Raw genomic sequence first — 72,089 nt, 5'->3', positions numbered from 1 at the left:
CTAACGTAGGGCATTTCGACCCTGTAGGTTATAATCGAGAACCTGAAAGTGGACGAGGGACTAGAGATGACCTAGTAGTCAGTCGACGAGCTCAGTAGAGTTTCAACAGAAAAACTTGAGTGTCGAAGTCGAATCTAATATGGACTAGTGATGGGACGATAAAGCCTGAGCGGCAGAGTCGGCTCAGAGTCGGTCAGTAATGGTTGTAAAACCCAGTGAGGCAAGTACTTTCGAACTTTTCTTCAAGATATATCGCAATTATTTTCGAACTGTTTCATAACATGTCGCTCTTATTCAAAATAACTCTTGTTTATATTGCAAGTGCTTTAAACTATTTACCCTTGGACCCTGATTTTTCTTGATCTTGAGCCGTAAGCCTTGTTCCTTGTAAACCATCCTTTGTTGATCCTCGGATACCAAATCACACCAATATGATACCATTTCCCCAAATGTATAACTACCAAACACCAAACACTGGAGCAAAAATTGTTTGAAAACACAGAAACTTTTATACTCAACCATACCTTGTGACATCAAAGTACTAAAACCTTGTAAAAACATTATTCATCTAATACCCGATTATCCTACAGGCTGGAGGCCACTTCTTTTATATACTCTGACATACCCTTTTGGTACCCATGAATTTTCACCATGCTTTTATACAAATGTTTTATTGTTATTGATTATGATCCGGTTTTATTGAATTATATTGTTTATCATATTGAACTGCTTTAGAATTGGATAGTTTTCTTTATGTGGACCAGATTCGTGGTCAGACCATATCAATGGTCAAGTTAGGCCAATGTGTGCCTTGGATCCAGTTGTTAGAGCAGTGATGTGTGCTTTGCTCGGGGTTAGTGCGTGACTGATCAGCAGCCTAACCTTGGTTTTAAAAACTTAAATGAATGTCCAATTCTAATGATTGTTTAGCAATAAACTTGATTCCTCTGAATCATCTCGTTTGATCATTGATTAATATCAATTATTGTCATTGTGACTTGCTGAGCTAGTTAGCTCACTCGTGCGAATTTTTTTATGTATTATACAGTTAAGAAGGATATGGTTGATAGCAAGGTTTCCCAGTTCAATGTACGAGCTAGGATTCCAGATTGAGGTGGATCGAGCTAGCAGGAGCTTATTGCGGTAGTGAGATAGTAATATTATAAGAATAATTTTATTATCAGTTGTAATTTAAATTAGTCGGGATTTGGTACGATATAATAAAAGTTAAGGTTGTGGCTTATTTTCATACTTTAACCTATTGCGATCCGTGGTTATGTAAAAAAGGGTCATTACAAATAATATCTTATATATAGGTTTATATGTTGTGTTTGTGTTGTGGACCCCAAACTTCTGACCCGGGTTTGGAGGGCGCCACATGAAGTTTAGCATGCAGTACTGATTTGGATATAGCATTTAAGACCATTCAAGCACACATAAGAAAGTAAACAAGTAATCACTTAAAAAGCAGAGAAGCTTAAAGATTTTTATTAAAAATGAAGAAACAAAGTACAAGATTTTTAGAATTTTAAGCATAAAATCCTTATACAATCTAACTACTCAGATTTTTTCTGCTTCTTCGCCACTCGCTCCGCCTTCATCGCTTTGCGATGATAAATCCTGCTCAATTTTCCTGCAAGAGAGATAATTTTCTCTTGCAACTCAAGAGCTGCTTGTTGAGCATGTTCTTCCATCTCAGCCCAAAGTTCTTCTTGAAGAAGAACCTCTCCAGTGAAGAAATGTAGTTCCACCTGATCATCCCAAGAGAGATGATCTTCGAATGAACTTGGAACTTCAGTTGGATGGTAGATTTCACCACGAATACGAACCTTATGTCCGTATGGGTCAAAGTATATCTTCTCATCACTAGGATTAAGGATCAGTAGATAACATCCACCGCTGCGTGTATAGAACTGAGGTTGAACCATTTTGATGAGTAAGATTGTGAATGGAGTGATGAGAATGTGATGAGTTGGGTATGAAGAACGTAGTGAGAAGATCTGAGAGTGGAGGGTTGTATTTTTAGAAAAGAAAGTGGAAACTGAAGAGACTCTTTGATTGACCAAGCAATAATTAGACATAATGAGTATACACGATTACGCGTATCTAGGCAACCAAAAATTAATCTCTCTCATAATATTCCTATTTCCAATGTAATACTCAGGTATTACAAGATACTTGCATTAGTAGCTAACCCATTTAAGCAATTAAAAGATATTCCACTCACTTACTGATTAATTAGAAATACTGTTAACAATTTATTTCGAATAAATTCAAAATAATCAATGAAGTATAACAGTCAATCATGGTTTGACCATTATCAAGATCTTAATTACTAGTATCAGGATTTATCAACTACTGACATAAACTATTAGTCAAAATAAGTTTAACTAATAACAGAGTTTATAAGCATAATCAGTAGTTCAAAATGCAATTTTCAAATAAGATCATTTAGCATAGTTTGCATGTTATCATGGCATCAAATATTTAGCACAAAATCAATATCTAGCAAGTACTGACACATAATAAAATACCATGCTTCAAAATATCAGCAGACTTAATTATCAGAGTTTGAGAATTGTCCTGATATCATTCTCAATTCATTCACCAATCTTGTGAATATGGCTTTACAGAGAGGCTTGGTGAATATATCTGCTACTTACTGATCTGTTGGAACAAAGACCAATTCCACTGTACCAGCTTCCATATGTTCCCTTATGAAATAGTATCTGATACTGATATGCTTAGTCATTGAATGCTACACTGGATTTCATGTCATTATAATTTGACTATCACAATATATAGGAATAGAAGAATAGTCTGTTAGATCACACACACACTGTAGAGGGGGTGAATACAGTGTATAGTACACTCAAATCGAACTTTAAGATCTTAAGTAAAAGAAAACAAACTTTATTGAAACAATAAACTCTGTTACAGTATGAAACTGTTACCTCTCAGTGATGAACAAATATCACGAGAGCTGCTAGGGTTATAAAGAATAATAACTTCGATAATGATAACACTTATAGTGTAAACCCTATGCCTGTGTTTATATACTACACAGTTACAAGATAATCGCTAATTGATATGGAATATAATTCTGCTTCCTAAAATATATCAATCAGATATCTTTTCTTCCAAGTATTCCATTCTTTACGGAATTCCTTCTTCATGCATATCTCTTCTTATGTTTATCTCGATCTTCTTTCCTTTAATCAGCTACTGTCCTTATCTGATTGTCCTTCAGTACTTAAGTTCTGATATCTATCTTCTGATGATTATCTCCTGATAATATAAGTACTGATATCCTTAAGTCCTGACTTCCAGTATAAGTACTGATCAACAGGTAAGTACTGATTTATCCTGTTCACGTAAGATCTGAAAGCTAAACATAAAACATATTAGCCATGACATTATTAAATATATCTAACAATCTCCCCCAACTTGTAAATTAACAAAATATACAAGTTTAACAGATATTTGATGATGTCAAAAATATTAAGTACAAATGCATGAGAAATAGACTAGATAACTACAACTTACAGTCCTTAAAGTTTTTACCAATTTCAACTTCTGATAACAACTTCAATCTGTATAAATATCATAATTTAAGCAGTTGTAGATCTTCGACTTGGCTTCTTCATTTTCTGATCTATCTGATGTCAGGAGTTGTTCTGAGATAGTTCTTCAACAAACATTTCTCAGCATATCTTAGTTCATCAATCATTCTCTTTTTAACACCTTTAAGCTCTGCAGTATCTTCACCAGTTTGAAAGATTGCAGCTCTGAGATCATTAATCTTTGCTTTTCTTAACTCCTGATCTAGTCTTATGACATAAGCTTTGTCAGATTCAAGATTGAATTCAAGTCCCTTAATACCAAGATACGTTCTGATCTGTGCAGTATTAGGCTTCATATCAACAATATCACCATTGTGATCTATGTACTTTGGAACATATATGCTGTCAGACTTAACAGAATAAAGCCTTTTTTGTCTCTGAATCTGTTCTTTTAAGTAGTTTGCAGCAGTCTCTGTTATTCTGTCATCCACTTGAAGTAAGAAAAGTACATGCTCCAATTCTTCAAAATACTTCAAAGGAATGACATTTTGTCTTATATGATAAACCCTACCATCTGTCATGAAATACAACATGATGTATTCTTTCAAGTAGGTATGGTAAACCATCTGTACAGATTCCAGTTGATTCAATCTCTCAGGAGTTGCTCCAATACCTGGTTCACTCAAGGAAGTTGGATCATTGGTAGTGTTGTGTACTCTTCTTTCATCAACACTTCCCAATCCAGTTTTATCTCTAGCTTCCTTTCCAGTAACTACTCTTGCTTCAAAACCACTTGCAGTAGTCTTCAAAGATTGAGTCTGTTTTGCTTTAGTGAATCCTGGTAGGAGTGTTTTAGATCTATTTTCTGATATCAAGTTAACTTGAGCACTGTCAGAGGTTACTTGCTTCTTCTGAATATCAGAACTTACAATTTCTTGACTCTGAACAACTTGAGCCATGTCAGAGGTGGTTTTAAGAACTTTTCTTGTAGTCAGAGCAAGATCATCTTTTCCATCAGTAATTTCTTCTTCCTTAGGAGGTACATAAGGCTTGATAGGTTCACCAACCTTTTCTTTACCCTTGGATCTTGGATCTATCTGTGGTTGTGATCTAGCCAAAGTTGCTTCAGTATGTATCCTTTCTTTGATCACAATGCCTTTAGGTTTTGGAAGTAACTTTTTACCAGAAGCTTCAGATTTAGATGTGACTTTCTCTGATTTAAGTCTGGCTTCTTCTTCCTTTAAACTTTCCAAGTCCATCCCTGAATTTTCTTGAAAAAATAACTGTCTTGACATTTCCTCATCAAGATCTAGAAGTTCATCAGAACTTATCCTTTTACCAGCAGCAGAACTTATTCTTTTCCCAGTATCAGAACTTGTTCTGTGACTAGCTTGTCTTGATGTAAACCTTCTACCTTGACTATGACCACTACCCATTCCAGAGGTTCCTTGGTCATCTTTTCCATCATCCTTTCCTTGCAGTGTCTTGTTGGTTTTGCATTTGGACTTAATTACCTTCTCCCCCTTTTTGGCATCAGCAGGTAATAAAAGAGAGATAAGTAGTTCCACTAAGGTCTGGATTTCAGTAAGTTGCGATTGCTGAGAAGCTTGATTTATCAGAATTTGATCAATCTGAGCTTGTTGTTTCTCTTGAGTTTTCTCAATATAAGCAACCCTGTCAATGGTAGGTTGGAAGAACTTTTTCTTATCAATTTTCCAAACTTGTTCCTGTTTGATAAAGTTCTCCTGAATCTTGTGTAGCTCTGCATGAGTATTGGAATGAAGACCTTGTAGATGTTTAGTACTCAATGCAGTGACTCTAAGCTGGGTTTTAAAATCATCAGAATTTAACATTTCATCGGCTTTAATCAAGTGCTCAGCAAGATGTAAGGCATTTGGAACACATGAAACTGAGTTCCATTCCTTAGTCCACTCCTGACCTGCAGGAGTTTCACTCCAAGGTACTGGTGCATCCCTAATAACAAACTCCTTTACCAGTTCAGACTTAGGAAGAGTCGGTAGAGGAGTATGTCCTGAAGGACCTGCTTCATCAGCATCTACAGTTGTAGCAGCTTCACTAGTATCTCCAACATTTGCAGCATCAGAACTTAAAGAATCAGTATCTTCTGATAAGACAACAGTGTGAGTAGCAATGGAGGCTTCAGCATCCTCTAATTGCTGATCTGATACTAAGTTCTGATCAACAGCCATATCCTGATGCTCACCTAAAATCTGATCATCAGCATCTTGATGTAGAGAAGGTGTTGTTGAGAACTCTGGAGTTTGAACAGCATCAATAACAGGTGTTGTGGAAGTATTATTTGCTGTTGGAGCTTCTAAGAAAAGTATTGCAGGCACAACCAAGTTCTGAATATCAATTTCAGCACTTGTGCCTGGATCAACAAGAGACACAGATGGTGAGTTAGCCTTGTCAGATACAGCTTCCTGAGATGGAGTTGATGGAGAAGAAGTGACTGGAGCAAATTTCTTGTCTTGTGAGAACAGAGATTCCTGATCCCCTTCCTTAGCTGCTTCCTCCTCATCATCTGAAACTGGCCTTTCTGCACTCTGTTTCTTGTACTTCCTTATTGATTTGGATTCCTTGGGAGTTTCAGGAACTATCATGTGTCTAAGCCTCTTGAGAAGCCTAGAACCCCCAATTACAGAATCCTTCTGAGAAGTTGCGTTCTCAGCTTCAATTACCACAGGTTCTGAAGAAGGAATCTGTTCCTCAGAATCTGATTCATCTCTCAAAGTAATTATCCTCCTCTTTTGAGGTGTTTGAGGAACAGTCTTTGTTCTCTTTGGCTTAGAGGATGTAGGCTTCACAGTAGGTGCTGAAGAAGAAGGTTGAGCAGTCTGTGAAGTAGAGAGATAGGATTTGAGATAAGTTCTGAGGGTAGGTTGAGTAGAATGAGTGGTAGGTGCTGACGAAGATGGTTTTTGGGTGTTTGTGGTTGGTTGGAAATCAAAGTAAACAGATCTATAAGTATCAGGATCAGCATTTACTAGGATCTCTTTTACAGACTGAGGAATCTGTAATGGTCTAACCACTTTTTTCTTTGTATCAGCATTTACCAGATCATTAAAGTATCGTTTTGCAACTCTAAAAGGTGGGGTTGAGGAACTGACTAATTGAGGTTCATCAGTACAAAAAGTATATAGAAGTTGACAGAATCTAGCGAAATAGACAATATTTCTATTCTCTGTCATCCTATCCCCAATAAAACCAATTATTCCAGTTGCAAAATCAAAATGAGTTTGATGGATAATAGCATACCCTATGTGCTGACTCAGAATTGGGATAGCATCAAAATTTGAACATTTGTTCCCAAAAGCTTTGGTTATGCAATCAAAGAAGAAACTCCATTCTCTTCTAATATTAGCCCGTTTCAACTGTCCAAGTTTCATCAGACTCTTTTCATATCCCAAATCAGCCATTAACTCCTGAAGTGCTGATTCCTCTGGAGTTAAAAAAGTACAATTTTCTGGGAGATGTAGAGCTTTGCGTATTGTACCAGGAGTGACTACATAAGATGAATCACCCACTTCAAAAACAATACTGGGAGTGCCATGTTTACCACCATCATCAAAGTGCCCAGTCCGCCAAAACGTCAGAACTTGTTGACTCGAAAAGACTTCAGGCTGTGTTAATGCGTACCCAATCTCACTGTGTGCAAGAAGATCTTGCACAAAATGTGAGAATTCGATCCCTCGAATTTTTATTCACGATTTATATGCTTTTATTTGGATTTTATGTGTGTAAAAGTGTTTTTCCACGCCCCGCTGCGTTTAAAAAATCCAACAATGGTATCAGAGCATAGGTTGTATGCATATAGATCTGTGGTAAAAATTTCAGAATTTTATGTGCTTGTATGAATTAATTATGATTTTTACAAGTTATATTATGGATTAATTTTGTCTGATGAGAAATCGTTTCTCAGAATAATTTTGAATGTTGATCTGGGTTCTACAAGTGTTGTAGATCGTCTGGGTATTTTTTTCATAATTTTAGGATGTATAGATTTTTTATTATGAATTTTTGAAGTTCTTACAATTAAATTCGTAATTAAATAATTATATATATATAATTGTATGTATGTATATATCTGTATATTCTTGTACTGTTTGTATTGTCTGTGTTGTGTTAAAAGTTGCACGGAAAATTAAATAAGACAAGCAGACAAGCACAGAAAAGAAGGTACAGGGAACAATCAGAGTACAGTACGGCAACGGCGGCTGCTGTCGGGCGCGTGTGGCGCACGCGCGAGCCTGTTGCGCATTCGTGGACTTCGTGACACCCTTTAATGGCTGAAAAGGCGTGTAACGCATCACTGGAATGCGTTACAGGGCTTGTAACGCGTTCCTGTAATGCGTTACAGCCCTCTGTTGATATTAAAATTGATTTTCTGGGAGTTTCGTAACTCCGTTTTGGGCGTGCAATATACCGTTGGATTCGTTTTTCCGAGACGGATCTAATGGAGTGATCAATTTTAGTTTATATAAAAGTTTTGAACTGTTTATATTTCCATAAAGTGTTTTAAAGCTGTTTTTGACTGTTTTAAATTGCTTTTAAATGCTTCATGTGATACATAGAGATGTATATTGCTTAGATTAATGTGCTAGATGATATAACATGCCTACCTTGATGTTTATTCATGTTGATATATGTGATATATGCTTAGTTTATCATGCGATGATAGATTTAGGTGAACTTAAATGAACATAAGGCGTTTGTTAGATAACCTAGTATAGTGAAATTGTTTCATAACCTTAAGAATAATATTATGAATACAATCATGAGATTCTTGTGTTTGTGAAACACGTAATTGAATATGAATTTTCGATATGAGAGAAAGGATGATTCTGTCAACAACAGATTTCTATCTGTAAGAAAGGGTTATTAAGTGACGCCTCTTGACAATGCTCCACCCGATCTGGGAATCGTCTGATTATTGATTATTGATTTGAAATATTTAATTTAAAAGGAAGAATCTCTTTATAATATGATTATGATTGTAACGTAATATAATCCCTCTAAAATTAAATAATATCAAGTAGTAATTGGCCAATGACACAACGGGCTTGTGTCGGTCATAGCCTTCCAACATGATAGAAAAGTAGTTCTTATTTTTGAATCATTGTCGGTTCGTGCTACAGCCGAGGGCTTTGATTTCGAAATAAGAAATACTTGTCTATTACATAGAGATGTGTACATTGAGTAAGAATCTAAAGGTCGGTACGTGCTACAGCCGTGGGCCTTTGGGGACTGGTTCAACTGTACGGAATGTTGGGTTTGACTTGACTTAGAATATTGAGTTTGTCGTGCTACAGCCGAGACTCAATTATTCAAGAGGCTAAAGTTTGATTAGGGAATAACATGAGATGTAATTGACAAGAGTTGTCTGCCTATTGAACATTGCATGGCGGTTCGTGCTACAGCCGGGGTTGTGTAATGGAATGTAGGATCCCTATTCCCACTAGCATTATGAATGCTTAATTTTTCACGTAGGGGGTTGAATAAATTAGGAAAACTAGTGGGAGCCACTTATGAATAAAGACCCGATTCATATAGTGTTTTTAAATGAAATCGAATATTTGCTAAGTGTTGTTATGTGTTTATCATTTACAGATTTACTTTGTACGTTATGTCTTCTGCACTATCACTCAGGAGCATACTGGATGCTCACAAATTGACTGGTCCTAATTATGTTGATTGGCTTCGAAACTTGAGAATTGTTCTCAGGATTGAGAAGCTGGAATACGTGATTGACTCACCTAAGCCTACTGAACCTGCTAGTGATACACATAATGATGAACACGTTGTGTATCGTAAGTGGATAGATGATGCGAATGTTGCTCAATGCATCATGCTAGCTTCCATGAACATTGAGCTACAGAAGCAACATGAGCATATGGATGCTCACACTATCCTCTTGCATCTACAAGAGTTGTATGATGTGGCGGGGAGGACAGCTCGATATGAGATATCGAAGGAGTTGTTCGGGTGTAGGATGTCTGAGGGATCATCTGTGAATGACCATGTACTTAAGATGATCAATTTGATTGAACGTCTTGGACAACTTGGTTTTGCCATGGATGGGGAGTTGAGCCAAGACTTGGTTTTGCAATCGCTTCCGAGTTCGTTCTCGCAGTTTGTTGTGAACTTTCACATGAATAAGTTGGATGTCAGCCTGCCTGAACTCCACAACATGTTGAAGACTGCGGAATCGAATTTCCCCCCTAAGAAGAGTTCTGTTCTTCTAATTGGTGAAGGTTCCAATCCTAAGAAAAGGAAGAGGAACTCTTCCAAGAAGAAGAAAGTAGGTGAGAAAACGCCGGTTCCACCAAAAGCTGAAGACCCCAAGAGCAAAGTTGTTTGCTTTCACTGTAACAAGGTGGGGCACTGGAAGAGGAACTGCAAGGTTTACCTTGCAGAATTGAAGAAGAAGGGTAGTGAGACTACCGCTTCTGATTCAGGTATGTTCATGATAAAAGTGAATATGTCACTTCTACTTGGGTATTCGATACCGCCTGTGGTTCTCATATCTGCAATTTGTTGCAGGGACCAAGGAGAAGTAGGACTCTTGAAGAAGAGGAGGTGATTCTACTGATGGAAATGGAGCAAGAGTTGCTGCTGAAGATGTAGAATCATTTCATTTACATAAGCCTACGGGCAAGACTATTGTTTGAAATAATTGTTATTTTGTTCCCTCGATTGTGAGGAATATTATTCCCATGTTAGACTTGGCTAGATTTTCATTTATTATTGAGAATAATGAATGTTCTATTCTTAGAGATAATATTCTTTATGGACGTGGTACTTTAAATAATGGTCTGAATATATGTGACATAATTTACTTCAGATTGAACAAACTAATAAAAGAAAAGGGATGATGAAAACCTCACTTTATAGTGGCACTGCAGTCTCCATTTAGTAGACATGGAGAGAGGGCTGCAAATTTGCTAGGAATGGTACACACAGATGTATGTGGACCAATGTCTACGCAAGCCATGGGTGGATTTTCATACTTCATTACTTTCATAGATGTTAGATCTGGATTCGGATATGTGTTTGATGAAACACAAGTCTGAGGCCTTTGAAAAGTTCAAAGAATATAAGTATGAAGTGGAGAAACAACCAAACATAGTATTATAACTCTTCGATTAGATCGAGATGGTGAATACTTGAACGGAGAGTTTCTAGATTATCTCAAAGTAAATGGTATAGTCTCCCAGTGGACTCCTCCAGATTGGTATCTGAAAGGAGAAATCGAACTTTGTTAGACATAGTTTGGTCCATGATGAGCTATGCAAATCTTCCAGTATTCCTATGGGGTTATGCATTGGAAACCTCAGCATATTTACTGAATAAGGTGCTTTCCAAATCTGTTCCTCAAACTTCGTATGAGATATGGAAAGAAAGGAAACCGAGTCTTAAACACGTTAAGATTTGGGGATGTCCAGCTTATGTCAAGTAAGTTGACCCAGATAAGCTGGAATATCGATCCGTAAAATATAGTTTTGTGGGATATCCTAAAGAGATTTTAGGGTATTACTTTTACACCGATCATCGGGTGATTATCTCCAGACATGCTACCTTCTTGGAAAAGGAGTTTATCCTTGAAGGAAACAGTGGGAGAAAAATTGAACTTGATGAAGTTCAAGAAGCACAAACTACTACGGATCAAGTGGAAACACCTGTTCTGACTGAACAACCTTTTGTGGAATAGCCCATTCATAGAACAGGGAGAGTGTCTCGCCAACCTGAGAGGTATTATGGCCTTGTCATTGAGAATGACAATGAGTTGTCAATCATTTGATGATGACGACCCTGTGACCTATAATGAGGCTATGAGTAGTGTTGACTCAGAGAAATGGCATAGTGCCATGAAATCCAGAATGGAATCTATGTATACGGTATACAAAAGATAGATTATAGCAGATGGCCAGGTGGAGACCTATAAGGCCAGGCTTGTGGTAAAAGGATTCAAACAAAGGCAATGGATTGACTTTGATGAAACCTTTTACCTGTAGCCCTGTTAAAATCAGTTCGGATTTTGCTTGTGATTAATATGGTTTAAAGCGAGCTTCTCGAAAGATGGAACATTCGTTTTGATGAGACAATCAAAGAGTTTGATTTTATCAAAAACGTAGATGAACCATGCGTCTACAAAAGGGTTAGTGGGAGCGCGATAACATTTCTTATATTGTATTGAATTAGAGTTGACACACATGACAACATAGCAGACCCACTCACAAAGCTACTTTTTGAAAGTCACTTTGATCGTCATAAAGATGAGATGGGTATAAGATACCAGAGTGATTGGCTTTAGTACAAGTGGGAGATTGAAAGGAATATGTCCTAAGTCCAATCAGGTATTAAGATTTAGGAATAACTTTTCAATAATCTGTTTTGATTTCATTGATATTAATAAAGACTTGTTTTGTTTTTATTACGGGCTTTATCTATTTAAGTGTTTAAATAAGATATACCATAGTTTAGAGTAAAGCTTTTTATGGATTATGATGAGATCATAATAGTGAGACCTAAAAAGATGATAACTCTAAACTTAAATAGTTCCTGGTCATAGGATTACTAACTGGTAATTATTAATCCGCAAAGATCGGTACATACTATGCTTGCTTCATTATGAAGGATGTCTGTTCTCATAGACATTTGTGTGGTGACACTATAGCTAGTATGTAGGTGCTTATTATGGAATAAGTTCACTGAACATGACTCGCCAAGCTGAACAACTGATGGAGTTCACTCACGTGTCAGCAGTTGTTCGCTTAGTGATAGTTGTACAAGTATCCTTAGACTTGAGGTCATCATAGTCATCTTGTGTACACTGAACTATGCTTTGGTTTAGTTCTTAGTCTCCAGGGACAATTATTAGGGCTCTTCTGGGTATAGGAATTTGTACACGAAGATAGTGTATGATCAATAAAGGATCTACCCCTTCCAGTGAAGGAAGTGAATGTTCAAGGCTGATCCACTTATGCTAGTTCAGGAATCTCTGGCCAGAGTGAATGAAATTAGAAAGGAGTTTCTAATTTGCATAGAACTACGCATAATAGATGGTAAGCAAGTGATTGAATTAGATAGGCTTGACACGAGATCCATGCCTTGTATTTAATCGGGACATTGTAGGGTAGAAGGAGTTTATTGTACGGTAACTATTCATTGACAGGTTCTTGGTATTCTAAGCAGTGAATTCATATTATCCGGATAGTCGCGATATGTTGAAAAGCATCACTCACGATGTAGAATAAATGTGATTATTTAATTAATCATATTTAATAAATTGGAGAATTTATATAAATAATGATAAAATAGTTTTATTATTATTTATTTCTACTACCGGCTTAATATTTGAACCTACAGGGTCACACCATAAAAAGAGAATGATTTTATGGTGGAGGAATTAATTAATAATGGCTAATAATTATTTATTTATGAAATAAATAATTAATTGGCAAATTTAATAATTGATTAAATGAGATTTAATTGATTATAAAATAATTAAGAAAAGTTCTTAATATTATTAATTAAAGGATTTAATTTTTGGAAATTAAATCAAGAGAGAGAATTATTTCTAAAGTGTTTAGAAAAAGGATTAATGATTAAAAGGTGTTTTAATTATTAATGAGAATAATAAATGGGATAATAATAATATTATTTATGGGAAAATTTCAGCTGAAAATTTTGCCTATAAATACACTATTATAGACCCTAATTTTAATTCTAACCTTGAAACTCAAGAAACCCAAAAGTTTCAGAAAACCAAATTCTCTCCACCTCCTCCTCCTCCTAAAAGTCGTTTTCTTGGTGGATACCGGTGGAGTGCTTCACACTTGAGGAGCAACTGCTAAGGATCTCTGATCGTTGTCTCCGAATTAATTTAAAAGGTTAGATTCGATCCCTCGAATTTTTATTCACGATTTATATGCTTTTATTTGGATTTTATGTGTGCAAAAGTGTTTTTCCACGCCCCGCTGCGTTTAAAAATCCAACAAAATGCAATTCAGATGGAGCTTCAACATGATCAAGAATTGCAGCATAGTTGTTTGGAACAAACTTTGCTCCATCAATGATTAAATCCTTTGGTGCCATGAAAAAATTGAGAATTAAGAATGCCTGATAGTTGTTTGATATAATGTCTGTAGGAAAACAACGGAAAAAGTAAAGTGAAGGAGAGTAAAAGTAAGAAGAGAGATAAAAGATGAAGAAATTAAAAAGATTACAGAAATCTTCTCTCTGTTGTACTTATACAAAAAAATATTACCGTTGGACACCTGTCAGACATGCAGTAATAACGGATAGTTACTGGGCTCGAGAAAACAGGAATGATTGCTTACCCAGTTGCCTTGTTTCAAGGAAAAACCGTTCCTTTAATGAAGAGAAACAATTTAATTCAAAATTTAAACCGTTAGCACTGATTGAATTATTTTTCACTGCAACATTAATATTCTGAAAATAAATCATGTTAAAAATGACCGAGATAATTTCGATGAATAAGTGCTGACAGAGAATCAGAACTTAAATAAAAGCACAATTTAAATGGTCATCAGAATATCAATCAGGATTTATCAACACAAGATAAAATAACTCAGAGACAAAATCTTGAAGTAAAAACAATTGTCATTAATATATCAAGTCAATACATTTATGAAATGGAAATGACATCAATACTTATATAAGATTTTCCCTAAGCTTCTAATCCTAACGTCAACAGCTTTAGTCCTAGCTAAGAAGCCTGACAAAGCTGATGATGAAGAAGAACAGGAAGAAGACAAGATTAAGTCATCTTCCTCTTCCTATCTTCGACGAACAAGATGGCGAGTCGTATGATTCGCTCTTGCTGACGGATAGCTTCCCGCCTTTCCTCCTCCAATCACTCCAGATGGCGATGGTAGTCCATATAGAAGAATAGGAGGTGAGTTAGCACCTCCTATGGGACAGAATCCCAGATCTCCTCAGGAATGGCTGTTACATGCCACTCCTGCTGCCAATCGGCACAACTTAGCTCCATTATGAAGGTTTGGTTGTTCAAAAACATGTTGTATCGAACCATTGTGTTTTTGATAGAAGAAGGAGGATAAGTGTGTGAGAAGAATGTGATGGAAAGACTGATGTGAATTGGTTGCTTATATAGGCAAGAGAATGCCAAGAGATGCAAATATATTTAATGCTGACAGGTAGAATTAATTCTACCTCGTCTCCCTAGACTTTGAAAAAAAATAACAGTCATTGGAAAGAGGAAGCATGGTCTAGACCGCACAAAACATAAGAAACAGTGGTATGTTCAAGTACAAATACCATTAATCCTAATCACAGTGACTATTAATCTTCCACTTCAACATATTCGAGTACAAACTGAGACTGTTATCAAATTTTATTCAAAGATAAGTCAAGTAAAGGATTAGACCGAGAAATCAGAACTTAGACCTATACCAGAACTTAACAGTCATCAGAACATAATTTCTTAACTCGAAAAAGGAATGCCTATCTTAGTAAATATTCATACAAGTTCTGAGTTTATGGACGTCAGTACTTAATCATCAGAATGTGTAACTTAGAACTTGTCCTCAGAATTTGTGCAATAATGACACATTGACTGTTTTATCTAAAATAACATAGACCACCACAGAAATTTTCATCATTCAGATGGAGTGATTAGTGTGTGCATTAAGCTAAAAACAGACAAAGAGTAAAGTCTGATTCACTGCAGTACATCTTAGAAATAAGGCATAACTAAAATTTTGCTAAAGATCTGTCATTGTCCTGAAACCGACTGAAGAATGAGTTTATGCTGGAGTCCACCTCAACTATTTTGTGCTAATTTTATGCATCTTTTGAAATTCTATTTTACAGTGGCTTCTCAGTGTAAGTGAGTCACGACTGTTTATCAGAATTTATGCTATTTTCAGAGTATTTCTCCAGTAATCATAGAGTGTAAAAAGTCACCAAGAAAATATTTTACTTTTCTGATGCATATTTACTTAATACCAGCAATGCACTTGGGTCGTCCCTTCCACATTTTTACTCTAGATCTCAAAGGAGTACCTGATTTTAATCTTTGATCTTTTTGCTTTTGCTTTTGATAAGAGAGGTCTATCAGCACTTAGTACATTCAGCAGTTTTACTAGTATCAGAACTTAACAGATGAGTAGCATTATTCTAATTTGTGACTTAGTAATAAGATATACAAAGTGAACTTAACTAAGCTCAGTTATCAGAATTTGCTAGTGTCATAAGTTTTCCACTGAAATAATTACTTCTTCCATGGAATCATTTGTTTATTGAAGACTACTAGGTCAGTATCTAGCACAGTTATCCTCATAGGATTGAATAGGTACTAGAACAGACATATCACTTATCAGAGTTTAGAAACATATATCAGACAACAGTCAGTACTTAAAGACATTTATCAATTAAGCACAGAATACACAATGAGATGAATTCTGTAAATACTGAGCATAAAGTCTGATAACACAGAACAAGTCTAAGCAGATTTAGAGAAGGAACCTGAAACCATTCCAAGTTCATTTACCAATCTTGTAAAAGTAGCTTCACATAATGGTTTTGTGAAGATATCTGCCAACTGTTGATCTGTGGGAACAAAATGCAATTCCACTGTACCTTCATCCATATGTTCCCTGATGAAGTGGTACCTGATGCTGATGTGCTTTGTCATTGAGTGTTGAACTGGATTACCTGTCATAGCAATAGCACTTTGATTATCACAGTAAATAGGGATTTTGAAATATGTTAACCCATAATCCAGTAACTGATTCTTCATCCAAAGAATCTGTGCACAACAGCTTCCTGCAGCAATATACTCTGCTTCTGCAGTTGATGTGGAAATTGACTTTTGTTTCTTGCTGTACCAAGAAACCAATCTGCCTCCAAGAAATTGGCAGCTTCCACTTATGCTTTTCCTGTCAATTTTGCAACCTGCAAAATCTGCATCTCTGTAGTCAGTAATATCTACTGATTTACCGGTATCCTTATCCAGTTTTGTTGCAGTGGCCATTGGAGTGGATGCACTTGAACAATCTTGCATTCCAAATTTCTTTAGCAAGTTTCTGGTGTACTTGGTTTGACAAATAAAAGTGCCTTCCTCATTCTGCTTGACTTGAAGGCCCAGAAAATAGCTAAGTTCCCCCATCATACTCATCTGATATCTTGACTGCATAAGTTTGGCAAACTTCTTGCAAAGTTTGTCATTTGTAGATCCAAAAATGATATCATCAACATAAATCTGGACCAGAAGTAAGTCCTTTCCATGGTTGAGGTAGAACAGTGTTTTGTCTATTGTCCCTCTGTTGAATCCACTTTCCAGAAGAAACTGAGCTAAAGTCTCATACCATGCTCTAGGAGCTTGCTTAAGTCCATAAAGTGCTTTGTCAAGTCTGTAGACATAATCTGGATGTTTGGTATCTACAAAACCTGGAGGTTCAACATATACCTCTTCCTCCAATTCTCCATTGAGAAAAGCACTTTTCACATCCATTTGAAAGACAGTAAACTTTTTGTGAGCAGCATAAGCCAAAAATATCCTTATGGCTTCTAACCTAGCAACTGGTGCAAATGTTTCATCATAATCAATTCCCTCCTGTTGAGAATATCCTTTTGCAACTAGCCTTGCCTTATTCCTTATAATTATGCCATCACTGTCAGTTTTGTTTCTGAATATCCACTTTGTACCAACAACAGATCTATTCTTTGGTCTTGGTACTAGGGTCCAGACTTTGTTTCTTTCAAATTCATTCAACTCTTCCTGCATTGCTTGCACCCAATCAGTATCTTGAAGAGCTTCTTCCACTTTCTTTGGCTCAGTCTGAGAGAGAAAAGAATTGTAAAGACACTCATTTGAAGTACCTGTTCTAGTTCTGACACCTGCATCAGGATTTCCAATTATCAAATCAGGTGTATGTGATTTTGTCCACTTCCTTGCAGATGGAAGGTTTTCTCTAGAACTGGATGCTCCCCCATGATCCATGCTATCTTCATTTTCATTTTCTGATGCTCCCCCTGAAACTATGCATTCTGAGTTGGATTCTTCAGTGTTTAGATTTTCAGTACTATCAGAACTTGGCTTATCAGAACTTGACGAATCAAAACTTGAAGAGCCAGATGCATGTTCGAATGTTTCTTGAGATGTGGTAGGATTTTGAGTATGCTCCCCCTGCATAGGGGCATCTTCATTTAACGTAGTCACCACAGTTTCAATAACATCAGAGTTTAATCCATCAGAGTTTGCAGTATCAGGACTTAGACTGTCAGGATTTTCAGTATCAGAATATGAGTCTTCATTTTCAAATCTCAGCTGATCATGGTCAACGAAATCTTTAAGACCAGTGATCTTCTTGTCATCAAAAGAGACATTGATAGATTCCATGACCACTTTTGTTCTCAAATTATAGACTCTGAAGGCTTTTGTGGAAAGTGGATATCCAACAAAGATTCCTTCATCAGCTTTTAGATCAAACTTTGATAGCTGTTCAGGATGAGTCTTGAGAACAAAACACTTGCATCCAAATACATGAAAATATTTCAGATTTGGCTTCTTTTTCTTCACCATCTCATATGGTGTTTTCCATGCTTGTTAATGAGTGTTGCATTTTGAGTAAAACAAGCAGTCTGCACAGCTTCAGCCCAGAAATAGGTTGGAAGCTTTGCTTCTTCAAGCATTGTACGTGCAGCTTCAACGAGAGTTCTATTCTTCCTTTCAACAACTCCATTTTGCTGTGGAGTTCCAGGAGCAGAAAATTCCTGCTTTATTCCATGGCTTTTGCAGAACTCTTCCATTATCAAATTCTTGAACTCAGTGCCATTATCACTCCTTAAAATTTTCACAGAATCTTTGACCATTTTATCCAGCTGTTTGACATGATCAATCAAGATAGATGCAGTTTCACTTTTTGTGTGCAAGAAATACACCCATGTGTATCTGGTGAACTCATCCACTATGACCAACGCATACTTCTTCTTTGCAATAGACATGACATTTACTGGACCAAATAGATCAACATGTATAAGATGATAAGGCTCAAGAATTGATGATTCAGTCTTGCTCTTGAATGAAGATTTTCTTTGTTTGGCTTTCTGACATGAATCACAAAGACCATCAGGAGCAAATATTGTGTTTGGCAATCCTCTCACAAGATCTTTCTTGACCAGTTCATTTATATTGTTGAAATTTAAATAAGAGAGTTTCTTATGCCAATTCCAGCTTTCTTCAATTGATGCTCTACTTAACAGACAGATTGCAGAGCCATCAGTACTTGTTGAAAGCTTAGCTTCATAAATGTTACCACGTCTGTATCCTTTCAGAACAACTTTGCCTTTAGATTTACTCACAACTTCACAGTGTTCTTCAAAGAAATCAACATGATAACCTCTGTCACAGATTTGACTTATACTCAGTAGGTTGTGTTTAAGTCCTGAGACCAGAGCTACTTCTTTAATGATGACATTCCCAAGATTGATATTGCCATATCCCAATGTTTTTCCAATGTTGCCATCTCCATAAGAAATACTTGGGCCAGCTTTCTCCACAAAGTCTGATAGCAGGGCCTTATTTCCAGTCATATGACCTGAACATCCACTGTCCAGAACTAGAATATTTTTCCTGTTGCCCTGCAATCACAAAGACCACTAATTATTAGTTTTAAGGACCCAGACTTGCTTGGATCCTTTGGCCTTATTAAGTTTGTTAACATTTGCAGCGGATTTAGCATCAGAGTTTATGTTAACATTTTTCTTATCAGAATTTACATTATCAGACTTTGAATCAGAATTTACACTAGAAGGAACAATGGAAACTTTCTTCAAAGAAGGTTTTATTTGATAATAATCATAGTACAAACTATGATATTCCTTACAAGTATAAATGGAATGCCATAAACTACCACAATGAAAACAAGGATTTTATGGTTTGTATCTAACTGACTGACTCTTAACTCCTGATTTTGAAGGTAAGGAGTTAATATTCTTATTTTTCCTGCAAAAAGAAGCCAGATGGTTAGAACTTCCACAGTTATGACATGTTTTCCTAGGAGCATCAGGAACAGGTTTATAATTATTGCTTTTATTCACACCTTCCTTTCCATTCCTATTTTTCCTAGGTGATTTTACCTTGTTTGCATTCTTGACATCTTTCAGCTTATGTTTAAGCTGCTTCTTTGTCATTAAGCCTATGTTTACTTCAGCTCTCTTTTCCTGTTTTAGTTTGTCAGAAGTTAATTCCTCTTTAACTTCTGATTTCTCATTATCAGACTTTACAGTTACAAACTTAACAGGTTTTAACTTTGGCTTTTGCTTAACAACAGGCTTAATTTCTTCAGTTCCTTTGTCATTCTTATTCTCTCCATAACCTAAGCCCTCTTTCCAATTTTCACTACTTAGCAAATTTTGAGTTGTTCTGCCAGAGTTAGTCCAAGTCCTGATTATCTCTCTTTCCTTTTCTAACTCAGTTTTTAGAGATTCATTCATTTTTAGCACTTCATCCCTAACATAAAAAGCATCATCTCTATCCTTCTGAGTTTGATGGAATATAACTAACTCTTTTTCTAAGAAATCATTTCTTTTCTTAAAAGCAAGATTTTCAGAAGTTAATCTTTCACATGTTAAAGTTTGATCTCTATAACTAACAAACATGGTTTTAAGATATCTTCTCAACTCATTAATATCATCAGTATGAAAAGCATAAGTAGTCTGAGGTACCTTTGTTTCAGCAGCTTCAGAACTGCTCTCAGCACTTTCTTTATCAGCATTTGCCATCAATGCATAGTTCTCCTCACTTTCAGAGTCTGAAGTGTCTGTCCAGCTTTTCTTCTTTGTGACAAGAGCCTTGCCTCTGTCACCCTTTACCTTCTTGCAGTCAGGAGATATGTGGCCTTTCTCACCACAGTTATAGCATTTAACATTGGTGTAATCTCCTCTGTCAGACTTTCCTCCTCTGCCTTCAGATCTTCTGAAATTCTTCTTATCAGAACTTATGCTTTTTCTGGAAAACTTCTTTCCCTTCCTGAACTTCCTGTATGCAATCTTGATGATTCCTTTCACCATAAGAGCACACAGCTTCATCATCTCCTCATCGGCATCGGTCTCAGGCAAGCTTTCAGAATCTGAGTCATCATCACTCTCAGAACTTGATGACTCAGTATCAGACTTTATGAAAAGAGCTTTACCCTTGTCTTTCTTTGAGGAAGCTGCCTTGGGGAATTCTTCTTCAGCCTTAAGAGCGACTGTCCTTGACTTTCCTCCTTTCCTCTTGCTTCTTTGTTCCATCTCCAGCTCATGAGTCTTGAGCATTCCATAGATTTTGTCAAGAGTTGTTTCATCAAGATTGTAGTTGTCTCTTATTGTCGTTGCCTTCAAATCCCAGCATTCAGGAAGAGCTAACAGGAACTTAAGGTTTGAATCTTCAAGATCATACTCTTTATCAACCAATGACAAATCATTCAAAAGTTTGACAAATCTATCATATAAATCATTCAATGACTCATTAGTCTTTGAGTCAAAGTGTTCATACTCTTGAGTGAGTATTGTCTTCCTGTTCTTCTTAATTGTGTCAGTTCCCTGACACCTTGTTTCCAGAGCATCCCATATCTCCTTAGCAGTCTTGCAGTTGATTACCCTGTTTGACATTACATTATCAATGGCACTATGCAGTAAGTGTCGTACCTTAGCATCCTTAGCAATTGATGCTATGTCTTCAGCAGTATAATCACTCTTCTCCTTTGGTACGGTCATTGCTGCTTCACCTGCAACTGCAACTGCGAGTCTGGTTGGTTTGTGAGGACCTTCCTTGATTCTATCCAGGTATTCTGGATCTGTTGCTTCCAGGAACATGGTCATCCTTACCTTCCATATGGGATATTCAGATGGTCTCAGTATGGGGACTCTGATGGTTCATACCGACTCTGAATTAGTGTCTTTGGTGGTTCCTCAGTTGTGGTAGGCTTAGTTGGAGTTTCTGTGTCCGACATGATTGTGTTTGGATCTTTAACTGTATGTAAGTTAACAGATAGGCTCTGATACCAATTGTTAGGTCACACACACACTGTAGAGGGGGTGAATACAGTGTATAGTACACTCAAATCGAACTTTAAGATCTTAAGTAACAGAAAACAAACTTTATTGAAATAATAAACTCTGTTACAGTATGAAACTGTTACCTCTCAGTGATGAACAAATATCACGAGAGCTGCTAGGGCTATAAAGAATAATAACTTCGATAATGATAACACTTATAGTATAAACCCTATGCCTGTGTTTATATACTACACAGTTACAAGATAATCGCTAATTGATATGGAATATAATTCTGCTTCCTAAAATATATCAATCAGATATCTTTTCTTCCAAGTATTCCATTCTTTACGGAATTCCTTCTTCATGCATATCTCTTCTTATGTTTATCTCGATCTTCTTTCCTTTAATCAGCTACTGTCCTTATCTGATTGTCCTTCAGCACTTAAGTTCTGATATCTATCTTCTGATGATTATCTCCTGATAATATAAGTACTGATATCCTTAAGTCCTGACTTCCAGTATAAGTACTGATCAACAGTTAAGTACTGATTTATCCTGTTCACGTAAGATCTGAAAGCTAAACATAAAACATATTAGCCATGACATTATCAAATATATCTAACATAGTCTAACCCATAATCCAACAGCTGATTCTTCATCCATAGAATCTGAGCACAACAGCTTTCTGCAGCAATGTATTCTGCTTATGCAGTTGATGTGGAAATTGACTTTTATTTCTTGCTGTACCAAGAAACCAATATGCCTCCAATAAATTGACAACTTCCAGAAGTGTTTTTCCTGTCTATTTTACATCCTGCAAAATCAGCATTTGAATATCCAATTAGCTTAAAGTCTGATTTTATAGGATACCATAATCCCAGATTCATGGTGCTTTGAGATACTTAAAAATTCTTTTCACAGCTAATAGATGAGGTTCTCTAGGTTCGGCTTGGAACCTTATACATAGATAGGTAGCATACATGATATCAGGTCTACTAGCAGTCAGATATAGGAGTGAGTCAATCATACCTCTATAGTTAGTTATATCTACTGAAGAACCAGTATTTAAATCTAACTTGGTTGCAGTGGCCATAGGAGCTGATGTAGTTGAGCAGTCTTGGATTCCAAATCTTTTGAGTAAATTCTTGGTGTATTTGGTTTAATTTATGAAGATTCTTTTATCAGTCTGTTTAACTTGTAACCCCAGAAAGTAACTCAATTCTCCCATCATACTCATTTGATATTTGGACTGCATTAGCTTTGCGAATCTCTCACAGAGTTTATCATTAGTAGATCCAAAAATGATATCATCAACATATATCTCTACTAATAACAAGTCCTTACCATGGTATTTATAAAAGAGAGTTTTATCAATTGTACCTCTTGTGAAACCACTCTCTAGCAGAAATAGAGCAAGTGTTTCATACCAGGCCCTTGGAGCTTGCTTCAATCCATAGAGTGCTTTATCCAGTAAGTAGACATGATCTGGATACTTTGGATCAATGAACCCTGGAGGTTGTTCAACATAAACTTCCTCTTCGAGTTCTCCATTTAAGAATGCACTCTTCACGTCCATTTGGAAAACCTTAAACTTCTTGTGAGCAACATAGGCAAGAAAGATTCTTATTGCCTCTAACCTTACAACTGAAGCAAATGTCTTATCATAATCAATGCATTCTTGTTGTGAGTAGCCCTTTGCAACCAGTCTTGCTTATTCCTTGTGATAATGCCCTCACTGTCAGTTTTGTTTCTGAACACCCACTTTGTGACAACTACATATCTGTTCTTTGGTCTTGGCACAAGAGTCCAGACTTTGTTCCTTTCAAACTCATTGAGTTCCTCTTGCATTGTTGTGACCCAATCAGCATCTTGAAGAGCTTCTTCAACCTTCTTAGGTTCAGTTTGAGATAGAAAAGAATGGTAGAGACATTCATTCTGAGTGGCTTTTCTTGTTCTTACACCACTGTCAGGGTTTCCAATGATTAAGCCAAGTGTGTGTGACTTAAACCATTTTCTTACAGATGGAAGTTGACTCCTAGAAGAAGAACCTCCCCCTTGGTCCATGAATTCTCTGTTATTTCCTTGAGTAGTAGCACTATTTTTTCCTGATGCTCCCCATGAATCAGTGTTCCCATTGCTATCAGTATTTGACTCATCAGAGTTTGAGGAAGATGAGTTTGATGATCTTTCTACTGATGTTTCTTGAGTTGAATCACTTCCAGTAGTCTCTGGATTTGAGTCATGTTGCTCCTCCTCAATATATGCTTCAGTGTTAGAAGTATTTCCACTATTCTGTGGAACCTCAGAGCTTTGAGTGATATCATGATTTACTGAATCAGAGTCGGGATTTATAAGTTCAGCATAAGGTACTTTATTTTTAAATCTCAACTTATCATGGTCATCTGCAACTTCTAGACCTGTTATCTTCTTGTCATCAAAAGATACATGTATAGATTCCATGATTGTTCTTGTTCTCATATTATAAAATATAAAGGCTTTTGTAGACAATGGATATGCCACAAAAATTCATTCATCAGCTTTTAAGTCAAACTTAATAAGCTGCTCCGGATGAGTTTTGAGAACAAAACACTTACAACTAGATATCAGAAAGTATTTCAAATTTGGCTTCTTCCCTTTCACCATCTCAAATGGTGTTTTTCCATGCTTGTTGATCAATGTTGCATTTTGTGTAAAGAAAGTAGTTTACACAGCCTCATCCCAGAAGTAGGTAGGCAATTTTGCTTCTACTAGCATGGTTCTTGCAGCTTCTATCAGAGTTCTATTCTTTCTTTCAACAACTCCATTTTATTGTGGAGTTCCAGGAGCGGAAAACTCTTGTTTCATCCCCTTGAGTTTGCAGAAATCTTCTATAGAGCTATTCTTGAATTCAGTTCCATTATCACTTCCGATGATATTTACTTTGTGTGTTGATCCTTTTTCCATCTCCCTCACATGATCAAAAAGAATGGATGGAGATTCATCCTTGGTGTGTATAAAATACACCCATGTGTATCTTGTATATTCATCAACAATCACAAGTGCATACCTCTTCTTGGCAATAAACATAACATTCACTGGACCAAAGAGATCAACATGAAGTAGATGATATGGTTCAAGAATGGAGGATTCAGCTTTACTCTTGAAAGATATCTTCCTTTATTTGACTTTATGGCATGAATCACATAAGCCATCAGGAGTAAACACTGCATTGGGAAATCCTCTTACAAGATCTTTCCTCACAAGTTCATTGATATTGTTAAAGTTGAGGTGAGAAAGTCTTTTATGCCAGTTCCAGTTGTCTTCCACAGATGCTCTACTTAGTAGACAAACTTCTGAATTATCGATTCTTGTGGAGACCCTAGATTCATATAAACTACCATGTCTCACACCAGTCAATGTGATCTTACCATCAGATTTACTGACAATTTCACAATACTCCTTATAAAAATTGACATGGTAACCTCCGTCACAGATTTGACTCACACTGATCAGATTATGCTTGAGTCCGGCAACTAGAGCTATATTTTCAATGATGACATTTACAATTTTGATTTTGCTAAATCCTAAGATTTTTCCTAAGTTGCCATCTCCATAATAAATGCTTGGGCCAGCCTTCTCCTCAAATTCTGATAGCAAGGATTTATAACCAGTCATATGTCCTGAGCATCCACTGTCCAAGACTAGAGCATTCCTCCCGTCACCCTGCAATCGGTAATTTGAATCAGTTAGTGTTTTAAAGGACCCAGACTTGCTTGGATCCTTTGGCTTTTTTAAGTTTGTTAACATATACAGCAGAAGACTTCATATCAGAATTTATGTTAACATTCTTACCCTCAGTATTTATACATGCAGAAACAGATTTTGCTTTAACTAAAGAGGGTTTCAATTTATAAAAATCATAATACAAATTGTGATACTCTTTACATGTATAAATAGAGTGCCAAAAACTTCCACAATGAAAACAAGGATTCTGTGGTTTATATCTAGCTGTTCTATTTCTAAACTCTGATTTAGAAGGAACAACTTTTATCTCTTTATTCTTCCTACAAGAATTAGCAAGATGATTAGTGCAACCACAGTTTAAACAGGTCTTTCTAGGTGCATTAGAAGGAGTCACATAATTTCCATTCTTATTAACACCTACCTTGCCATTCCAATTTTTCCTAGACCTTTTCCCCTTGTCTTTCATGTGTAAGTCCTTCAGCTTTTGCTTAAGTTGTTTCTGAGTCATTGAACCAATATTGATCTAGGTGCTAAGGTAGTACCTTCCTCATTGATTGATGTAACATTATTAGCAATTGGATTAATCTTAACGGTCTTTATTTGAACCTTGTTCAATTTGACATGACTATCAGTTTTTATTTCTTCTATTTTCTTAGTTTCTTCTCCATTTTTCTTATCAGAATTAGATCTAGCTGAATATCCTAATCATGATCCCCGACAGCCATTTTTTAAGATTTCCTGAGTTGCCTTTCCTGAGTTAGTCCAAAGTTTAATGACTTCTCTCTCTTTAGCTAGCTCCTTTTCTAGATAAGCATGTTATTCTAACAACTTTTATTTAACATAAACAACATTATCTCTTTATTTTTGAATTTCTAGCATGGAAAGCAACTCAATTTCTAGGTAATTATTCATTTTCTTTAGCACATAGTTTTCACTCTTAATTCTATTGTTCTCTAAGGTTTGATCCCTAAAACTAACATGCAGAGTCATAAGAAAGAATCTTAATTCATAGATATCATCAGTATCAAATACAAGAGTAGACCGAGGTACCTTTAATTCAGCATTATCGGCCTCAGCATTAGCATTTGCAATGAGAGCATAATTGATCCCATCATCTGAGTATGATGAATCATCCCAGTTTCTCTTCTTTGAGATCAAAGCTTGTTTCTTCTCAGCTCTGGGTTTTTTGCAGTCAACTGCAAAGTGTCCAAGTCCATCATAGTTGTGACATCTCTCTTTTGACTTGTCAGGTTTTCTAGATCTAGCTTCCTTCCAATCAGTATCTCTTCTATTGTTCCTCTTATCAGAGTTTGAGGAACTAGAACCTTTTCTGGAAAATCTTCTCCCTTTCTTGAAGTTTCTGTCGACCATCTTCTTGAAAATTTTAACTAGTAGGGCATCCATTTGATCCATATCTTCATTGTTATTGTGATCACTGTCAGTATCTGATTCAGTATCAGGATTTGAGTCATCATCAGAATTTGATGATTCAGTTGCTGACTTAGCAATCATGGTTTTCCCTTTGGAGTAGCTTTTCCTCCTAGCTTTCTCCTTTGGCTTCTCTTCAACTTTGAGAACAACTGGTCTAGCTTTTGATCCTTTCCTCTTGCTCCTTTGCTCCATCTCTAGTTCATGAGTTTTCATAACTCCATAGATCTCATCTAGAGGTGTGATATCAAGATTATAGTTATCCCTGATTGATGTGACTTTAAAGTCCCACTTTTCAGGGAGAGCAAGTAGGAACTTCAAGTTTGAGTCCTCTAAATCATATTCTTTGTTGACAAGGGATAAGTCATTCAGCAACTTCTGAAATATGTCATAGATCTCAGTTAGGGACTCATTGTCCCTTGAGTCAAAGTGCTCATATTCTTGAGTAAGTATTGTCCTCATGTTCTTCTTGATAGCAGTTGTAACTTGACACTTTACTTCTAAAGCATCCCATATCTCTTTTGTTGTTTTACATCCAATGACTCTATTGGACATAACACTATCAAGACTATTGTGCAGGATATGTCTAACCTTAGCATCCTTCATGATAGATGAGATATTTTCAGGAGTATACTCCTTCATGTCTTTGTCTATCATCTTCTATGGTTCTTCTGTAAGCGAAACAACTACCTTCATTGGTTTATGAGGACCATCATAGATCCTGCTTAGGTATTCAGGATTCGTGGCTTCCAAACACATGGTCATCCTGACTTTCCAGATTGGATATTCATGTATCTTCAGGATATGCACCTTGATTACTTCATACCTAATCCTGTTGCTGCTTATCTGTGATGCGGCTGGGGGTTATGGCTTCGGATTCTGTGTCTCTTCTTCTTTGTCTACCATTGTAGATTGAACTTCAGATCTTAAACTGTTTGTACGTTAACAGCAAGCTCTGATACCAATTGTTAGGCCCTTAATCAATTGTAGAGGGGGTGAATACAGTTAATACAATCTAATCGACAAAGCATCAGCAGAATCAATAGTTTTTATATTAACTGATAAAAACTTATTACGCATGTACTCTCTCTAAAGGATGAACAAATATCCTTGAGAGCTTCTAGGTTATGCGAAAGATATAACAATATCGTAATGCTTATAACATGAACCTAATTTGTGCTTTATATAGAGCACATCTACCAATGTATAAGGAATCATATTCTATTAACAACAAGGAAACCTATACTATTGCTTCTGAGATAAAGTCCTTCACCGCCTTAAAATTCATGTTTCCTTTTCCTCCTCGAAGATCAACTGATATGACAAATAATGATTTTATTATCCGTTGACATCATCATCCGTTGATATCCAATCATCCGTTGATATTTCATCATCCATTGATATCATCAACATCCATTGATATATAAGTTCTGATGTGAACGTCTGATAGTTTCTGTTTGACATCAACAATTGCTCCTAACAAGTTGTTCCTGCATGTGTAAACTCTGATATTAAGAATGTTAGCATAAACTCTGATTTAGAGTCTTCTGATGCAAATGTTAAAAAACTTAAAAAAACCAAAGAATCCAAGCAAGTTTGGGTCCTTAACAACACTAATTAATTATTTATCTGATTGCAGGGTAACATGAAAAATTCTCTAGTATTGGATAGTGGATGTTCAGCACACATGACTGGAAATAAATCTCTGCTATCAGATTTTAAGAAGGAACTTGGCCCAAGTGTTTCGTGTGGAGATGGCAACTTAAGAAAGACTTTGGGATATGGAAAAATCAAACTTGGAAATGTCATCATTGAAAATGTAGCTCTAGTTGCAAGACTCAAGCATAATCTGATCAGTGTGAATCAACTCCGTGACAGAGGTTACCATGTGACTTGTTATGAAGAATGTAATATCCGGGATATATCGTATAATTATTTTGTAAGTAAATGAATATTATGTGATTATTATATGAATTTGTGGTGAATTATGTGTTAATTGATATCGGTGTTCGATGTTTATATGTAATAAAATTTGTGAATTTTAATTTTTATATGTCTATAATAAGGTATAGATTATTTTGATATTTTTGTAGTAATTTATATGTCATTATATGATTTTATAAATGATTTATAGATTTAATTATTTATTTTTCAAATCAAATAATAATTATTTTAAATAATCAGGGATCGTCCAACTTCAACGGTTTTTACGTTTTTATTACCCGAAAGTTTCGAGAAAACTCATTTCTAGCCTATTTGATTATTTCGAGCATTTTCCATGTTTTGACTTTTTCGATTCGGAGTACGGTTTTACCTATGTGATTCCCGATACAAATTTTACGATATTATTTTCGTTTCGGTAAACCGATAAACTAGATATTTTTGATATACGAGATATTTTGATTAAAATACTATCTTACCTTCTCGTAGTATATGCAGTACTATCTTATATTCTTGTAATTCGTGCAACCAGATAAACCAGATATTTTCGATATACGAGATATTTTGATTAAAATACTATCTTATAAACTTGGAAATGTCATCATTGAAGCATAATCTGATCAGTGTGAGTCAAATCTGTGACAGAGGTTACCATGTGACTTGTTATGAAGAATGTAATATCCGGAATATATCGTGTAATTATTTTGTAAATAAATGAATATTATGTGATTATTATATGAATTTGTGGTGAATTATGTGTTAATTGATATCGGTGTTCGATGTTTATATGTGATAAATTTGTGAATTTTAATTTTTATATGTCTATAATAAGGTATAGATTATTTTGATATTTTTCTTGTAATTTATATATCATTATATGATTTTATAAATGATTTATAGATTTAATTAATTATTTTTCAAATCAATTAATAATTATTTTGAATAATCAGGGATCGTCCAACTTCAACGGTTTTTACGTTTTAATAACCCGGAAGTTTTGGAAAAACTCATTTCTAGCCTAATTTGATTATTTCGAGCATTTTCCATGTTTTGACTTTTTCGATCCGGAGTACGGTTTTACCTATATGATTCCCGGTACAAATTTTACAATATTATTTTCGTTTCGGTAAACCGATAAAGCAGATATTTTCGATATACGAGATATTTTGATTAAAATACTATCTTATCTTCTCGTAGTAAGTGCAATACTATCTTATATTCTTGTAATTCGTGCAACCAAATGTGCTGAGCCCCATACTGTATTTAAAAGCCCAATTTTGATATTTATCCTAAAACTGGTACCGAATTGGATCAGTTTTATCAATACTTAGCTATCAAGTATTCTATTTTATATCCGATATGATCCAACGGGTAACCAATATTCCGTAAATATAAATAGCCCTTACAGTACTTTATTTTTTACAGATAAACATAAACAAACAGTAAAATTAGATAATTATCTAGAGAAAACAGTATTATTCGTCGCGTTCTTCATAATCAAACGAAGATTTGAGGGCGTTATCGAAGTCAGATCTTGGAGTACGAGTAACCAAAACGAAGCTATTGACGAGTAGATTGAAGTTCTGTAATCCGTACACCAGCAAAATCAACAAGTTATTTTCTATATTTTTAATTAAATTCGAATTAATTAAGACTAAATTATGACTTTTTGATTTTGATGTTGTTTATGTGTTTTGATGATTGCATGTTGTAGAGGATTGATTCCTGGTCATTTAGGTATATTATATGCTTGATTTGGAGCTCAATAACATGTTCAAATTTGTGTTTGATTATCTGAATTATGAAATTAGGGTTTATATAGTATGAATGTTCTTAATTAAAAATTAGGCGCTTTTGATTCAAGGATTATTAGTATAATTGAATGATATCAAGTAAATAGATCGTGAGAAAATGAGTCGATTGGTACTGGTTTGAAGTACGGAGGGTAGTCGGTTCGACCTCGCCGGAAAACCTTAAGTTCGTTTGAGTTCATGGTCATTTTGGCCGGAAAAGACGATCAGTGAGTTGTTTCTATGGATTGTTGACTGTTTCGAGGTTCTGGGAAATCACTGAACATGTTGGTCACAAGAAATACAAAGAATCGAAGTCGTTGAGTACTCGTCGGAGTTCACCTGGAACCGGGTTCGCCGGATTCAGAGAAATTCCGATTTGTTCTTATTCAACCCGGTTGACCCGGATTTTTGACCCACCAGAAACCCGATTTTGATCTTATTTTTTTCAAAGTTAAAACTGAAAACCTGTTTATGCAATTCTGTTTTTAAAATAATTCAAAAATTAATTATTTAATTTCTAAAATTTATTTTTAATTTCCAAAATTTATTTTTAATTTCCAAAATTCATTTTAATTATTTATAAATTCAGAAATAAATTTGAATTCTTTAATTAATTAATTTTAGTTAATAATTATTTATTTAATTGGTCAATTAATTTAAATATAAATTGATTAATTAATTTAATTATTTATTAATTAATTTAAATTGATTATTTAATTGGATTTAATTATTCTTTTTAATTTAAAAATTCCAAAAAAATAGTTTTGAGTTTTAAAATATTTTTCTAAATTATGTTTAAGACTCGATAAATATTTATAAATGATTTTAAAGTCAAATTCGTTCGAACCTTTTTATTTAATTATAAAAAGGAATTAATGGTGCAATGAGAGAAAAATTGATTTGTGAGCTACGTGATGGGCCAATTGGGGGCCATTCTGGACAGGATGCAACTATGAAAAGAGTGTGCCAATTCTTTTACTACGATAAAAACAGTAGTATAGGATTATGTGAAGTCATGTGACATTTGTCAAAAGGTGAAAACTGGCAACCGCCTACTTGGAGGTTTGCTACAACCATTGAATATCCCAAGTCAGATATGGACTTACATCTCAATGGATTTCATTGAGGGATTGCCCAAGTCAAGGGAGAAAAACTGTATTATTGTGGTAATTGATAGACTAACGAAGGTTGGTCACTGCATTGCTCTCTCACACCCCTTTTCGGCTACTCTGTGGCACAACTATCCATGGATACTTTGTTTAAGTTGCATGAGATTCCCCGGACCATCGTTACGGACATAAATAAATTGTTCACTAGCCGATTCTGGAAATAGTTGTTCAAGGTAGTGGGCACCAAATTCTATATGAGTACATCATACCACCCTCAAAGTGATGGTCAAACCGAAAGAGTAAATAGGTGTCTTGAGCATTACTTAAGATCAATGGTCAGTCAAAGACCTCGGAAGTGGGCCAAGTGGCTTCCCTTGGCAGAATAGTGGTATAATAGGACTTATAACAGTGCTATAAAAAGGACTCCATTTGAAGCTATGTATGGTGTTCATCCACGGCAGCTTTGCTTAGCATCTGACAACAAATCTGCCATTGGCAAAGTGGAAGACTTTCAGCTGCAGAGGGAGACAATGAACCACTTGTTAAAGGAAGCAATCAAGTCTGTCCAGAGTAAATATAAGCAATTTGCAGATAACAAAAGACAGGAAGCTAACTTCAATGTGGGAGACTGGGTCTTCTTAAAGCTCTAACTATATAGGTAGTTATCAGTGGCAATAAGGAAATACTTAAAACTATCTCACAAGTATTTTGGTCCTTATCAAGTGTTAGAGAAAGTGGGTGCAGTAGCTTACAAATTGGCACTCCCTTCTGGTAGTAAGATCCATCCTACATTTCATGTTAGTCTCCTTAAAAAGAAGGTGGGTTTTACATATACTGTCACTTCTACATTGCCTCGTCTTGAAAGCAAAGGGCAGTTTCTTGTCTACCCAGTGGCAATAGTACAAAGGATGATGGTTAAGAAGAAGAACAAGGCGGTAGCACAATGGTTGATTCAATGGTTCAATACAATACCAGATGATGTGAGTTGGGAGGATGCAACAGTTATTCACGAACAGTACCCGGAGTTTAATCCTTGAGGACAAAGATTATTTAAGGGAGAAGTATTGTAACCATTATTAGTATGATCTTATGAAACTATAGGTTATTCGCAAAACGTTGTCTTTTATTAAAGTATGAAAATATTGGTTATGGGTCGTTTCACTGGTGGGCTCAATCAACATTGGATCAAGTGCATAACGGAATTATGGGATGACAAATAGTAGGGCGACAGATGGCAGCTGGAGACATAAAAGGAGAAGAGAGTGGAGTAGTGAGGGTCTTTCAGAAAAAAGAAATAACTTTTATTATTGTCCTTTACTTTTGTCTGTAACTTCTCCTTCAAGTTTATACAATTTCAATTACCATTTCCATTTTGTTCAATTTAGTTTCAACAATTTCACTTTAAGTTTTGTGGTTTTAATCCTTAAGTCTTTAAGAGGTTACACGATTTTATAGATCAAATGTTACTAATTGCAGTGATTGGATCAGAATCAGTGTGTGACCACTAAATTTAAGAAGTTAGATAAATACAAATATTAATCAAAAGCAAAAATACCTCAAATAGTATATGAATCTCGAGATCTCAACACGGAGACCGCAAAGATTAAATCTTTAATTTAATCTAAATTGATGAAAGCTATGATCGAATCAATTCCATTCCGAGGATCTGAGGCATATACATACAACCATTATGTCTATTTGTATCTCAAAATATTTGTTTATTAACAATAAAATTACATTTTAAATATAAATTATATGGACCGTTAGATATATTCTTAATCCTATGGTTTGTGATTAAAGGAGAGAGTTCTCTCTGGACCATATGACCCTCCCTGGATGGTTGGAGGGCTCCCCTTGTATATACTAGAGGTTCGCAGAGAACTATTATTTAAAAAATATAAATATATAATTTATTCTATTTTTCATCAAATTTAGTTATAAATTTTAATTATCAAATTTAAAACAAAGTTGCACAATTTTTTTATTTAAAAAAATTATTGAAATTTCATGAAATATTTTAAAGTGGTCTTGTAGTAGAATGACATTAAAATCATACTTTTAAATTATTAAATATTTTATTATATTTAAATATATGTATTGTTCTATATTAACAAAAAAATGGATAAATTTTACAATAAAATCAAGAATTATCTACCATTATCTACGTTCTCTCTTAAAAAATGTATAGAATTTTACTTCACTAGAACCACACGCGTATACATACCCAACAATAACATGTATCTCACTCTCCCTCACAGGGTGTCGGTCACCCATCGCCAGAATTCTCTCGTCTATCTTCCATCTCCATCTTCCATTTTTATCCCACAAGTACACACATTCTCTCTCAACAACAACCATCAACTTTTTATTGATTACTATGTTAATATTCGAATCACCGATTACTTATATCACTAATATTTTAAAATGGCGGAAAGATTTATATTATCAACTAATAAGTAATAGTTAAACAGCCCAAAGGATCTTGAAACATCTTCAAAAATTGCATCAACTACTTTAACATTTACTACTATTACTGACGCTCGTTGTTTGTATGGAAAACATAACTTCTTTGCAGGGAAATGTAACTCAAAAGAGTAGTATTAAATCTTTGAAGTATTACTGAGTACATTAGAAAGCTAACATAACTTGCAACTTCTTCTACAGGCTCCTGGAATCTCTACAGTTCCAACCATGTACTCGGGGTTGTTTTTGCACTCACCAAGAGCGGCCCAACGCTCACAATTGTCGTTCTGATCTGTGCAGTTCCCTCCAGTACCTACAATCTTATCAAAAGAGTCTACGTGAATCCACTTTGTAGCTGACCACTTTTCACCTTCAATCACTGGGCAACCTGCATGAAGACTTTGTGGGTCCGGAATTGCACTTGGGAGGAGACTGAAGAAAAGAAGTGCATCCCCTTTCCGTGGTTTTACTGTATGATAAATTACTAAAAACAATTAAAGAACTATTCAAAAGAATACCAAAAATAATAAATAAATGCTATGAAAACACATGATAGACTATTTAACTGGTAAGACAAGCATTTTTACAGAAGTCCCACCTGCAACACCTTTTTTTGCACACTCTGATAAATCATCATCTGATTTGGAAGATTTGCGACGTGAAGGTTCCTAAATTGCAACATTCAGTAATGTGACAACATATAGACAAGTTAAAACTTAAAAAATAATTTTAAAAAAAAATGTCCTACACTCCATGCTGTCATCTTCCAATCTCCATGAAAGGCAAGTAAAAAAGAGAGTACAGGAAATAAAGTATAACTGTATAAGTTATAACTAAACAGCTATAGCACGCTCTAATTAAAATTTAAAATAAATTGATGCTATTTAATATTTCTTTAACCTAACAAAGTTGAGAAGACATCCCCAATTTAAATTGTAATTATTGCTCATGAGTACTGTTTCTGACAAGAAATATTGAAGCTGAAATCTTAAAAGTTTATACATGGAGATTTTCTAGATTTTTAATTTTAGCCCCTAGAGTTATACATTTGCAATTGAGACTCTAGAACTTTTGGAATTTCTTTTCTCCCCAAGGCTTTCTTTACAAAAGAATCATGGAAGTTTCCCTAACATGATATTCCGCCATGCTAAAGTATTAGTTAGGCTTTCAAGTATTTGGAAAATGAAGCTAACATCTAAAGTATTTGTATGCTATCCAAGTATATAGGGAATTGTACCAAGTCCATATCCTGATAGTCTGAGAAGAATAAACTAACCTCTGCTTGGGAAAATACAGTCTCACCACCTTTGGCTACATCAGAGAGATACATGAGTACAGTTGCAATTCGGTGACCACCCCTTGCAATATTAACTTTATCAGTGAAGTAATCGTGGTGTGGGTCATACTTTTGTCCAGGTTCATATTTTAACACTTGGATGTCTTCTCCATTTTCTGGAAGAAGAAAAGGTTAAAGGACAAATAAAGATTAACCAACCCATTGCTAACCCTAAACTGTATAACTACTCACTAAATGCATGCAATCTGTTTTACAACTCATAGAAAATGCACAACAAGAGTTCTAAAAGTAAAGATATCAACCGCAAATACATTTACCATCTTAAAACCATAGATGGTCTGAATTTTAAACAGGTACCAACCTTGTAACAAATTATGCACCCCATTTATGGCAGTTTATCATTGTTACCACTTACCACTCTTAGGACAAACAAACAGTAGCAAATTTTTGTGAAAAAACTTCGACACAAGTGAGTGCTAGTAACACCTTTTTGAAAGACATGTCAGTATCAGTTGTTACTGGCCCTGCGCTTGTAATGCGGCTAGGTCATATTTCTTTGTTACTACTAAGACGAAAGAGTGCCACATGGTACTGTACAAAGCCACGAGATGGCCACAAATACGAGTAATATCCAGGTGCTAAATTGAGACTATGGGTTAAAGTGAAACGAGATGATTATACCAAGAATAAAGTAATCAATTTCCAACGTTGACAATATCACATTCTTATACATATATTCCTCGAAACTGAAATATAAGGTATAATAAAGTACAAAGAGAAGATTAAAAGCATCACTGGATATCTTCTACAAAGAAATGTATCTGAATTTAGTGTACGGGCATACTTAACGGATATTTACCAAGCTGGACTTGCCGAACAAAGGTTTTGGCTAGGAAACAAATTTAGTACAACTTATAGCGAGCAATATTCATCTTTTAATATATAATTTGTAAGGAAAAACTTAATCTGTATAGCACATTTTTTTAGTGTTCAAACCACATACCTTTTGGTAGAAAACTCCAGGTTGCGAGCTTATCTTCTATACCAGCAACAATTGGATCCTGAATGAAATTAGTAATAACAAATTTTTACAAAATAAAAACAAGTAACAAATCTTCAAAAAAGAAAAAATTAGTTTTACACACAAAAGTCACAAACATGTCATGAAATAAAAAGATCTCAAGTGATCATGTAACAAACAACATCATTTCTCTCGCAGAGTACACTGCTCAACAGAATAATGGAGAGTTGCAGAGAGGCACATAGAAAGAAGAACACTGATAGTCATGCCTCGAGGGAGCTTGACAGCTGTTGTTTTTCCAAGACAGCTTCCATATCCAATGTTATATAAGCATGTGTTTCTTCAGCATATCTAAAGAAAAGGAGCCTTCAGCATACTTTATCAGTGTCTGGTTATTTAGTCATCTCACGGGTCTTTAAAACTTTCAAAATTTCCCGCTTCTCTACACTTATTACGAATATAACCATATATTCCTCAAGCAGAAAGTTGCTTAATTACGTATACGTTGAACAATTAGAAATTTTGTAGTTAAAATACATCAAACGTGTTCATATTTCCTTGTCTGAATGTGGTGAACAGAACTTGAATTTCACTTTCTACTAACAAATTACAACTATTCATTCATTTATTATGTTGATTATAATAATCTTTAGAACCATGATGACTAAACAGTAATTTCAGAAATTCTAATAAAACAGTGATGGGCTGATGGCAACAATACATAATTGTTTGAGAACATTCCATTTAGAATGGAATGCCAGAGCCACGGGGACCTTCAGCTTGATTTGCCAACTGCACCTCACCTTCATGAATTGGAGAACAGGAAACTACTTTATTCTGTTAGTATTGCAAGTTTGCAAATATATACAATGAATTGCAAAGAATAGAAACCCATTGTGCAAAATCGCCTGATACTACTGTAACTTGGCTCTTCAACTGTTTAACATAATGACTTGGGATACTCTAAGCTAAGAGCAGCATCAAACCCAAACCATTATCTTTTTTATTTGTTAAGAACCAATATGCCGTGCAAACAAAAATCTAGGTCTTGCTTTCGGGGCAAAGCACCTGAATTATGTGGAAAATATATAGACCAAAAGAAGGAAGAAAGAAGCATGAATAGGGTCTACAGCATTATTGCAACAACGGGGCACCTCGGTGAATAAACTAGATTATTTTCCGACCCTTACCCAAAAGATTCTCTAGCTTACAGAATATAGGCTTTCAAGCAGTAATTAGTTATTCAAATCACATATTAAGAATAAACAGGCAAGGTTACATGTAGCAGCTATAAAGACCCTACAACTTGTTAGTCTTGGTTGACTTAATCATCAATGCCTCTAATGCCAAAAATTGCAGGTAAGATTGCTAAACAAAACCCTAATATTGTCTTTTTCATTCAGGTGGACATTTGTTTTCTATTCTACCAAGAGATTCACCATCTTCATAAAGACATAAAGTAAGTCTAAAGCCACCTTACTAACATTTATTTGGCATTACCAAACTCAGTCTCAAAGGTAAATTCTATTTCTGACAAACAAAAAACAAATGTTCCATTCTCTATGCTTAACCATACTTAAACTTTCAATATCATATTTTAACTTAATTTCCTCAAACTTCTCAATCAAAGTAGGAATATAAAACAGATCTTCAACTTCAAAAGTAAACATCCCTTTGCTTAGGTATATATCACTAGCATTACCTATCATTGTACAATTTTATCATATCATGTTTCCGATTTAAAAACATTTCACTTATCATTACCATTTCTTAGCTTATACCAATATGCTAACATTGGATAACTACCTAAGGACTCTAATCTCACATCTTGCCCAAATCAATCTTTATTAACAGAATAAACTAGCACCAATAGGGCATCAGTATACAATTATATCGAAAACTGACCTTCTCCTTGGGAATAAACATTCCGGAGCTGGTCCGAACCTCACTAAGCTTACTCTGTCCAGACAAATTATCAGCAACAGCCGATCTCTTCAGCTCCGATTTGGCCTATCACATTCATTAAACTCCAAAATCACCACACGCATACACAAATCAAACAGAAATGAACAAAAACAAATATGAAGCGCAAAAGCGGAAACTCACAATAGAAATCAAATGATCACATTCTTCATGAGTAAGAAAACCTTCATATACAAAAGCTCTGTAAACAAATCAACACTCAATCAGCTTAATAAATTACTCAACAAAACATAATAAACCTATAAGATAAAACATGACTGTATGTATATATAATAGATGAAGTACCTAGGTTTCCATGAAACTTGCTTGACTTTAGAAGGATTCAAAATGGCCGAGCTCGTAGATTTCCATAAGATTGATGTGATCGAAATCAGAAAAATCAAAGAAATATTCGATGATTTATTCATTAGCTTGGACTTTCAGGGTTTGTAAATCTCTCTCTCTCTCTGCGCGTGTGTTGAAGATGTGTAGTGTTAGTTAATCACAAGCCGTAGGAGAAAGTGGAAGCTTCTTCACACGATGTCCTGTAATGATTGTTTCTGGTTGTGTTCGATCCAGAATTTTTTCTTTAAAATCTGGACAAGATTATTATTACATTTTATAAAAGTCAATAGATTTAACTAAAGTCAATTTGTGATTAAAGAAAATTTCAAGTTGTTTTAAACTAGATTAAAAAAAATCTAAATAAAAGTTGGTCAGAGGATGTGATTCTTACTCGTCCAAATTATTTAGTTTTTTTTATGGATGAATTAAAAAATAAATTTAGACGTTGTAATTGAATATTTTCGTATTTGTTCAGAATTCAATGAAATTTTAATTCATTTATTTAATTTATATAAACAAATAATAGTGCTATTAAAGTTTCTATATTAATTCTGGCAAAAAAAATAAATTCTATATTAATAAAAAAAAAATGAGAAAAAGCTCAGCTTTTACGCTATTGGCAAAAAGTTGCACAAAAACTTGAGGACATCATATCTAACATATGCCTCTGGGACATGCCCCAGTAATTTAACATCATCGAATTACAAGGAAACAAAAATTATAGCACAAAACAGAGATACAAGAAGCTGGAAACCGAGTATGGTGAAAACAAGGTGAAGTGAAGTCTATACTGATGTTATAGCACAAGAGTTTAGGAGGCTACTGATGGCGCCAACGTTGAAGAAGATATCCTAATGAACATACAGTTTCTATCCCCTCTACACTATCTATCTATATAGGAACAAGAAAGTCTGTGCAAGAATTTAGGCTTGTCGCAACATGTAGCGTTAGCTAGCATTTCCACTCTGCATTTGTAAGGGGCAACTTCTATTTCTGACACTTCAACAAATGTTAAGCTTGTTCTTGTCCCTCCAATTTATATCTTAATAAATTTCAAAGCAGATATAAGCAAGAAGCAAAACTTTGGTAAATGAGGCTTTAAAGACGATGAAAACACGGTCTGTCTTTCTTTGATTGTGCAGCACAGGTTTGTTTATATTAGGACTTCGATAATTATCACACTTCACGCCATTTCTTGAATTATTAATGTGCAACTCCACAGCACTCCTAATTGCTTGCTCTTGAAACTTCTTATCGCAACCATCACCTGTTTTGAGATCTTAGAGCTCTAGTTTTATTTTACTTTTTTGACTTGGATCATTCACAGGTGTCAAGGGTGTCAAAGGTCCGGGAGGACTAGTATTTTCTATTGCAGAGAAATCCACTGAACATGTTCGCTTGAAAGCAGCTCTTTTCTGGAACTTCTTTCTGCCACTCCCTAAGATTCCTTCATTGCCTTTCAGGATCCTAATGACCTGTAGAAATTTTAATGATAACTTGAAACAAATGACTCCTTTATTTGTTTCACCGTGCTTACTTTAGGATGAATTTGCTTCTTTGCATGTTATAAGAATTGATTTATTGTGTAATAATATCGTCAGTTATGCAGTAAACGTGAAATATCTTGAGTAATAAACATAGTGATATAGAATAGTACCTGACTCATTTGGGGCCTTTCAGTTGAGAACTCATTTATGCACATAGAAGCAACTGCAACCAGGCGATTCAACTGCTCTGCATCATACACACCAGCAAGCAATGGATCAACAAGCTCTTCAAAACTTTTCTTAATTATCAGAGGTCTAGCCTGCAAGGTAAAAACAGATTGTTTCCTAGATGAGCATTGTATCATCATTTAGCCCTGAAATTGTTTTGTCACAACTGTTCTATATTGTAAAGTTGATAAATATGAGTTATGACTGCCAGAAAAATATATTGGGAACAGATTGAATCCTAACATACCAACATTACAAGACTTTTTTGCGCCTTGTCTATTGCTGGGCGTCCAGTTATAAGCTCCAATACAAGTACCCCAAATGCATAGACATCAGTTTTTTCATCAACTAATCCATGTAAAAAAAATTCGGGGGGAAGATAGCTGTCATAAAAATAATTGAGGTGAGAAGAAAAGAAATGGTCTCTGCAAGATTTTTAGACACATTAGAAAGACAGAATTTATGCAACACAGACCCGAAAGTTCCCTCGTACTGTGATACAGTGACATGTGCCCATTGATCAGGTAGCCACTTTGCTAGCCCAAAATCAGATATCTACATAAAGTTGAGTAGCTGAGTATCAAAATCTAAAAAAAAATTAAAATAAAAACAAAAACGGAGTTCAAGTCTGGAAATTAGACCTAACAATCATGTTTAATAACCAAAAGAAACATTACTTCAACTGTTTCTCAGAAAGAGAAGTTTAATTTGTAAAACTAGTTTGTGTTTCACCAAAAGACTACAACCTGGGCCAACTCTTTTCATATTTTTTTCAAGGGCATTACAAAACAATAGGCATTCTCAACATAAATATGTATATTTGGTAGTACGAAGTGCAGAATTAGCCATAGTTTTTGTTTAGACATCCATATAATTTAAGATTTACCTGAGGCTCGAAATCTTCAGTGAGCAAGATGTTAGCAGCCTTAATATCTCTATGAATTATTCTCCTTTGACAGCCTTCATGAAGATAGGCAAGGCCTGAAGCAATGCCTATAGCAATGTTAAATCTGATTCCCCACTTTAGCTTATGCTTCTCACCTGAAGGCGCATGAGTACAAGAAATGTAGTTTGCGTACAAGAAATATTGTTTAGTTACTAATGAATGCTTCAAATTTGCATAGTTGTACTATAGAGATAACAATAAAGTACACACCAGTTAAAAGTGAGGCTAAACTTCCATGGGGGGATAAAGGTAGAACAAGATGCATTCCTCCCTCAACTCCATAGCCAAAAACATTAGCAATATTAGGGTGGTTAACATGGACTAACATTCCAAGCTCTGATAAAAAATCTGATGTCATTTCTTCTGGCGTTCCCCTCGTCAGCCTTTTAATTGCTACAATTTTTCCATCTTCCATAACCCCTTTGTAAACTTCAGAATACCCTCCTTCTCCAATTATATTTTCTTTAAAAAAATAAAAAATGAAGTATTAGCTAATAAGAGAGAACACTAGTACATCTCGAAGGAATTTTCATTAGGTGTACTGTTTGGCATTAAAAAAGTACCTGTAAACCTATCAAGTGTACCTAAAGAAATAAGAGTGAGTACATGAAGAAAATTGGTACCTCGACTAAAGTTGTTGGTTGCTTTTTGGAGATCAGAGAGTGTAAAATTCAGCCAGGAAGACTCGAAGCAATAGAAATCAGGATCCAGCTGGGAAGGCAGTCCTGGTGGCAGGCTCTTTGTCGAATTTTTACTTGTTATTTTGGGGAGCTTTTTGTGGGAGTTCGGAGCAGGATTAGAGGTATGTGTACCTGTTGGGGGTTTCTTAAATTTACGTAAGAATCCAAACCCACGCCATGGAAACTCATATTTGGAACTGGACTCAGGTTCTGATTGTGAAATACTAGTATTTACTTCCTTTTTCTCCTCCTCCATATTTAAATCAAGATATGAAAAGCTACAAAACCAAATTGATTAATTGAATAGAGGCAACAAACAGGCAAAAAAGGAAAGAGTAATAAACTCAAAACAACGTGGAAGAAAAGAGTAGTTAATTTTTTCTTCAATGATCATGTACATTACACCTTCTTTCACTGAGAGTGATTAATAGAACACAGGAGAGGATTTACTGCCAATGACAAAAAGATCTCTTCGTCATTTCCGGCATGTATGCAGTCACTAAAGTATCACTGCAAAACTTTGGCACAGTTAGAGAAGATTAAACGGTTACTGAAGCAGTCTTAAACTCTACATTCATTGCATTACTAGAAATAATAAGTGATGATGCATGATGTTATATTATAATTTTGTGGTACAGATTAAAATATTGGATAACTACATACTGCCCTATTAGAAGGAATACGTTGTTCAAGATCCTAAAAATTTAAAAAGTTTTTTAAAAGCACAATGCATTGACAAAACCAACATAAATTAATAGGCAAAATCAAGACTGAATTGGTCCTCAAACAACCAGGTAACCGGATGCAAAGAGTTTGCAGTCCGATAAGTGAAATAATTAAACTTGCACATAGGTCATCAAAGAAAAACATGTATGACTGATAACTTTCATCGACTTCAAAAGGGGGGATGCTAATTGTTACATGTATGCTGCTCGTTAGGTCTTTCGTAATCGAGAACCTAATAAACCTAGACCCGACTGACCAACATGTACCCTGACTCACTTAAACTAGTGTTGCATTGTGCACCTTATGCATCCTACCAAGGGCAGAAGCACGAAGTGAAGAGAGTTACTGGCAGGCAGCATCGTGCCCTGAATTTTATTCTTCAATGAAGAATCAATGATCGCATGTATTTAATAATTTACTTGTCTATGTTTATTTATGCAGCTAACCTTATATCTTGAGAAAAAGATATTTCCGTTAATAACTAAAAAATAATCAATTTGGCTCCTCTTCTTAACAAGTTCAAAAATTAAGAACGTAATCTGGGTCCTACACAACAATCTTCCTCGGTCTGCCAAAATTTCTTCTCATTGGCATTGCCAAGGAAAGAGGGCAAATAATAAGCCGGGCTATTTGCCTATTATATATGTATGTTTTGGTTATGCAACAAACTCGATGAATGGGTATCACATATTCACATGTATTCAAATAATGAACAAAAGAACACAAAATTACCGGAGGAAAAGTTTAAAAACTTGAGAAGTTATTAAAACAATACTAACAGATACCTTTTGGCAATGGCCGTTGTGGTTCCGGGACAAATGTTTGCAGGGAATGCAACAAAAGCAGAACCCCCCAGACAACAACAGGGGTTGGTCTGAAAATTTATATGAGGAGGAGAATAATGGTATTTAATCAAAAAATATATAAACATTGATAGAGATACACAGAAAGAGAGTCTGAAAATATGAAAACGGGGTTTGACATGCAAGACAAGATATCTGTCTTCATTTCGTACCAGGTTTTTCTCTGTAAGCGAACTCCCCGCTTTTTAGTTCCTCGCATTTCGGCTCTCCACCTCACCAATATTTTCTTCCTTTTTTAATATTCTAATTAAAACCTTCGGGAATAATTTTTAAAACAATAAATAAATTCAAAACATAAGTTATTGATAATAACTGCGCATCCAGGGAATCGAACCCTGGTCAGTACCGTGGGAGGGTACTATGATACCACTACACCAGATGCGCTTTCTGGTTACAATATTGATTAGCCCCAATTATACTTTTATAAAACTATATAGTTTGGTTCAGGATTTAAGATTTTAATTTAGTTAACCGAAACCAAAATGGACGAACCGAACAAATATTAATTTTGTAATGAAACAGAACCCCACAAGTACTAAATATAACAAAAATTAACACACTACGATACAAAAATATGTGGCAAATACGATCGAAGACATCTTCAAAGGTTAAGGGCAAGTGCACCGCAGTGCCCAACTTGCCCATGTGGAAGAGAGAGAGTGTAACCAGCCAAATGTTTTATTTTTCATCGCAATGCCCAACTTATCCATGTGGAAGAGAGAGAATGTAACTGACCAACATCACATGCGTTAAAGTGTAAATGAAAACTTGAGCAATTCCAAGTTAGAGACTCCATACTCTCTGTCCACTTTAAGCAGGTTTATGTTATTTTTTTAATTTTTTATAAATCATTTCCTTAAATCAACGGTCAAGATATATTAAATCAAGATTATATATATATCTTAATTATATATATATAATTTAATTTAATATATATTAAATCAAAATTATATATATATATATATCTTAATTATATATAATCTTGATTATATTACAAATTAAAAATTATATAAAACTAATTAAATAATAATTAAATTGGACCTACTAAAAGTTGGACTTGGACTTTGCATTGAAGCTAGTTGGCCACTTAACTTGTGAAGCCCATGTTTTGCTTATATGGCTTCAAAAAGGAGAAAATGGCAGTGGACTTGGGACTGTCCACTGCACTTGCTCTAATAGATATTACCTAATACTGTCGCTAATTGGTACTTGGTACTTGGGGATTCCAGTAGTAGTATAGTGGTATTCCAGTAGTACTTGTTTTAAAATTTTAGGTTTATATTGACATTTGAAATTATTAAAACTACCAGGTAAAATTCCATTATAAAAATGCATATGCGATCTTCTATTCTTGCACTCTTGCTGGCCGCTGCATATTCTCAGCAAATTACTCCTTCACCTTTATTCGCTAGTGGGCAGAGGCAGTGGCCATTCTGCATGTACAGAATAAATTGAAAAACATAGACATAATTTGAGCCTGCAAACCAAATGATATTCTTTGCTGTAAACACAATCTCATAGCACTACTGGATGAAATTTAATGTTGCATTATGTCCATTTTAGCTCATAAGTAGTTGCCTAATTATTTGTAACTTTAAGATCTCAAGTTTCTTTTTGAAATGAAAAGGAAAAAAGAGTGATTTATAAATATTCAGTTATACCTACCATAATTTGTGACTGAAGTATCGGAGATACTAATTACTATCTAAATATTAAGTTTGAGAGTTGGGTGAATAATTTTTTTAGAAGGTTAAATGATTAAGTGTTGACGGTAACATCAGATCAACTTGTATAAATATATAAGGCATTTATAAACACGACTACCTATTATGGACCAAAGTCCAGAGAATATTTTCCATTACATTATTTCTAAACTCCAGGAACTGCCTAATCAAAACAAGATTCCCGGAACTCCATAGACATAAGTTAAACAGGCTAAACTAATTACTCAAGCAATTACAACCAACCAAGATGACTGAACTGAAAGAAATAATAGCCTGAAACAGTAGAAACAAACAGAAGTGAATAGACCAGTGAGATAGTCAGCACAGCAGTTACAACACAAAATCACAGAACAGAAATTCAAATACCTACTGTTATTGTTGGCCGGCTCCAGTATATGTTGCACCCGCGTTCATTGACTCAAGTGCTCAAAACACTACGTAAACAGAAAATACAGTGAGAATAATGATTCTTGTTATTCCACTGAAATTTAATATGCAGGACTACTGCATATCTTCTGTTATATAGTGTTTACATAATATACAGATAAGCCTAAACTTCCGATATCTCTGTACTTCAACTAATTAACATCTTATCTATATCCTTATCACTAAAGGCTAACTACTAACCACAATGTCTTGTGGAGTTTGTTTCGGTTGGATAAGTGTTGTATGATCTGGTCTCATACCCTCCCGCAAGTTGGGCATGGGGGAGAAGATGGTCAACTTGTCTCGAAGTTGCTGGAAGCGAGGGGATCCCAGACCTTTAGTAAATTTATCCGCAATCTGATCTTTGGAAGAGATAAATCGAACTTGAAGCTTGTTTTGAGTAACCCTTTCTCTGACAAAATGATAGTCGATTTCTATGTGCTTAGTTCGCGCATGAAACACAGGATTTGCTGTAAGATATGTAGCACCCAAGTTGTCACACCATAGAGTAGGATTGGAGATAGGATATCCAAGTTCACTGAGGAGAGTTTGAATCCACATAACCTCGGTTGTAGCAGTGGCTAAGCTGCGATATTCAGCTTCAGTGGAAGAGCGCGAAACTGTCTTTTGTTTTCGTGCACTCCACGAGACTATGTTACCACCAAGAAATATACAATAACCACTTATGGAACGACGATCATCAGGACATCCAGCCCAATCAGCATCAGAATATGCTTGAATGTGAAGTGCAGATGGGCGTCGTAAAAGGAGACCATGGTTGATAGTGTGTTTAAGGTATCTCAAAATTCTTTTGACTATAGCCCAGTGATCTTCGGTTGGATTTTGCAGGAATTGACAAACCTTATTTACGGAAATTGATATGTCTGGCCTAGTAAACGTAAGGTACTGCAAAGCACCTACAACACTACGATATAGTATAGGATCAGAAAATTTTGGAGACCCTTCTTTTGATAATTGTGTATTAGCAGCCAGATGTGTATGAACGAGCTTGGCTCCGTCAAAGTGTGTTATGTTAAGAATTTCTCTTATGTACTTTTGTTGGTTGAGAAACAAACCAGATGCACAGTGAACCGCCTCAATCCCAAGAAAATAACTGATCTCACCTAAATCTTTAATAGCAAAAACGGAGCCGAGTTGCTGTAAGAGGGTGTGTATCTGTTTTGAGTCGGAACCAGTGACAAGAATGTCATCGACATATATGAGAACATATATAACCCCACAATGATCACGTCGAATCAGAAGAGAATTGTCAGCCTTTGAGACATAAAAACCCAATTGCAAAAGATAAGAACTGAGATGGGAATACCATTTGCGAGGAGCTTGCCGCAAGCCATATATAGTCTTGTGGAGGCGACATTCATAAGAGGGATAGTTGGCATCAACAAACCCAGGAGGTTGTTTCATATAAACCTCCTCATCCAAAATTCCATGTAGGAAGGCGTTCTGAACATCTAGTTGTCTGATTGACCAATTATTCATAAGCCTGATGGATAAGACAATTCTGATGGTACATGGCTTGACAACATGACTAAATGTTTCCCCAAAGTCGATACCCTCCTTTTGATTAAAACCCTTTGCTACGAGTCTGGCTTTGTAGCACTCTATCGACCCATCTTCTCGTCGTTTAATACGGAAGACCCATTTGCATCCTACAATATTCATGGTTTTATTTGGCGGAACCAATGTCCAAGTGCCATTTCTCATCAACACATTAAACTCATCATCCATTGCAGTTCTCCATTGTGGGTGAGACACTGCTTGGCTGTAACAGGTGGGTTCAATGGTTTCATCCATCTGAAGAGGATGTTTAGTGGCTGATAAACAGAGGCGTTGAACTGGTTTTCGGATACCATCTTTAGCCCGGGTTACCATGACATGTGACGGCTTAGCTGGGACAGATTGTTGTATTTGAGATGGTGGATCAACATTGTTTGAGAAGGATGTATGTGTATTTATAGGGAGTAAGATATTGTTCGTGGTATTTCCATGAGTGGAATGGTGAGGCTGTGTAGGTGGTGTAGGTACTATAGGTATAGCAGAAGTGAGAAAGTGAAGAGTGTGAGAAATACCAACTGTCCCTGGTGATTTATGAAGAGCCTGCACAAAATTAAAGTGTGAGTTTTCTGAATAAGGAAGTACCTGCTCCTCAAATCGAACATGTCGTGAGATGTAAATCCTGTTGGTGGGAGGATGTAAACACATATTGTAAGTCATATGTCATAGCCTATTTGTATATTCGAGGATTCAACTCAATTCAAATAAGAATGTGATAAGTAAATAGTGGATCTACCGTCAAAAGAGATCTCACAGAGTAATATCTGTCAAAGTATTCAGAAACAAGGTTCATCAACAGACTTGAGGAATTAATTCACTGGAAGAAGTTCAAGAAATTGATCATGCCTCAGTGATATAAATCAAGAGTGTGGATTTAATCAAGTGACAGAGATCTCGTCAGAGTATCATTAATTACAAAGATTTAATCTGAAGAAAATCAAAGTATCAAAGTCAAGACATGAAGAAACGTCACGGAAGTTAGTCACTCATAAACCAGACAGTACATCGAGTGTCAACGTTGAAGTGGTGGAATTGATTCATAATTCTCAGTGATTTTCAGAAGATATTCAGAAGATTGGTTGCTGCTCAGGGTTAGTATTAATTCTCTATTAATTAATTAAGTCATATAATTTAATTAAGAAAATAAATTATATCTGCAAAGATTAATTTATTTGATTAATTAAATTAATTGATTAATTAATTCAGAATTAATATTAAGGATTTTCAGAATTTAAATTGGATTAAAAACAGTCTTAAATCAGCAAGACAATTGAAAATGAACTAGCATGACAATCAGGATTGTCATACCGATTGTCATGCCAAGTCATTTCAATTGTCCTACCGAAAGTTCTATTGGGAAGGAGATAGTCTTGCTAGTTCAACTGATTGTCATACCGAAAGTCATTGTAGTTCAATCAGATTGTCTTGCTAGTTCAATTCATTGTCCTACCGAAAGTCTTGCCAGCTATAGGATTGTCATTCCAGTTCAATTCAATTCTGTTGAATGAATTAAAAAGACACAGAAGCAGCAAAAAGAAAATAATCATCCAATCAAGAACACAGAACTCGAGAACAAAGAAAAAGAAGCAGACACAAATATTTCATCTCATCTGCAACTTCAAGATCAATTTCTAGATTGTAAAGTTAAATCCAATCAACTAGAAATCTTTATCTTGTTCTTGTGTAACAATCTAGCGGATCAAAATCCCTAGAACTTAATCTCAAATTGCGTTTAGCATTTGAATCTTTTTATTACAAAAATAGAAAAAGTTCATGTCGAATTTATTCTAGATTTGTGATAATTAATTTGAGATTAATTCCTTGTAATCGATACAGTTGTTGTAACACCTTTCAAGTTTAATAATATTTTTATTTAACTTGAATTTTGTTTCACATTTTTTATTCCGCATTTAATTCGATTATTCGGTACTGTTTGTATTCAACCCCCCTTCTACAAACACATTGGGACCTAACAATTGGTATCAGAGCCTTCTGATTAACGAACAAATCAAGATCCTAGACTTTTGTGATTTTTCAACTCCTTGAATTTTTATTCATTCAAAAATTCATAATGACTTCACAAAAAGTTGGAACCGTTAAAATTCCACAATTTGATAAAGAGAATTATATTATGTGGAAGAAGAAGATGCTCTTGTTTTTACAAGTGGCAAATCCCAAATATTCAAACTTGTTAAAGAAGGGGATAAAAACTCCGATGGTTATTGAACCGGAGGTGATAGTAGATGATGTTGTGATCACCAAAGCCAGAACCTATCCTAAAGATCCTGAAGATTTTACTCCTTATGAGAAGGAAGAAGCCTCCTTGGATGCCACCCTTCAATTAATATTAATTGATTCCCTTGATCCCTTGATGAATAGACATGTGATGAACTGTAAAAATTCCAAACACATGTGGGAAACTATTGAGGTGATTAATGAAGGCACAGAGGAAGTTAGGGAGAACAAGTTAGAGATCCTAACCTCTGAGTATGAATATTTTAAATCAAATCCAGGAAAAGGAATTACTGAAGTGTTTGAGAGGTACAATGCGTTGATCAACAACCTGAACATAAATGGGAAATATTATTCAATCAGGGAAGTCAACAAAAAGTTTCTTTTAACACTGCCAACTCATCTTGAACATAGAATCACTGCCATTAGAGAAGCTAGAGATCTGAGTGAGATTTCTTTGGATAGACTCTATGGTGTGTTGAAAACCTATGAGTTGGAGCAGATTCAACAAAAGGAAGTCTACGGGAAAGATAGAATGGTCAGCACATCTACTGCACTTGTAGCTGAAGGTCAACAACAACAGCAATCTCAACAATTGGAGAGAATGGTACAGTGTTCCAAGGCTGAGGAAAATATGTTAGTAGCAGAATATGATCCTCCTACTACAAATCAATCAAGTGATGATTTTTATTCCTTGGAAGAGCTGGAGCAATTGGAAGACGAGTCAATGGCCCAAATTGTCAAGAGATTCTCCCATGTCAGATTCAAGAGGAATCCCAAGCTTAAGTACAAGTCCAACTACAACAAATTCCAGAAAGGTGGATCTTCATCCTCTAACACCAGCAGTGGTGGATACAAAACAGGGATGGTTGATCGGAGCACCATTAGATGCTATAACTGCAATGAGTTGGGACACTTTGCCACAGAATGTAGGAAGCCAAAGCAAGTAAGAAAGAACTCTGAAAGGGCTTATCTGGCAAAGGGAAGAAGCTGGGATGATACTGACAGTGAAGATGAAGATGAAGGAAATCTTGCTCTTATGGCTATTGATGGAAAAGCTTCATCGTCAAGAATAGAGGTAAAACTTTCTGATGCTGAAATGGTTTATCATCTAAGAGGTAACTTAGATTGTGCACGTCGTGATAATGAACTGTTAAGTTTACAGATCACAGACCTTGAGAAAGAGGTCAATGAATTAAGACTTGTGCACATTAATCAAGACAAATTAAAAGAACAAGTATCTTTTCTAGAGAATAGAGTTGACTGTTATAGAAAACTCAAAACTATTCTCAAAGACAAGATCACCGGTCTTGAGACTAAGGTTAGAGCCTACTTCAATTCTTGTTCGAAGGCTAAAGAGTTCTACAATAAGCAATCTGTTAATCAAACATCTGGAATAGGTTATGATTACAATGTTGCTATTGGAGAATTAGGCATAAACTCCCCTCCTCGTGTCTGTGCTAAAGGGAGGGAAGTACCACATGTGCTTAAGGGTGTTGATGAACCCCTCTATAAACCATCAATTGCTAAACCATTTGATGCGACCTCTTCTGTTATTCAAGAAGAAATACGTGCTGAAGATCTTGCTAATGAGAAGGTTATTTCCAAGTCAAGTGTGTCGAAAGTTCCAGTCAAAGTTATGAAAGCAACTGAGACTAACTCAGACACACATGAGTTGGATAACAAAAATGCCATGTCTACCATGCATAAATTGCCTGCTGTTAATCACTCCCATAAAGCATGTGCTGTTTCTAATTGTATGTCTTGTGCTTTTAATATGATGTATGCTTATTTTAATGGTAAGCATGTTTCTAATGATAAGACTACTCCTCGTCAGTATGTGAATAACAAGAAGCATGATAGGTCTAAGACTGCCAGTCCTTCTAAGGCTAGAAAGGAGACATTTGTGCCTAAGCTTAAACATAAATTTGTTAAGGCTGTTTACAAGGTCAAATGTTCAGTCATTGAGAAAGTTGAGACAATTAAAATTAAAAATGTTGTTTTGCCTGACAAAGGACAATTCTACAAGTATGCCGGGCCCAACCAAGTTTGGGTTCCGAAGAAGGTCTAATCCATTTGTAGTGCAGGGCATTAAACAGGTATAACCGGTAGTGTGGATTCTTGACAGTGGATCATCAAGACATATGACTGGAGATAGAGCCCTGCTATCAAATGTGGTTGAGAAAGCTGGCCCCCTGGTTACCTTTGGAGATAACAGCAAAGGTTTATCTGAGGGATATGGCTGTTTGCAAGTTGTGAATGTTATCATTGAAAATTTTGTATAGTGTGCTAGGTTATTATCAGGAAGCATCATCTAACATATAGCACTAGTGATGAGACTTGAGAATATTACGACATATCAGGCACCTGCTGCACATTACACTTGGAATTGGACTCTAGTAAGATGTGTACAAGTGTACTCCTGGTTGGTGAGTCAAAAGAGGAAGTCAATGCACCACAGTTCATGGACTTTGCAGCTGCAGATCTATTGGACTATGCAATCTCTTCTTCACAATCTCACTTCAGGTTGGTATGAACTAGTGTACTACTCAAGCAATCGTCAAGAACATGGTATGGCACTCTAACTGAAGTTATTGTTTAATATGAACTAGTAGAGTCGTCATATTTTTAACTCTCTTATCTTTAGGCACAATCATATTGTTTTATATGTGCAGTGATATATTGATTATGCAACATAACAATTAGTATCTAAAGTGCTTGACAAGTATCGGTCAATGATATGTTGTTAACATTATGTTGCAGATATTTGTGAGCTTTTGACATGAATGAGAATTACTTAGACTTTACCCTAAGTGATCAATGTTTTATCAAAAACTCATTCATATTAAAAAAAACAAAATCAAACTTCTTTCTACATTAGTGATTTCTTATTTCATGTAAAATCCTTTGAAATCACTATTGTACATCATTACTCTCAAAAGATTAAATGTATAATTTTCATTCTTTATAAATCTTAAATACATTTTATCTCTATAGTGCCATATATTATGTGTTACAGGTTCAGTCTCCAATGACTTTCTTTCATTGACAGTCATGAGGTTGAAAACCCACAATGTCTATCCCAGACTGTAAAGATAAACACAAAAACAGAACCAACCAACACTCTCTTACCACTAAATGTAGTATGAATGAGCGTGAGGGAGATAGTGCCTCAGTGCACCACATAAGGAAGGTTCTGTAGTCAACCCAGTAGCTCTGTCTCCTACAAAGATGAGTAGTATTTAAACCGAGACAACTGCTAACCCCCATACATCTTCTCAAAAAGATGTAATGGTTGAAAAGGCACAAAAACAGTTACTAGATTCATTCTCTCAACATGGTGCGTCTATTGAAATTTGCCTGTCGGCCAAGGTATCCTATGTAGTGTCACCACCTCAAATATAAACAATTCTTAATGCACAAGGAAAGGTTACACACACAAAGGATGAGTTGATGGAAACAAGAGTTTTGACCATTTTAAGGTCAGATTCGATTGTTCAAGGTTCGTTAATGGACCAATTGCCTTTACAGGTGTTAGGAGAGGATACTGATCCAAAAGCCATATGTCAATGGTCAGTGTCTACCTCCCCAGGCTTAAATCCCCTGGATGCATCTGCGGATAGTGGATCTGACATAGGCGCAGATCGGCAACTTGTTGACAATGATTCAGATATTACCTGATGAGTCACAAGGAAATGTCTTCACAGACATTAGAAGGGAACTTTGATCTTTATGCTAAATTCGTTGGATCATTGTTTACCTTCCCAGAATTCAAATTTGGAACCATAAAAGGGAAGCTAACAACTTGTAGATTATGACTCAGATTCATCTGACGAGTTTAACAAGGATGGGGATTTGCGAACTCCCATTACACCACCTGTGACCTCCTTAAGGATGGCTAAGGTGATTTTCCTTGCAGGTACAGCTGGATTATGGAGCTATGAGAGAAGAGTGATACACTTGTGAGAATAAGTGTAAACACGAGTGGAGAGAAGAGTGAAACACATGTGAGGTACACTAAACAGAATCACACACTCACAGTGAGGAAGAAAGAGAAGCTTCTTGTTATTTCTTTTCCAACCAAGTGAAATATGAGAACTCCTTCAGACGACGACATACATTCCTTCTTTAAGGGGGAGATAAAAGCTTAAGTAATAGTTTGGAGGATTCCTCAACTAAGGGGGAGAAATAGCAGGGAGGAAGAAAAAGATCATATGTACACTACATCACACCATTGTTATTTGTAACTACGGATCCTATTATACGGGAGAGGTGGTAAACACAAGGTGATTTTCTAGTAAGGGAAGAAGCTGCTTTCAAAAGGGGAGTACCATTAGTTTTTATCTGCGGATCCTATTGTACGGGAGAGGTGGTAAATGAAGGTGATCTTCTTTAATCAGTTGATTCTCATAGGGGGAGAAGCAAGAGAGATATGGGCTTCTCAACAGGAAATGTGGTTGTACAAATGAAGATGTAACTACTTGAAGATATGTTCAGTCTAGAGGAACATCTACTTGGAATCGGGAAAATGTTAAATCTAGTCCAGAACTTTTCTACTATTTACTTTGTATTTCTGTTTATATCTTTTTTTTATTTGTTAGTTGAGTTATCCTCTAGGTATTTGTGTGTTATTGTCTAACAAACAAATAGGGGGAGATTGTAAGTCATATGTCATAGCCTATTTGTATATTCGAGGATTCAACTCAACTCAAATAAGAATGTGATAAGTAAATAGTGGATCTACCGTCAAAAGAGATCTCACAGAGTAATATCTGTCAAAGTATTCAGAAATAAGGTTCATCTATAGACTTGAGGAATTAATTCACTGGAAGAAGTTCAAGAAATTGATCATGCCTCAGTGATATAAATCAAGAGTGTGGATTTAATCCTTGTCATTAATTACAAGGATTTAATCTGAAGAAAATCAAAGTATCAAAGTCAAGACATGAAGAAATATCACGGAAGTTAGTCACTCATGAACCAGACAGTACATCGAGTGTCAACGTTGAAGTGGTGGAATTGATTCATAATTCTCAGTGATTTTCAGAAGATATTCAGAAGATTGGTTGCTGCTCAGGGTTAGTATTAATTCTCTATTAATTAATTAAGTCATATAATTTAATTAAGAAAATAAATTATATCTGCAAAGATTAATTTATTTGATTAATTAAATTAATTGATTAATTAATTCAGAATTAATATTAAGGATTTTCAGAATTTAAATTGGATTAAAAACAGTCTTAAATTAGCAAGACAATTGAAAATGAACTAGCATGACAATCAGGATTGTCATACCGATCGTCATGCCAAGTCATTTCAATTGTCCTACCGAAAGTTCTATTGGGAAGGAGATAGTCTTGCTAGTTCAACTGATTGTCATACCGAAAGTCATTGTAGTTCAATCAGATTGTCTTGCTAGTTCAATTCATTGTCCTACCGAAAGTCTTGCCAGCTATAGGATTGTCATTCCAGTTCAATTCAATTCTGTTGAATGAATTAAAAAGACACAGAAGCAGCAAAAAGAAAATAATCATCCAATCAAGAACACAGAACTCGAGAACAAAGAAAAAGAAGCAGACACAAATATTTCATCTCATATGCAACTTCAAGATCAATTTCTAGATTGTAAAGTTAAATCCAATCAACTAGAAATCTTTATCTTGTTCTTGTGTAACAATCTAGCGGATCAAAATCCCTAGAACTTAATCTCAAATTGCGTTTAGCATTTGAATCTTTTTATTACAAAAATAGAAAAAGTTCATGTCGAATTTATTCTAGATTTGTGATAATTAATTTGAGATTAATTCCTTGTAATCGATACAGTTGTTGTAACACCTTTCAAGTTTAATAATATTTTTATTTAACTTGAATTTTGTTTCACATTTTTTATTCCGCATTTAATTCGATTATTCGGTACTATTTGTATTCAACCCCCCTTCTACAAACACATTGGGACCTAACAATTGGTATCAGAGCCTTCTGATTAACGAACAAATCAAGATCCTAGACTTTTGTGATTTTTCAACTCCTTGAATTTTTATTCATTCAAAAATTCATAATGACTTCACAAAAAGTTGGAACCGTTAAAATTCCACAATTTGATAAAGAGAATTATATTATGTGGAAGAAGAATATGCTCTTATTTTTACAAGTGGCAAATCCCAAATATTCAAACTTGTTAAAGAAGGGGATAAAAACTCCGATGGTTATTGAACCGGAGGTGATAGTAGATGATGTTGTGATCACCAAAGCCAGAACCTATCCTAAAGATCCTGAAGATTTTACTCCTGATGAGAAGGAAGAAGCCTCCTTGGATGCCAGCCTTCAATTAATATTAATTGATTCCCTTGATCCCTTGATGTACAGACATGTGATGAACTGTAAAAATTCCAAACACATGTGGGAAACTATTGAGGTGATTAATAAAGGCACAGAGGAAGTTAGGGAGAACAAGTTAGAGATCCTAACCTCTGAGTATGAATATTTTAAATCAAATCCAGGAGAAGGAATTACTGAAGTGTTTGAGAGGTACAATGCGTTGATCAACAACCTGAACATAAATGGGAAATATTATTCAATCAGGGAAGTCAACAAAAAGTTTCTTTTAACACTGCCAACTCATCTTGAACATAGAATCACTGCCATTAGAGAAGCTAGAGATCTGAGTAGGATAATCTGGTTTTTGTTTGAATAAAATTTCAAGCGGAGATGCTTGTGGATTGGATTTTGTAGGTAAGCGATTTATAAGATAACAGGTTGTAAGAAAGCTATCAACCCAGAATTTTAAGGGAAGTGATGCATGATATAACAGACTTAGACCAGTTTCGGCTATATGTCTATGACGTCGTTCAGCTATGCTGTTTTGTTCTGAGGTGTGAGGACATGAAAAATGATGAGAAATGCCTTTAATTGCAAGATATGGAGTAAATTTCTTAAATTCGCCCCCATTATCGGATTAAAAAACTTTGATTTTGTGGTTCAGAAGATTTTCAATTTTTAGCTGGAAAGTGATAAACACAGATAAAACATCAGATTTCTTTGCTAATGGATAAATCCATGTATAATGAGAAAATACATCTATAAATAAAATGTAATAACGATAACCATCCCTTGACAATTCCGGGGAAGGACCCCATAAATCCGAAACAATTAAACTCAGAGGTTCAGTACAAGTAGTGACACTTCGGGAAAATGAAATCTTGCAACTCTTACTCATATGACATGAGTTACACATTGGAAAAGAGGTACTAGAGACTGGTAACAAATTATTTTTGACAACTTTATTGACTGTGCTAAGCATGGGGTGACCTAGACGCTGATGCCAAACTGAAATGAAGGGAGAAATAAAAGCAGAACCGGATGTCATAGGATTATGCATCTCACTAACATTGTCGAATTGATAGAGGCCTCCCTTATTTTTTCCTCTTAAGAGAACCATCTTTGTGCGGAAATCCTTCACAACAAAAAAGTTTTGATGAAATTCAATGTAGACATTATTATCCTTGAAAAATTGAGAAATGGATAACAGGTTAGCAGTGATGTTTGGGACATGGTAAAGTGTGTTAAGATAAAATTTTCTGGAATTGGAAAAGAATGAAGTATTACTAATGTGTTCGATAGGAAGATTAGAGCCATTACCGACACGAATGGAGTCAGGACCTTCATAAGAGAAGCTCATGCTTAAGTTGTTAAAGTCAGAGGTAAGATGGTGAGTAGCACCTGTATCTGGAATCCAATTACAATCAAGAGCAGACCTTGGTGCAGCTATGTACGCTTGAGGTGTAGTAGATGGACGAGGCTGGAAATTTTTATCAAATCGATACCAACAATCAGCTACCGTGTGATTTTTCCGCCCACACAATTGACATGGTCCTCTGGGATGCTGCATAGATGTTGGGCGACTCGTATTGCCTGAGTTGCGATTTTGATTCACAGGATTAGTGTGGGAGAGATACCTGTTGTTGCCTGACCCAGTCCTGTGATGATTGTTCCTCTATTGAGAGGCAACATGGGCAACTGGTTGCTGCTGTAGAAGAGCTGTCTGAGCATCAATGCGTATTTCAAAAGCTAATAGATGTGCAAAGAAATCATCCATTGATGCGTCGGCCGCTGTGGTGGTTAAAGCGGTGACAATGGGATCATATGCACTGTCAAGACCAGCTAAAATAATTTGTTGAAGATCAGATGTGACAATAGGGTGACCTGATGCGGCCAAACTATCAGCCGAGTGGCGGAAGATGAACCTGATGTGGCGGATTCATCGCTAATAGCCATAGGTTCGTTCTGGCCTGATATCAAGTGAGAATAATGATTCTTGTTATTCCACTGAAATTCAATATGCAGGACTACTGTGACGACTCGTATACTTTTATATTATTTAAAGGTGTTATTATTAAATATTTAATTAAATAAAAATATGTACTGGTTTTTGGCTGCTATGTGTTGCTCTATTATTGTTTATGTGTGATTTATGATGCATAGGGTCGTTCGTGTAATTAATGATTGAGTAGTACTAAATTGTTTTCACTTTTAAGGTGGATTTATTGTAAATTTATCTGTATAAATACTTGGATTGTCTCTAAAAATTATTTATATGATTTCATAATTACAATAATTAATTTTGGGATTTTTTAAATTTAGAAATTAATATTTCATTAATTATTTAGCCCTGTATGATTTTCTGAGTGCATTTATTTGTAAAATCCGTACTTAATTCTAGAATTCTTCAAAAATTACGAAACTCATATTTATTTAGGTTTGGAATATTTCGAGAATTTTAAAATTATTTTGGAAATTTTCGGGATTCGTTTCACTCGCGCGTCGTTTTATTATTTGTTAAAAAGCGGGTATAAAGTGCATTTTTGAAATTGTTTTAAAATTTCAAAAGTTATTTTTTTATTTACTTCGGTATATTTCTAACATTTTAAGACTATTTTCATGATTTTCAGAATTTGTTTTAAGGGCAACTCGGTTCGTTAATTGTGAATTGCGGGTACGAGTTGCGTTTCAAAAATGGTTTAAAAATTATGAAAATTTTAATTTATTAGTTTTTATTTAATTCGAGAATTTTAAATTTTATTTGGTAATTTTTTTGAGGTAAATTTTACCCGCAAATTGTTCGTTAAAACGCGAAGCGCGGGTTGGAACCGGGCCTAGAGAAAGGTGCAGTGCACGTGTAGAGTTCGCGTTAATTTAGAGATACATGGCAAGTATTTTCCTGAACAGAAGAAAGAAATAAAAATAAATAAAAGCATAACAGATTTATACAAATATGTTTATCTATTCCCTGTAACACATCTCTCATTCTTTGTTTTCTTTTTCGGTTCCCTCAAATCTCTCTCACTCTTGATTTCATCTCTCCTCCCTATTCTTAATCTCTCCATTCCCCTTTCCTGTTGTTTCCTTGTTTTTCCCCCACCCGCGTGTGGCGCCTGCCTCGGTAATTTCCGGCCATTCTTGTCTCTATTTGCCACCTGTAGTCTACGTTTCTGGCGACGTTAGCTTCTCTTACGGCCCACACGCGCGCGTGTGTGGGTTGGTTCTGCTAGTTCCAGAAATTCGAAGACTGATGTGGTGGTTTTTCTTATTTTTATTATTTACTTAATTCGATGATTACCTTTATGATTTTCTCGAATTTTAATTCTTAAACTTTGGATTATTTCAACAAAGTTAATCGGTAGGAATTGCGTTGGAAACCCGAAGGAAACGGGTACCCGCAAAACCTTACCGCCGTCGGCGATGAGCCTTAGCGAGCCGACGGTGGACTGTGATGATTTGTTCTGAGTTCTTGTTATTCCTAATGAACTAACAATGAGATTTACAGAAGGGGGGTTGAATGTAAATCTCAAAACTTTTTCAAGTTTTGAGCAGTTTCAAAGGCTGTGTGTTTAAGATAAACAAGTGTATGAATTGCTTTAAGCTAATACAGACAGATATATATTCAAACACTAATGTAAAGAACACAACAGACCTTAAAAACTTTTCTGGTGGATTGTTGTTCCACCAGAGATGGTATTTCAGAAAATCTGTGATTCAAGAAGTTGATCACAGCTGCGTCCTAGTACAAACTAGATAATTTTTCCCTCAAGATTTTTCTAAACAGCTCTGGAAAAATTCTTATCTAATTACTAGCTGCTACTTGGTTTATATATCACCAAGTTTACAAGTGAAGACAAAGATAAAAAGTACAATAATAAAATAAGTTCTCCACTTGTTTCTTCTCCATTTTACTCCAGTGCATTGTTGACTATTGCCTCTTTATACTAGAGTAGAACGGCTGCTTTTTCTGATGTTCCTGAAATAGGCTACCACATCTCAGTTGTCTCTGTCAACCCATGTGCTTCTGTTTGTAGGTACAACTACCACTTGTCAACTGCTATCTAACAGAACATCCGTTGAAGCCTTCATCCGTTGATGGCTTCATCCGTTGATGTGTTAGCAGTTGAAGCTCTATCCGTTGATGCACTCATCCGTTGAAGGATGTTATCCGTTGAAGCTTTAGAGACATCCGTTGAAGCTTTGTTTCTCATCCGTTGAAGGTCTTTAAGTTATCCGTTGACACCATTTTCATTTATACAAAATTACAAGGCATGAAATATTTACAATTGGCCTTCCTATCTGCATATCCTCTAGTAGTCAACATGACTTATAATTTCCCTCAACATTTAAGAATTATATCTCAAATTCAGAGACTGAAATGTGCTACAACACTAGACTTATTTCTAAGTAAAGCTTCACCATCAACGGATAGCCAAAATGGTCTTATCCGTTGAGGCTACAAACACTAGTTTTTTACTTAAGTGTTTTGTTAAACATATCATCAAACTAATGCACATATATTCCTAACAATCTCCCCCTATTTATGTCTATAAGAATTGTAGACATAAATTCAAGGTTAACTTGATGATAACAAAACACTTAACAAATATATGAACTGAAACTAAGTAGAAATTTAAAAGTGCTGCAAAAGTGTATGTACTAGAAGGTAATTGAAGATTTACAGTATTTCCAAGGGTGCTCCTCTAGCCTGAGCAAATCATCTTTTTCTTCTTTGTTCCCTGGTTTTCTTTCCTAGCCCTTTGTCATTTTCCTCAATTTGGAGTTGGAGTTGTCTGAAGAATTCAGCTTCATCTTCATCACTGATATCCAACTTAGATTGCATTTCTTTGAGAGTTTCATTGCTGGCAATCTTGAGTTGGTCTTCAAGTCTGAAAAATCTTCTGACTCCTTTATCATCTCTGAATTCCATCAACCAATGAGGTGATTTGTGAATTGTAGTTCCCCTTTCTTGAATGAGTAAGGTTCTGGGGAAAGCATTGGGCTCCCTCCAAGTTTTCCTTATGTTGGCAATCTTGTTGAGAATTTCAGTCTTGGCAGTTCTGGTAAAGCCAGAATCCTTTTGTATGGCTGAAAAGACTCTGATCAAGGTAGAGTAGCCTTCATTCAGAATCCTGTAGAGAGGCCATGTTCTTTCCCCAGCTCCTTTGTATCTGAACACCAATCTCTCTGGTAGCTGTCTGTAGGCAGCAATTCCCCTTACATCCTCCAGCTCATCCAGATAGAGTTCAATGTCTGAAATTTCTTTTATGTCACAGATGTGAACATAATCATCTTTAGAAATGGGTGGCTTAGGGTTAGGTTTATGTTTTTGAGTGAATTTCTTAGAGTTTAGGGGAGGTGTAGATTTGGATTTTCTTTTCTGTTTCTTTGGTAGTGGAAGAGTGGATAAAAAGGTAGGCAAATTGATGGTGTCCCAATCAATAGGTTCCTCTTTTGGGATGATTGGTTCACCATGGATGTTTATAGTGGGATCAGCAACAAAGGGTTCAGGTATGGAAGGTAGAGATTTAGTTTCTTCAGTGTTGTCTTCACTCCTTCTATGTGCCTTGGCCTTTCTTCTGTTTCCCTTCTGCCATTCCTCTTTTTCCTCCATACTTTCACCAAATATACTCCCAAAAACCTCATCTAAGTTTGCAATCTTGTCTTCACCCCTGACTTCAATTCCTTTCTCATTTTCAACTAGACTTGACTTTAGCTTTTGTTCAAGCTTTGCTTGTGCTCTTTTGTCAGCCTTGAGTTTTTCAGCTTCTTTCTTTAACCTTTTGGTTTCTTCCCTCTTGGCTATTGAGAATTTGGGATGTCCTTGCATCACACATATGCTCTTTCCCTCTCTAAAGATAATAGCCATGTTTCTCCTTACTGCCTCATCCATGGTCTCCTTGTGTTTTATGATGCTAGCACCCAAAACTTTATCTTCATCAGGCTTTGGAAGAGGAAAGTCCACTTCTTCCATTTGAGCAAAGTCTAGAGGGTTCTTTGTGGAGTCCTTGCTGGATCTAGTGTTGGGCTTGAGAACCATAGGTTTTAGATTCTTGAAAGAAGTCTCTCCAACCTTATTTCTCCTTTCTGGCTTGTGCTCCATATTGATTGGTTCAACCTTTGTGCTATGTTTCACAGATATTGATTTATCTTGTGTAGAGCCAAACAACTGTTGCACCCTTTCATCAATTCTCCTCCTTTGCTCTTTCACTTGAATTTCAGCTGCTGCTAGCTGGATTAAATCAATTCCATCAGGCTTTCCTTTGATTTGAATGATTGGAGAAGTAGTGATGGCAGGAACTAGCACTTTAGATATTTGGATTTTTGTAGATGGCTCTCCTTCCCCTTCCCTTTTACTCTCCCCCTTTTTGTTATCATCAAGGAGAGGGGTCAAGCCCTGTGCTTTTGCCAGCTGCATAAGTAGATTTGTTTGAGATTGTTGGTTGTGAAGAATGGTGGCCACAGAATCGTCAATAACTTGAACTCTGTCTTCCAATTTGGCCAGCCTCTTTTCAGTATGTGATTCCTTTTTCAATCTCAACAAAATGTCCTGCATTGTACCATAGGGCATGACTGAATCCAATTTTTCAGAATTGTAGGATTTCAAGTCAGCAATATCCTTTCTGAGTTCATCCACACTCAGATTCTGTCTTACTTGCTGCAACTTCATGAGATGCAGTGAGTCCAAGTGAGCTGTAAGGATAGCCTTTATACCAGCATGAGAAGTTTTCTGAATGGCCTGTTTGATAGTACTGATTTGTTTGACTAAGGAGACATTGAATTGCCCTGTTGTAGACTCCTTTGTTAAGGCCCATTCAGGTAGATTTGGAATAGAACTAGGGCCTTCATCTCCCCCTAAGTTCATGCTTCCATCAGAAGAAACAAAGTCATCATCATCAGAATTTACTCCAAATTCTTTAAATGACTCAACAGCTGTTGAAGGCATCTTGTTAATAGCAGCTTTGTCCCTTTGAAGAGATGCTGTTGTATGTACTAGATGTAGTGTCTTTTCTGCCTCCACATTGCCCTGTGCAGCCAATAATTGATAGGCTGACACAGGATGAGTAAAAGTGTCAGCATCCAAGGAAATGTTATCAATTACAGCTTTGTAATGTTGCTGAAATTGTCTTTCCTTTTCAGCATCATTCACAATCATTGACTCACTAGCAATGGCTGGATCCATCCTTATATCTGCTGTACCTGCTTTTCTCTCATTTTCTCTATGTTCTTGCATCAGGGGCTCCCCCTGGCTCACACAACTCACTCCCTCACCTTCACTACTAAGGTGGTACTCCTCTCACTTACTTTTGCCATGCTGGAAAAAATAGCATGCATATTTGAGCTCTCAATCTCTCCTTTTGCCTGGGAGCAACCCAGTCTCTCACTCAAATTGTCACTCCCTTCTCTCAGTCCTAGAAGTGATTGTACAGTAATCAAGTCTTCTACACTTGGAATTGTTTCAGTTGTGTGTGTAGAGACTATCAACGGATGCGGAATAGCCGTTGAAGGTGAAACTGATGGTATCAACGGATAACTGCTGTTAAGCTTATCCGTTGAAGAACAACCACTTGTCAACGGATGAGTGATATCCGTTGAAGAAGGAAAAGAAGTTGAAATTGAAAGTGATATAACTGTTGAATCTGTGTAGATTGATATGAGTTTTGGTGACACAGATCCTTCAATTACATCTGAAAGAATTTACGAGTGATCCAACAAATCATCTAAAAGATGATGATCACCTGTATTTGAGTGGGGCTCTTCCCTGAGTTGTAAAGAGGGAGAATCAGGAATTGATGGGAATAACATATCCACATCTAGAGATGGTGAAGAAGTGTGTGGTGATTGATGTGTGTTAATTGTGAGAGAATGGGGCTGTGACTCCACATTTGTTGGAGCCACATCAAACTGAGTTTGAGAAGGCATAGATACAGATGGATGTATATGTGCAGTGTGTGCACCCTGTGTAGAAGATTGGGTTCTGGCTCTCTTTCTTCTAATAAAGGCTTTTTTTGGTGAGTGTTTGGCTTTATTGTCCCTCCCTCGTTTGTTCTGTGTTCCTGGTTGGGAACTATTTTCAATAGTTACATCCTTTTGGGAGGATGCAGCTAGGGATATGCTAGTAACCTTTTCAACCACCACAGCTTTTTGAGAAACTGTGGCTTGGCTAGCTTGGGAAGCACTTATCTCTCCTTCCTTATCCTGGGGGTTTCTTTGATGTTCACTCCTCCCCTCACCACTCACACCCTGTTCACTCCCCTCAGGGTTAATGGTAGATGTTACAACTGTTGTCTTTTGAGAAACAACAGAGGTAGTTTTCTTTGTCTTTGATTTTGAAAGTTTAGTTTTGGTGACCTTGGTAGGAATCTGTTGGGGCATTGTCACAGATTCCATGGCCACACTAGAAGATAAAGAAATAGAGGGGTTGGAAGAAATAGGAGTTGTAGAAACAATTACCTCACTTACCTGAGGTGCATTCATGATTGGTAAATATACCAATGACACACTGCTGTTGAGATCCATTCTCAATAAATCTGCAAGAACTCTCTTCTCTTGTGCTCAGCACTTGAGTTTATTATTCTTATTGGTTATGACCAAACCTTCAGCAACATGGTTAGCCAATAACATAAAGAATCTAGCATAATACATGTTATTAGATCTATTAGCTTTGTTACCTAATCTAGTACCCAATTCTAGCATAACATAGTTGCTAAAATTAAAATACCTATCAGAAACAATCATATAGAGCATATTAACAAGAGATGAAGTTATGGCATCAAAATTGCTAATTTTCCCAGAGAAAACCTTGATAAAGGCATCCCCAAGAAAACTCCATTCTTTCCTAAGGCCTTTTCTTTTAATACTCCCTAAACTAGCAGAGTTAAGAGAATAACCTATGGAATCTAACATGCTGGATACATCATTATCAGTGTGTGGTGTCATGGCATTGTTCTCAGGTAATTTAAAACATGCTAGTAAATCATCACAGTTAACACAGTGATTTTTACCTTTGAGGGTGAAGGAGATAGTCATATCTATTGAATTGAACTCAGCAGTTGTCCAAATCTGCTCAACTACTTCACAGTAAATCGTTGGGGCTTCCAGCATTGCATAGCTAAGTTTACAGTTTTTGATGAAGTCCATCATTTTGTGATAATCGGAATGAGCTTCATTCTTTTCTACCAAAGCTATGAAATTGTTCTTCTCATAGATGAATCCGGATTGAGACATAATCTTTACTACTGGTGCCATTGTTGTGAGTAGAATTTACAGAGAATAACTTGAAGGTTTTGCAGAGAGAAAATGGTAAAAGCTTTGAAATTTCAAGAAAGCGTAAAGTAAAAATGAAAAATCAGAAGGGCTTATATACTTTCTCAAATTAAAAAGCATAAATAAAAGATTAAACAATAAATATATGTAAGTGAATTTCAGCCGTTTAAGAATAAACTGTAAGTATTCTAAAAACTACCTTTAAAACAAATACATACAGCTGTATGTATGAGTATCAACGGTTAAGACAATAGAATCAACGGCTGTGAAACACCTGAATCGACTGATGTGATATTTCAACGGATAAAGTAAACTGACATTCGTTGAAGAGCACTTCAGTTTTATCCGTTGACGGATAAAAATTTCCAGAAATGTATATGTCTTTCAACGGATAATGAACATCCGTTGACAGAACAATTTTGACTTTCAACGGATAGGGAATATCCGTTGATGGAATAATCTGTGTTAAAAATCAAATTTGTTCTAGCAGCTAATACATTTCAGGCTTCAATACAAATTGCAATAAGGACATGAATTTTAAGAGTAATTAAGCATACCTAGCTCACTTACCAATCTTGTGAATGTTGATTCATCAAGTGGCTTGGTAAATATGTCTGCAATTTGTTGTTCACTTGGAACAAAATGAAGTTCCACTGTACCTTTCATCACATGTTCCCTAATGAAGTGGTACTTGATATCAATGTGCTTGGTTCTTGAGTGCTGCACTGGATTTTCAGTAATGGCAATGGCACTTGTGTTGTCACAAAATATTGGAATTTTGTCAACAGTCATACCATACTCAAATAACTGGTTCCTCATCCATAGTATTTGTGCACAGCAACTACCAGCTGCAATGTACTCAGCTTCAGCTGTTGATGTGGAAACAGAATTCTGCTTCTTGCTGAACCATGATACAAGCTTGTTCCCTAGAAATTGACAGGTGCCTGTTGTGCTTTTCCTGTCTATTTTGCAACCTGCATAATCTGCATCTGAGTAGCCAATTAGATCAAAACTAGACTCTCTAGGGTACCAAATTCCTAGATTTGGAGTCCCCTTGAGATATCTGAAAATTCTTTTAATAGCCACTAAGTGAGATTCTTTAGGGTCAGCTTGAAATCTAGCACAGAGACATGTAGAAAACATTATATCAGGTCTACTAGTAGTTAAATATAAAAGTGAGCCAACCATGCCTCTATAACTTGTAATATCCACAGACTTTTCAGCCTTGTTTAATTCAAGCTTAGTGGCAGTAGCCATGGGAGTTTTTGCAGGTGAACAATCCATTAAGTCAAACTTCTTTAAAAGATCATAAATATATTTAGTTTGACTAATGAAAATTCCACCACTAACTTGTTTAACTTGTAACCCAAGAAAGTAAGTTAGCTCTCCCATCATGCTCATTTCATATTTACTTTGCATTAATTTAGCAAACTTTTTACAAAGCTTATCATCTGTAGATCCAAATATAATATCATCTACATAAATTTGTACAAGTATCTTAGAGCCATTAACATTTCTAAAGAAGAGAGTTTTGTCAACAGTACCTCTTGTGAAATGATTATCTAGAAGGAACTTTGACAAAGTCTCATACCAGGCTCTAGGTGCTTGCTTTAGTCCATAGAGTGCTTTCAACAGATAATACACATGGTCTGGAAAATTTTGATCTTCAAAACCTGGAGGTTAGCTTACATAAACTTCTTCCTCCAATTCCCCATTTAGAAATGCACTCTTGACATCCATCTGATAGACTTTGAAATTGGCATTAGCTGCATAGGCTAGAAAGATTCTGATGACTTCAAGTCTTGCAACTGGAGCAAATGTTTCATCAAAATCTATTCCCTCTTGTTGAGAATAGCCTTTAGCAACCAATCTGGCTTTATTCCTTATGACAATGCCATTTTCATCCATCTTGTTTATGAATACCCATTTTATGTCAATGGAACTCTTGTTCTTTGGCTTGGGTACCAGCTTCCAAACTTTGTTTCTCTCAAATTGGTTCAGCTCTTCCTGCATAGCTAATATCCAATCTGGATCCATTAAGGCTTCTTCCACTTTCTTAGGTTCCTCCTGAGATAGAAAACTACTATACAGACATTCATTTTGAGTAGCTTTTCTTGTTTGCACTTTAGATGATGCATCACCAATGATCAGTTCAAAGGGATGATTCTTGGTCCATTTCCTTTGAGGTGGAAGATGTGCTCTAGATGAGGTGGCCTCAGTATTGTAGTGATGTGAGACAGAGTGTTGATCAGTTGAAACTCCCCCTGAGTTGTTGGTCCTTTGCAGGGAACTTGGAGTTCTATCAACTGATGATGTAAATCGATTATCCGTTGATGAACTATGATCAATGGATGCTTCATTATGTACTTCAACGGATGATGCATTATGTCTTTCAACGGATACTGCATTGCCTCTTTCAATGGATGCAGAATTCTGACTTTCAACGGATGCATTATTTTGTGCATTATCCAAGGGCATATCTTGAATCCCTTTTGAAGTGTCATTTCCATCAATCTCCTCTTCACTATCATCACATTATATCTCAATGTTGTCAAATTTGAGTCTTTCATGGTGTCCCTCATCTGTTAGTCCATCAATCTTTTTATCATCAAACACAACATGCACAGATTCCATAACAATGTTGGTTCTTAGATTGTAGACCCTATAAGATTTTCCAGCTGAGTAACCAACAAATATCCCTTCATCAGCCTTTGCATCAAACTTCCCTTTATGGTCAGATTGATTTCTCAGTATAAAGCATTTACATCCAAAGACATGAAGAAAGTTTAGAGTTGGTTTTCTTCTCTTGAACAACTGATAAGGAGTCATGCCTTTAGCTTGATTGATCAAAGAAATATTCTGAGTGTAGCAGGCACAATTAACAGCTTCAGCCCAGAAATATGTTGGTAACTTTGATTCTTCAAGCATTGTTCTGGCAGCCTCAATTAAAGATCTGTTCTTTCTTTCAACTACCCCATTTTACTGAGGTGTTCTTGGAGCTGAGAACTCATGCATGATTCCATTTTCTTCACTAAACAGCCTCATTGTCAAATTCTTGAACTCAGTTCCATTGTCACTCCTGATATTCCTAACCTTCAAGTCAGGATGATTATTGACTTGCCTGATGTGATTGATAATGATTTCACTTGCTTCATCCTTTGATCCAAGAAAATAGACCCATGAAAACTTTGAGAAATCATCTACAATCACCAAGCAATATCTTTTTCTTGCAATTGACAATACATTGACTAGTCCAAACAAATCCATATTTATCAGCTGTAATGGTTCATCAATTGTTGTTTCAAGCTTCTTTTTGAATGATGCTTTCCTTTGTTTGCCTTTCTGACAAGCATCACACAAACCATCCCTTGAGAATTCAACAAGAGGAATTCCTCTAACTAAGTCCTTTTTGACTAGATCATTCATTGTCTTGAAATTCAAATGGGATAGCTTCTTGTGCCATAGCCAACTTTCAACTAAACTTGCTTTGCTGAAGAGACAAGTAATAGATTCTGCATCTGTAGAGTTAAAGTCAGCTAAGTACACATTTCCTTTTCTAACTCCAGTTAGAACCACTTTGTTGTCTTTCTTACTGGTGATAACACAGGCTTCTGAATTGAAGGAAATTGTATTCCCTCTATCACATAGTTGACTGATGCTCAGTAAGTTGTGCTTGAGACCATCAACTAATGCAACTTCATCAATTATGACATTCCTTGTTGAAATCAAGCCATATCCCATAGTAAACCCTTTGCTGTCATCTCCAAAGGTTATGCTAGGGCCAGCTCTCTCCTTCAACTCTGTGAGCAGGGAGAAATCTCCTGTCATGTGTCTTGAACAGCCACTGTCCAAGTACCATAGATTTCTTCTTTTTCCCTGCACACCATAAAATCAATCAAATTGATTTTGGTACCCAAGTTTCCTTGGGTCCATTCTTGTTAGCCTTTCTCCTAGACTTCATTCCTTCTGCATCTTTAGACTTAGGTAACTTTGAGTCAACCTTGATCTTAGATGTAGTTGGTTGAGGTGTAGGGTTAGTCACAGAATCATTTAGCACATTTGGAATTTGATAAGGCATGGATTGTGCAAGCATGTTATTCCATATTGGCATATTGTATGGCATTTGAGGCATACTAAATGCAGCAAGATAAGGATTGTTAAAATATGGCATGTTAGCAAAATGTGCATAAGGATTCTGATGAGACATAACAGGCATAGCATGCAGAGGTGATGCAGACATATTAGGCATGGAAGAGGGCACAGGTATGAGAGTTTTCTTAATAGATTTGTAATTAGAAGATAGATGATTAACACTACTACAATGCACACAGCTTTTTCTAGGAGCATACTTATCAGGTGTGTAATTGTTATGTTTGTTAACCCCTACCTTCCCATTTCTATTAGATTTCCTTTTAGTTTCCTTTTTATCCTCAACCACTTTGAGCCTATTCTTTAACTGTTCTAAGGTCATGTGTCCTATATTCACCTTACTGAAATCTTTGGATGTGCTTGCTTCTTCTTTGACAAAGTTCTTGGAAGTTGAACCAAACTTTTTGTTGAGTTTCCTTAGATTTTCACTTTTAGAAACATCTGCCTGTTTTAATTGAGGAACCTTCAACGGATGCTCCTTTTCTTCCTTCAACGGATAACTTTCATCATCCGTTGATTCCACATCCGTTGACAGCCCATCAATTAATTCCAGTTTCTTTTTGTTTTTATTCCAGGCAGTCTCACAGAATGATTCAATTCCTTGGACCTTGGCAATTTGAGCACTAACATCCCTAGATGTCTTCCAGGCTTTAATCACCTCTTGCTCTCTCTCTAATTGATTAGAAAGTATTTCTACTTTCTTAACAGATTCAGCTAGTTCATTTTCAACAGATATACAATGTAGCTTAGTTTTCTCTAGGTCAATCAACTTATCTTCTAACACAGCATTTCTATCACTTAAAAACAAATTGTTCTCTTTAATCCTACTATTTTCTTTAGCAAGAGATTTAAGAGACACACGCAAATGATACAGTTCAGTAGACATGTCATTAAAAGCATCATTGCACTCTTCTTTAGTAAGCTGTGTTAAATCAGTAGTGATTACCTGGTTGCTTGATGAACTAACTTCATTTTCCTCAGAATCAGCCATGAGAGCCAAGTTGACATATTCCACATCTTCATCCTCTTCTTCTCCATCAGCTGCCCAGTCTTTTTCTTGAGTAATGAAAGCCCTCTCCTTTTGCTTGAGCAGATCAAAATATTTCTTTTTGTAATCTACTTGGTCAAATTTCTTCTTTTCAGAAGTTGGCTTTCTGCACTCACTTGCAAAGTGTCCACTTGTACCACAATTGTAACACTTGAACTTGGATTTGTCCACCATGTTCTTATGAGGTTTAGTGGCTCTAGTGTTTTTCCTAAATTTCATCTTTGCAAATCTTCTGGACAGAAATGCAAGATGCTCATCAATACCATCAGAGTCATCTTGGCTGGAGTTGTCTTCATTCTCAGCAACTTGCTCCTTACCCTTGCTTGATTCTGATTTGCTTGTGCCATCTTTGGAGTTTGATGTAGATCTCACAGTTTCTTGTCTGCATTCTTTCTCATTTTCAGCTACCAAGGCAACTGAACCTCCTTTCTTTCTTCCCTTCTCCAATACCTCATCCTGTTCCAGCTCTAGTTCATAAGTCTTCAAGATTCCATATAATCTTTCAAGAGTGAAGTCCTTATAATCTTGAGAGTTTCTCAAGGAGACAGTCATGGGTTTCCATTCCTTTGGCAAGGATCTTAAAAATTTAAGATTTGAATCCTTCACCTGGTACACTCTACCATACAGCTTCAGTCCATTCAACAACTTTTGGAATCTATTGAATGTGTCATTTAAAGATTCATTTTCTTCAAAATGAAAATACTCATACTATTGAATGAGAAGCTGCATTTTGTTTTCTTTTACTTGTTCTGTACCTTCACACAGTAGCTGAACTGTGTCCCAAACCTCTTTGGCAGTTGTGCAATTTATCACATTATCAAACATATCCTTGTCAAGACCATTAAACAAAATGTTCATAGCCTTCTTATCCTTGTGGACTTCTTCTGTGTCTTCCATTGTCCATTCTGCTCTAGATTTTGGAATGGATTGACCAACAGCAATTGTGGTCGTAGCAACTGTGGCTACTTTGTGGGGAATGTGAGGACCATTCTCAATGCAGTTTACATAACCTTCATCTTGGGAGAGTAGATGAAGGTGCATTTTCACCTTCCAATGGTGATAACTGTCTTTGTCAAGAACTGGGATTTTTACTCCAATATCCTTCTTACTCATCTTTGTTAGTTTCCAAGATCTTTAAACTCTTTGTGTGTCAAGAGCTTGCTCTGATACCAATTGTTATTCCTAATGAACTAACAATGAGATTTACAGAAGGGGGTTGAATGTAAATCTCAAAACTTTTTCAAGTTTTGAGCAGTTTCAAAGGCTATGTGTTTAAGATAAACAAGTGTATGAATTGCTTTAAGCTAATACAGACATATATATATTCAAACACTAATGTAAAGAACACAACAGACCTTAAAAACTTTTCTGGTGGATTGTTGTTCCACCAGAGATGGTATTTCAGAAAATCTGTGATTCAAGAAGTTGATCACAGCTGCGTCCTAGTACAAACTAGATAATTTTTCTCTCAAGATTTTTCTAAACAGCTCTGGAAAAATTCTTATCTAATTACTAGCTGCTACTTGGTTTATATATCACCAAGTTTACAAGTGAAGACAAAGATAAAAAGTACAATAATAAAATAAGTTCTCCACTTGTTTCTTCTCCATTTTACTCCAGTGCATTGTTGACTATTGCCTCTTTATACTAGAGTAGAACGGCTGCTTTTTCTGATGTTCCTGAAATAGGCTACCACATCTCAGTTGTCTCTGTCAATCCATGTG

At 35.8% G+C, this 72,089-nt stretch overlaps 3 protein-coding genes and 1 non-coding gene across 4 annotated transcripts; 1 reads left to right on the top strand and 3 right to left on the bottom strand.

Moving 5' to 3' along the window:
* The first annotated feature begins 32,045 nt into the window (after positions 1-32,045).
* LOC141680416 (uncharacterized) lies at positions 32,046-32,645 on the top strand. Its single transcript, XM_074486647.1, has 2 exons — positions 32,046-32,178; positions 32,332-32,645. Exons 1-2 carry the CDS (start codon positions 32,046-32,048, stop codon positions 32,643-32,645), a joined length of 447 nt encoding a protein of 148 aa, XP_074342748.1.
* A 1,441-nt stretch (positions 32,646-34,086) lies between these two features.
* On the bottom strand, positions 34,087-38,945 carry LOC141677134 (putative prolyl 4-hydroxylase 4). Its single transcript, XM_074482898.1, has 7 exons — positions 38,658-38,945; positions 38,496-38,553; positions 38,295-38,399; positions 36,372-36,429; positions 35,348-35,523; positions 34,670-34,739; positions 34,087-34,540 (listed from the first exon to the last, which is right to left on the bottom strand). Exons 1-7 carry the CDS (start codon positions 38,777-38,779, stop codon positions 34,245-34,247), a joined length of 885 nt encoding a protein of 294 aa, XP_074338999.1. The 5' UTR covers positions 38,780-38,945; the 3' UTR covers positions 34,087-34,244.
* Positions 38,946-39,269: 324 nt separating this feature from the next.
* On the bottom strand, positions 39,270-43,727 carry LOC141677133 (receptor-like cytosolic serine/threonine-protein kinase RBK2). Its single transcript, XM_074482897.1, has 9 exons — positions 43,549-43,727; positions 42,441-42,547; positions 41,981-42,315; positions 41,568-41,819; positions 41,298-41,452; positions 40,887-40,966; positions 40,659-40,794; positions 40,354-40,503; positions 39,270-40,171 (listed from the first exon to the last, which is right to left on the bottom strand). The coding sequence occupies exons 3-9, from the start codon at positions 42,291-42,293 to the stop codon at positions 39,977-39,979; spliced, it is 1,281 nt and encodes a 426-aa protein (XP_074338998.1). The 5' UTR covers positions 42,294-42,315; positions 42,441-42,547; positions 43,549-43,727; the 3' UTR covers positions 39,270-39,976.
* Positions 43,728-43,939: 212 nt separating this feature from the next.
* TRNAG-CCC (transfer RNA glycine (anticodon CCC)) lies at positions 43,940-44,010 on the bottom strand. Its single transcript has one exon. It is a non-coding gene; the product is annotated as a tRNA-Gly (tRNA).
* Positions 44,011-72,089: the final 28,079 nt, after the last annotated feature.

Source organism: Apium graveolens, chromosome 8 (genome assembly GCF_009905375.1).
Source record: "Apium graveolens cultivar Ventura chromosome 8, ASM990537v1, whole genome shotgun sequence".
Lineage (NCBI taxonomy): Eukaryota > Viridiplantae > Streptophyta > Magnoliopsida > Apiales > Apiaceae > Apium > Apium graveolens.
This window is presented reverse-complemented; position numbering and strand designations above follow the sequence as displayed.

Coding starts and splice junctions, on each gene's coding strand:
- LOC141680416 (XM_074486647.1), top strand. CDS start 32,046: ATGTATGGTGTTCATCCACGGCAGCTTTGCTTAGCATCTGACAACAAA. Junction 32,179..32,331: donor AGCAATCAAGTCTGTCCAGA/GTAAATATAAGC, acceptor GTCCTTATCAAG/TGTTAGAGAAAGTGGGTGCA.
- LOC141677134 (XM_074482898.1), bottom strand. CDS start 38,779: ATGAATAAATCATCGAATATTTCTTTGATTTTTCTGATTTCGATCACA. Junction 38,400..38,495: donor GTGATCATTTGATTTCTATT/GTGAGTTTCCGC, acceptor TGAATGTGATAG/GCCAAATCGGAGCTGAAGAG. Junction 35,524..36,371: donor CTGGAGTTTTCTACCAAAAG/GTATGTGGTTTG, acceptor TTCTTCTTCCAG/AAAATGGAGAAGACATCCAA.
- LOC141677133 (XM_074482897.1), bottom strand. CDS start 42,293: ATGGAGGAGGAGAAAAAGGAAGTAAATACTAGTATTTCACAATCAGAA. Junction 41,820..41,980: donor AACCAACAACTTTAGTCGAG/GTACCAATTTTC, acceptor ATTTTTTTAAAG/AAAATATAATTGGAGAAGGA. Junction 41,453..41,567: donor TTTAGCCTCACTTTTAACTG/GTGTGTACTTTA, acceptor ATGCGCCTTCAG/GTGAGAAGCATAAGCTAAAG.